At 50.1% G+C, this 71741-nt stretch overlaps 1 protein-coding gene across 2 annotated transcripts; it reads left to right on the top strand.

Annotated features, from left to right (window-relative positions):
- The first annotated feature begins 12678 nt into the window (after positions 1-12678).
- Positions 12679-59207, top strand: LOC139234954 (tetraspanin-14-like). Of its 2 annotated transcripts, none has more exons than XM_070865939.1 (8): positions 12679-12966; positions 48059-48109; positions 50470-50613; positions 53348-53518; positions 54289-54414; positions 55447-55497; positions 56301-56414; positions 57143-59207. In XM_070865939.1, exons 1-8 carry the CDS (start codon positions 12886-12888, stop codon positions 57212-57214), a joined length of 810 nt encoding a protein of 269 aa, XP_070722040.1. In that variant the 5' UTR covers positions 12679-12885; the 3' UTR covers positions 57215-59207. The 2 variants fall into 2 exon arrangements, with proteins under 2 accessions (XP_070722040.1, XP_070722039.1); XM_070865938.1 differs by having other exon boundaries at positions 12680-12966; positions 56295-56414.
- The last annotated feature ends 12534 nt before the right edge of the window (positions 59208-71741 follow it).

The raw sequence follows: 71741 nt of genomic DNA, 5'->3' as shown, positions 1-71741 counted from the left end.
GCGAATGTGTAATAGAAATATGACTCACTTTGTTGATGAAGAGTCTGCAGATGGCCATGAATCCAGCGCGGATTATGAAACGATAGTCAGAGAGACAGCCCAGCCCCACAGGGAGGTACATAGTATGTTTACTTGCAACACCGAGTGTTCCCCGCTGAAGATGGAAGTCGAGATAGATGGTGTTCCAGTCTTCATGGAAGTGGACACGGGGGTGAGCCAGTCAGTGATAAGCAGCCTTTGAGAGCCTATGGGACAATCAAGCTGAATGACCCAAGTTGGTCCCGGTTCATGTAGGCTGCACATCTACACCAATGAAATCATCCCAATCGTTGGTAGTGTGAATGTAAAGGTACTCCATGATGGTGCGGTACACAAGTTACCTCTGTGGATTGTTGCAGGTGATGGACCAAGATCCATAAAAAATGGGAAGACTTCACCCCTCCAGCGATCGAAGCCCTTTGCGCTCAGAGACAAAGCAAGCCCTCACCTGAGAGTGGACCAGACACCGGAGAGCAGACCAGCACAGCACCCGAGGCACAGACCGCTCAGCACGACTGCGTGGAGATGATCCAGCTGAGACGACCCGAACGCACCTTCCAGGCTCCAGTGGCAGGACTCCGGAGGGAGAAAATCGGATCCAGAGGCGACTTCCCAGCTTCGGAGGCAGAAACATAGAAATATAGAAACATAGAAAATAGGTGCAGGAGTAGGCCATTCGGCCCTTTGAGCCTGCACCGCCATTCAATAAGATCATGGCTGATCATTCCCTCAGTACCCCTTTCCTGCTTTCCCTCCATACTCCTTGATCCCTTTAGCTATAAGGGCCATATCTATCTCCCTCTTGAATATATCCAATGAACTGGCATCAACAACTCTCTGCGGTAGAGAATTCCACAGGTTAACAACTCTCAGAGTGAAGAAGTTTCTCCTCATCTCAGTCCTAAATGGCTTACCTCTTATCCTTAGACTATGTCCCCTGGTTCTGGACTTTCCCAACATCGGGAACACTCTTCCTGCATCTAACCTGTCCAGTCCCATCAGAATTTTATATGTTTCTGTGAGATCCCCTCTCATCCAGTGTATAAAGACCCAGTTGATCCAGTCTCTCCTCATATGTCAGTCCTGCAATCCCTGGAATCAGTCTGGTGAACCTTCGCTGCACTCCCTCAATAGCAAGAATGTCCTTCCTCAGATTAGGAGAACAAAACTGAACACAATATTCCAGGTGAGGCCTCACCAAGGCCCTGTACAACTGCATTAAGACCTCCCTGTTCCTATACTCAAATCCCCTATCTATGAAGGCCAACATGCCATTTGCCTTCTTCACCGCCTGCTGTACCTGCATGCCAACTTTCAATGACTGATGTACCATGACACCCAGGAGTCGTTGCACCTCCCCTTTTCCAAATCTGCTGCCATTCAGATAATATTCTGCCTTCATGTTTTTGCCACCAAAGTGGATAACCTCACATTTATCCACATTATACTGCATCTGCCATGCATTTGCCCACTCACCTAACCTGTCCAAGTCATCCTGCAGCCTCTTAGCATCCACCTCACAGCTCACACCGCCACCCAGCTTCATGCAAACTTGGAGATATTACACTCAATTCCTTCATCTAAATCATTGATGTATATTGTAAATAGCTGGGGTCCCAGCACTGAGCCCTGCGACACCCCACTAGTCACTGTCTGCCATTCTGAGAAGGACCCGTTTATCCCGACTCTCTGCTTCCTGTCTGCCAACCAGTTCTCTATCCACGTCAATACATTGCCCCCAATACCATGTGCTTTAATTTTGCACACTAATCTCTTGTGTGGGACCTTGTCAAAAGCCTTTTGAAAATCCAAATACACCACATCCACTGATTCTCACTTGTCCACTCTACTAGTTACATCCTCAAAAAATTCTAGAAGATTTGTCAAGCATGATTTCCCTTTCATAAATCCATGCTGACTTGGACCAATCCTGTCACTGCTTTCCAAATGCGCTGTTATTTCATCTTTCATAATTGATTCCAACATTTTCCCCACTACTGATGTCAGGCTAACCGGTCTATAATTCCCCATTTTCTCTCTCCCTCCTTTTTTAAAAAGTGGTGTTACATTAGCTACCCTCCAATCCATAGGAACTGATCCAGAGTCGATAGACTGTTGGAAAATGATCACCAATGCATCCACTATTTCTAGGGCCACTTCCTTAAAAACTCTGGGATGCAGCCTATCAGGCCCTGGGGATTTATTGGCCTTCAATCCCATCAATTTCCCTAACACAATTTCCTGACTAATAAGGATTTCCTTCAGTTCCTCCTTCTCGCTAGACCCTCGGTCCCCTAGTATTTCTGCAAGGTTATTTGTGCCTTCCTTTGTGAAGACAGAACCAAAGTATTTGTTCAATTGGTCTGCCATTTCTTTGTTCCACATTATAAACTCACCTGATTCTGACTGCAAGGGACCTACGTTTGTCTTCGCTAATCTTTTTCTCTTCACATATCTTTTGCAGTCAGTTTTTATGTTCCCAGCAAGCTTCCTCTCATAACTCTATTTTCCCCTTCCTAATTAAACCCTTTGTCCTCCTCTGCTGAATTCTAAATTTCTCCCAGTCGTGGATGGAAGAAAGATGGCACCCAAACCACGAGGTGAGGTGCTGAAGAAAAAGATGGCCGCGGCCAGACCACGAGGTGCAGCGCTGATGGAGCAACACGTGGCACCAAACGGAGAAGCGGATTGGGGTAAAGAAAGCAAGGCTCTCTTAAAGGAGGCCTGCAATCCACTACAATTAAAGGGACAGTTCCATACAATTAAACAATGTAATAGTATTTGTAAGTCAGAGACAAAACATGTAAAATGTGTAATTAATAATCTGAATTGTGTACATGCACCCAGTGAGGAAAAGTCGCGCAATCGCGGTCGGACCCACAGAGTGTCCATCATAAGTAAGGAAAAGTTGTGTGATGCAGGGTTTCAACTGCATGCAGACACCCATCGGGAGCACACAGGTCCGGCGAGCTACCCAATGCTGTAGCCTGCATCCCAGGGACCAGAGTCATGCACCATGGAGTGTGGCCACAAGCAGCCAACACACACGAGCTGCAGAGCAAGCAATCTCAGCAGGGCAACGGCACCGGTATCGATACCCTGCCTCTGATCGGCTCCACCTCTCAGGCACCCGATGGCACCAACTGCCACGAGCCTGAAGGGGCAGACGGTGCTAAGGCACAGCCCCCAGACCCCATCGCCACCAAAGCCATACCCGGAAACGAAGGGTCACCCGCAACAGTTCCCCCAAAGGGGACCGGGACCAGTCAGGATCTCAAACCAAGCGACGCTCAGGCCAGCGAGTCAGCAGTTCCCTGTGCACTGCTAGACGACAGCTCCTCAGGAAGCAGCAGCGACCCAGGGCACAAAGAAAGGACAGGGAGGTCACAGGCATCTGTGAACCGGCCCGACGCTAGGGACCACGGCAAGAGCCCCGAGAGCAGGCACCTCGAGCCAACCGGGCTCCCACTGCCAGCACTGGGCACTGAGCCACCACCAGACTGCAGGGACACAATCCAGCAGTTCTGGAACTAGCTTGTCCTCACGCACTGGTCACTGCATCGATACGGTATCTCACTAGTCTAACGTACTTGTCTCACAACGGAACCACAAATGTAACATTTTCCCTGAACTTGAATGTATATGAATGTTATGAGCCTCCGACATAATCTATATGTGGGGGGAGGGCGGGGGCGAGAATGGAGTAGTCAGGGACACACACAAACAGCAACCACCAGCACTCTACTGCACCAACCACTCACCCAAGATTGAAACGACCCGCCAAGAGCCCACATAGCGCTAAGCCCAGAGCACAGTCAATGCAGAGGCGATTTGCACTAAAGGCTCAGGGGAGAGTGATGTCATGTATCCTACATGGCTACTGTTGGTACTATCTCAAGGTGTGCCATCAGGGGGCACAGCAGTGAGAGACTTGTAGGTTACCTGCACAGGTGTGCCTGGCCTAGTATAAAAGGCAGGCCACCAGGTGTGATCCTCACTCTGGAGTTAACGAATAAAGGACTAAGGTCACTACAGTTCAAGTACAACACACTGCCTCGTGGAGTCGTTACTAGAACACAAAGGGTGACATGTCTAACATAACTCAGATTACCAATGCATACATTTGACAATTGCAGACTTTTATGGGCTCGATGGGCTGAACTGCCTTCTTCTGTGCTGTAACCATTCTATGATTCTATGAATTCTTAAACACAATTATAAATCCATTACTAATGATTACACCACTAAATATAGTAAAATAAGTATTCTAAAAAAGCAACTAATCCATAATAATCTTACAAGTGTTATCAAACAACATTTGGTACCGAAGCACAGAAGGAATGTAATTTTTATTCGTTCCTGCGATGTGGCGAGGCCGGCATTTATTGCCCATCCCTCATTGCCCCCAAAAGGATGGTGGTGAGCCGCCGCCCTGAACCGCTGCAGTCCGTGTGGTGAATGTACAAAACAGCGGCTGAGACCAGTGCTCCCGAGACCCGCGGGAGAGAAGTGCTCCCGAGACCCGCGGGGGAGAAGCGCTCCCGAGACCCGCGGGAGAGAAGTGCTCCCGAGACCCGCGGGAGAGAAGTGCTCCCGAGACCCGCGGGAGAGAAGCGCTCCCGAGACCCGCGGGGGAGAAGCGCTCCCGAGACCCGCGGGGGATAAAAGAACTCGCTGGGAGAAGAGCGAACGGACCTGTGAGGGGAGAGAAAAAAAAACAAAATGTGATGTCACAGGAAAGCAGGTAAGTGATTGGTTGGTGAGTATTGCTCTCTTTTTCTAAACTTGGGCATCGGTTTAAATTAAGAGCCGCGATTACAGATTTTAAAACTATACATAGAAAATGTGACATTTCAAAACTTGACAACCTAATTCATTAACTAAAATACACTAGAGATGGCGGGGTGGGTGATGTGTTGCAGATGCAGCGTGTGGGAGCTGCTGGACACCAGTGTGATCCACGGCGACCACACCTGCAGCAAGTGTTGGCGGCTCAAGGAACTTCGGCTTCGTGTTGATGAGCTGGGGTCCGAGCTTCAGGCACTGCGACACATCAGGGAGGGGGAGAGTTACCTGGACACTGTGTTCCAGGAGGCAGTCACACTCCTTAGTTTAATTCATTCAAATTTGGTCCGTGGTCAGGGACAGAAGGATATGACTACGAGTGAGGCAGGTATGGGGACCCAGGAGGTAGTGATGGAGGAGCCTCAGCCCTTGCTCTTGTCCAACAGGTTCGAGGCTCTTGCTCCCTGTGTAGACGAGAGCAGGGACTGCAGGGAGGATGAGCAAACTGACCACAGCACCGTGGTACAGGGGCCATTCAAGTGGGGGGAGTAAAAAGAAATGTAGTAGTAGTGGGGGATAGATAAAGTTCTCTGCAGCCGAGAGCATGAGTCCCAAAGGCTGTGTTGCCTGCCCAGTGCCAGGGTTAAGGACATCTCCTCTGGGCTGGAGAGGAAGTTGGAGTGGGAGGGGGAAGATCCAGTTGTCGTGGTCCACGTGGGTACCAACGACAGGTGGGACAAAGAAAGAGGTTCTGCTGAGGGAGTGTGAGCAGCTAGGGCTAAATTAAAAAGCAGAACCACAAAGGTAATAATCTCTGGATTACTACCTGAACCACGAGCAAATTTGCATCGGGTAAATAAGATCAGAGAGTTAAACACGTGGCTCAAAGATTGGTCAGGGAGAAATGGGTTTTGATTCATGGGGCACTGGCACCAGTACTGGGATAAGAGGGAGCAGTTCCTTTGGGACGGGCTTCACTTGAACCAGGCTGGGACTAGTGTCCTGCCGAATCAAATAACTCGGGCTGTAGAGAGGGTTTAAAACTAAATAATGGGGGGGCGGGGGGGGGGAGTTCAGGTGAGGGGAAATTTAAAAGACAAAGAGAAAGGAGAAAGGGGCAGGTAATCGTGCAGGGTAACGATGGGGGTAATGATACCAGAGGATGACAGGAAGGGACAGAGCGTATAAACATAAGAGTGCACTAGGAAGTAGAGTGAGAGCAGGGAAAAAGGGTAAAAAGATAAATTTAAAAGCTCTTTATCTGAATGCACGCAGCATTCGTAACAAGATCAATGAGTTGACGGCACAAATAGAAATAAATGGGTATGATCTGATAGCCGTTACAGAAACATGACTGCAAGGTGACCAAGGCTGAGAACTGAATATTCAGGGCTATTTGACATTTCGGAAGGACAGGCAGAAAGGAAAAGGTGGTGGGGTAGCTCTGTTAGTAAGGGGTGAGATCAGTGCAATAGTAAGAGGTGATATTGGCTCAGAAGATCAAGATGTAGAATAAGTTTGTGTGGAAATAAGAAATAGTAAGGGAAAGGAGCCACTGGTGGGCGCAGTCTATAGGCCCCATTACAGTCGCTACACTGTACGACAGAGTATAGAGACAAGAAATAATGGGGGCTTGTAAGAAACATAAAGCAATAATCATGGGCGATTTTAATCTTCATATTGATTGGACAAATCAAATTGACAAAGGTAGCCTTGAGGACGAGTTCATAGAGTGTATGCGGATTGGTTTCTTATAACAATACTTTGTGGAGCCAACCAGGGAGCAGACTATTTTAGATCTGGTAATGTGTAACAAGTCTGGATAAATTAATGATCTCGTAGTGAAGGATCCTATCGTGAAGAATGGTCATAGCATGGGAGAATTTCAAATTCAGTTTGAGGTGAGAAACTTGGGTCTCAAACTAGTGTCCTGAACTTAAATAAAGGTAATTACAAAAGGTATGAAGGCAGAGCTGCTTAAAGTGGACTGGGAAAGTATATTAAAGGGTAAGACGATAGATAAACAGTGGCAGCCATTTAAGGAGATATTTCATAACTCTCAACAAAGATAAATTCCAGTAAGAAAGAAAGCCTTTAAGATGAACCATCCGTGGCTAACTAAGGAAGTAAAGGATGGTATCAAATTGAAAACAAAGGCATACAATGTTGCTAAGACTAGTGGTAGGCCAGAGGATTGAGAAATCTTTAGAAACAAGCAAAGGACGACTAAAACAATAATAACGAGAGAGAAGCTAGTTTATCAGAGTAAACTAGCAAGAAATATTAAAACAGACAGTAAGAGCTTCTACAGGTATATAAAAAAGAAAAGAGTGAGTAAAGTAAACATTGGTCCCTTAGCGGATGAGACTGGGGAATTAATAATGGGGAACAGGGAAATGGCAGAGACTTTGAACAAATATTTTGTATCAGTCTTCACAGTAGAAGACACTAAAAGTATCATAGAAACATAGAAAATAGGTGCAGGAGCAGGCCATTCAGCCCTTCTAGCCCGCACCGCCATTCAATGAGTTCATGGCTGAACATGAAACTTCAGTACCCCATTCCTGCTTTCTCGCCATACCCCTTGATCTCCCTAGTAGTAAGGACTTCATCTAACTCCCTTTTGAATATATTTAGTGAATTGGCCTCAACTACTTTCTGTGGTAGAGAATTCCACAGGTTCACCACTCTCTGGGTGAAGAAGTTCCTCCTCATCTCAGTCCTAAATGGCTTACCCCTTATCCTTGGACCGTGACCCCTGGTTCTGGACTTCCCCAACATTGGGAACATTCTTCCTGCATCGAACCTGTCTAAACCTGTCAGAATTTTAAATGTTTCTATGAGGTCCCCTCTCATTCTTCTGAACTCCAGTGAATACAAGCCCAGTTGATCCACTCTTTCTTGATAGGTCAGTCCCACCATCCCACGAATCAGTCTGGTGAATCTTCGCTGCACTCCCTCAATAGCAAGAATGTCCTTCCTCAAGTTAGGAGACCAAAACTGTACACAATACTCCAGGTGTGGCCTCACCAAGGCCCTGTACAACTGTAGCAACACCTCCCTGCCCCTGTACTCAAATCCCCTCGCTATGAAGGCCAACATGCCATTTGCTTTCTTAACCGCCTGCTGTACCTGCATGCCAACCTTCAATGACTGATGTACCATGACACCCAGGTCTCGTTGCACCTTCCCTTTTCCTAATCTGTCACCATTCAGATAATAGTCTGTCTCTCTGTTTTTACCACCAAAATGGATAACCTCACATTTATCCACATTATACTTCATCTGCCATGCATTTGCCCACTCACCTAACCTATCCAAGTCACTCTGCAGCCTCATAGCATCCTCCTCGCAGCTCACACTGCCACCCAACTTAGTGTCATCCGCAAATTTGGAGATACTACATTTAATCCCCTCGTCTAAATCATTAATGTACAATGTAAACAGCTGGGGCCCCAGCACAGAACCTTGCAGTACCCCACTGGTCACTGCCTGCCATTCTGAAAAGTATCCATTTACTCCTACTCTTTGCTTCCTGTCTGACAACCAGTTCTCAATCCACGTCAGCACACAACCCCCAATCCCATGTGCTTTAACTTTGCACATTAATCTCTTGTGTGGGACCTTGTCGATAGCCTTCTGAAAGTCCAAATATACCACATCAACTGGTTCTCCTTTGTCCACTTTACTGGAAACATCCTCAAAAAATTCCAGAAGATTTGTCAAGCATGATTTCCCTTTCACAAATCCATGCTGACTTGGACCCATCATGTCACCATTTTCCAAATGCGCTGCGATGACATCCTTAATAATTGATTCCATCATTTTACCCACTACTGAGGTCAGGCTGACCGGTCTATAATTCCCTGTTTTCTCTCTCCCTCCTTTTATAAAAAGTGGGGTTACATTGGCTACCCTCCACTCGATAGGAACTGATCCAGAGTCAATGGAATGTTGGAAAATGACTGTCAATGCATCCGCTATTTCCAAGGCCACCTCCTTAAGTACTCTGGGATGCAGTCCATCAGGCCCTGGGGATTTATCGGCCTTCAATCCCATCAATTTCCCCAACACAATTTCCAGACTAATAAAGATTTCCGTCAGTTCCTCCTCCTTACTAGACCCTCTGACCCCTTTTATATCCGGAAGGTTGTTTGTGTCCTCCTTAGTGAATACCGAACCAAAGTACTTGTTCAATTGGTCTGCCATTTCTTTGTTCCCCGTTATGACTTCCCCTGATTCTGACTGCAGGGGACCTATGTTTGTCTTTACTAACCTTTTTCTCTTTACATACCTATAGAAACTTTTGCAATCCGCCTTAATGTTCCCTGCAAGCTTCTTCTCGTACTCCATTTTCCCTGCCCTAATCAAACCCTTCGTCCTCCTCTGCTGAGTTCTAAATTTCTCCCAGTCCCCGGGTTCACTGCTATTTCTGGCCAATTTGTATGCCACTTCCTTGGCTTTAATACTATCCCTGATTTCCCTAGATAGCCACGGTTGAGCCACCTTCCCTTTTTTATTTTTACGCCAGACAGGAATGTACAATTGTTGTAATTCATCCATACGGTCTCTAAATGTCTGCCATTGCCCATCCACAGTCAACCCCTTAAGTATCATTCGCCAATCTATCCTCGCCAATTCACGCCTCATACCTTCAAAGTTACCCTTCTTTAAGTTCTGGACCATGGTCTCTGAATTAACTATTTCATTCTCCATCCAAATGCAGAATTCCACCATATTATGGTCACTCTTCCCCAAGGGGCCTCGCACAATGAGATTGCTAATTAATTCTCTCTCATTACACAACACCCAGTCTAAGATGGCCTCCCCCCTAGTTGGTTCCTCGACATATTGGTCTAGAAAACCATCCCTTATGCACTCCAGGAAATCCTCCTCCACCGTATTGCTTCCAGTTTGGTTAGCCCAATCTATGTGCATATTAAAGTCACCCATTATAACTGCTGCACCTTTATTGCATGCACCCCTAATTTCCTGTTTGATGCCCTCCCCAACATCACTACTACTGTTTGGAGGTCTGTAATAATAGATAATTAAGGAGCTATAAGGAGGGGGGAACTTAAAGCAATTACTATCACTAGAGAAAAAGTACTAGGCAAACTAATGGGACTAAAACTATCCTAGGGTCTTGAAAGAAGTGGCTGTAGAGATAGTGGATGTATTGGTTGTAATCTACAAAAATTCCCTGGATTCTGGAGAGGTCCCAGCAGATTGGAAAACTGCAAATGTAACACACCTATTCAAGGAGGGAGACAGAAAGCAGGAAAATATAGCCCAGTTAGTCTAACATCTGTTGTTGGGAAAATGCTGGAGTCCATTATTAGGGAAGTCGTAGCAGGACATTTAGAATATCATAATACATTCAAGCAGAGTCAGCATGGTTTTATGAAAGGCAAATCATGTTTGACAAATTTGCTAGAGTTCTTTGAGGATGTAACAAGCAGGGTGGATAAATGGGGAACCAGTAGATGTAGTGGATTTGGATTTGAAGAAGGCATTCAATAAGGTGCCACATAAAAGGTTACTGCACAAGATAAGAGCTCATGGGATTGGGGGTAATATATTAGCATGGATGGAACTAACAGAAAACAGAGAGTCGGGCTAAATGGATAATTTTTGGATTGGCAAACTGTAACTAGTGGGGTGCCACAGGGATCAGTGCTGGGGCCTGAACTATTTACAATTTATAGTAGTGACTTGGATGAGGGGATGGAGTGTAATGTAGCCAAATTTGCTGATGATACAAAGATAGGTGGGAAAGCAAGTTGTGAAGAGGACACAAAGAATCTGCAAAGGGATATAGATAGGTTAAGTGAGTGGGCAAAAATTTGGCAGATGGAACATAATGTGGGAAAATGTGAGGTTATCCACTTTGGTAGGAAGAATAAAAAAGCAAGTTAATATTTAAATGACGAGAGACTATAAAATGCTGCGGTACAGAGGGACCTGGGAGTCCTTGTAGATGAAATACAAAAAGTTAGTATGCAGGTAGGGCAAGTAATCAGGAAGGCAAATGGAATGTTGGCCTTTATTGCAAGGGGGATAGAGTATAAAAGCAGGGAAGTCCTGCTACAACTGTACAGGATATTGGTGAAGCCACACCTGGAGTACTGCGTACAGTTTTGTCTCCATTTTTAAGGATTGGATGCAGTACAGAGAAGGTTCACGAGGTTGATTCCTGAGACGAAGGGGTTGTCTTATGAAGCAAGGTTGAGCAGGTTGGACCTATATTTACTGGAGTTTAGAAGAATGAGAGGTGATCTGATTGAAATGTATAAGGGGGCATGGCAGGGTAGATGCAGAGAGGATGTTTCCCCTCGTGGGGGAATCTAGAATAAGCGGTCGCAAATTTAAAATGGAGATGAGAAGGAATTTCTTCTCTCAGAGGGTTGTAAATCTTTGGAATTCTCTGCCCCAGCGAGCTGTGGAGGCTGGGTCATTGAATATATTTAAGATGGAGATAGACAGATTTTTGAGCAATAAGGGAGTAAAGGGTTATTTGGAGTGGGCGGGGAGTGGAGTTGAGTCCATGATCCGATCAGCCATGATCTTATTGAATGGCGGAGCAGGCTCGAGAGGTCGAATGGCCAACTCCTGCTCCTATTTCTTATGTTCTTATGTGAGGGTACTCCCACAGTGCTGTTAGGGAGTTCCAGGATTCCAGTGACACTGAAGGAATGGCGATATATTATAGTCAGGATGGTGTGTAGGGCAGGTGACCAAAAGTCTGGTCAAAGAGGTAAGTTTTAAGGAGCATCTTAAAGGAAGAAAGGTAGAGAGGCAGAGAGGTTTAAGGAGGGAGTTCCAGAGCTTAGGGCCCAGGTAGCTGAAGGCACGGCCACCGATGACGAAGTGATGGAAATTGGGGATGCTCAAGAGGCCAGATTGAAGGAGCACAGACATCTCGGAGAGTTGTAGGGCTGGAGGAGATCACAGAAATAGGGAGGGGTGAGGCCATGGAGGGATTTTAAAACAAGGATGAGAATTTTGAAATCGAGGCGTTGATTAACCGGGAGCCAATGTAGGTCAGTGAGTGCAGGGGGTGATGGGTCAGCGGGATTCGGTGCGAGTTAGCACTCGGGGCAGTGAGCACAGGGGGTGATAGGTGAGCGGGTCTCGGTGCGAGTTAGGATATGAGTCAGCGAGCACAGGGGGTGATGGGTGAGCGGGACTCGGTGCGAGTTAGGACACGGGTCAGCGAGCGCAGGGGGTGATGGGTGAGCGGGACTCGGTGCGAGTTAGGACACGGGTCAGCGAGCGCAGGGGGTGATGGGTGAGCGGGACTGGGTGCGAGTTAGGACACGGGTCAGCGAGCGCAGGGGTGATGGGTGAGCGGGACTCGGTGCGAGTTAGGACACGGGTCAGCGAGCGCAGGGGGTGATGGGTGAGCGGGACTCGGTGCGAGTTAGGACACGGGTCAGCGAGCGCAGGGGGTGATGGGTGAGCGGGACTCGGTGCGAGTTAGGACACAGGTCAGCGAGCGCAGGGGGGTGATGGGTGAGCGGGACTCGGTGCGAGTTAGGACACGGGTCAGCGAGCGCAGGGGGGTGATGGGTGAGCGGGACTCGGTGCGAGTTAGGACACGGGCAGCCGTGTTTTGGATGCGCTCAAGTGTATGCAGCCTCTGGTACAGGGGTAGCGCTCTTTGGGGCAATGCCTGGCTGTGCAATGGGGCAACCATAGCGCCCATGGCAGGGATACAGAAGGACACAGTGGGCAGGGAACCACTGCATCTCATCGACTCCGCTCCAAGCCCCAGGTCCCTCACTGCATCTCTCTCTCTGTATTCTCTCTCAGGTTCCGGCTCTGGCTGACGCTTTAAGGCGGGTCCGAGTCTCTCCGCTTCCTGCTCCGCCTTAACATGAAGCGCTGCTTTCAGCCAGTGTCCCCGGGAGGGAGTGAGTGAGTGAGTGAGTGAGAGCGGGCAGGGGCAGCGGCAGCGGCAGCGGCGGCGGCTGGAGCCGGAGCCGGGCAGGGAGAGCGGGTCCCCGGGCAGGGACCCCCGGGGCTGGGTGCACCGACAGCGGGACGCGGGTTGCCGAGATGCCACATTACAAGTACCAGGGGGCGCAGGTCAGCTGTGTCTTCAAATACGTCCTGTTCGTTTTCAACATCATCTTCTGGGTAAGTGTGGGTGGGGGGCTGTGTGTGTGTGTGTGTGTGTGAGGGGGGGGTTGGGGCTATGTGTGAGGGTTGGGGCTCTGTGTAGGGGGTTGGGGTTGTGTGTGGGGGTTGGGGCTCTGTGTAGGGGGTGAGGGTTGGGGCTTTGTGTGGGGGGTGAGGGTTGGGGCTCTGTGTAGGGGGTGAGGGTTGGGGTTCTGTGTGGGGGGTGAAGGTTGGGGCTCTGTGTGGGGGTTGGGGTTATGTGTGGGGGATGAGGGTTGAGGCTGTGTGTGGGGGGTCAGGGTGGGGGCTCTGTTTAGGGGTTGGGGGTTGGGGCTGTGTGTGGGGGCTCTGTCTGGGATTGGGGGTTGGAGCTCTGGGGGTGATTTGTGGGGGTATTTGGGGGCTGGGGTGGTGGATGGATATTCGGGGTGTTTTGTGGGGGTACTTGGGATATTTGGAGTATTGTTAGGTGTTGGGGTTGTTCCCACTTCTGCCATTTCTGAGAAATTGTTGAACAGCCTTGTGGTGTGATGTTTGACTGCAAGAAAGCTCTGGTTAAGGTTCCACATGAAAGGCTGCCACACACACCTCAGGCATTCGGTATCGTGGCTGAAAGTTGGACTTGGCTAAGCGATTGGTGACAGGGGAGAAGCAGTGAGTAGTCGGGAGTGATGAGATGTTATAAACTGCATTCATCACCTGGATTAGGAAACTCTGTATATTCACATCTAAGGCTGAGCTGGTGGGGTGGAGCAGCAGTGTGTCACTTGAAGAATTGGTGAGCGGTTGAAAGGGATGTGGGAGAGAGAGCAGAAACTGCACTGACTCAACATCGGCCAATCATAAAATAAACTAACATTTATATCGCATGTACAGCACAGAAACAGGCCATTCGGCCCGATTGGTCCGTGCCGGTGTTTATGCTCCACAAGCTCCTCCTTTTCCCCCTCGTAAGTTTATCCAGCTTCCCCTTAAATGTATCTGTGCTACTCACCTCAACCCCTTCCTGTGGCAGTGAGTTCCACATTCTCACCGCTCTCATGGGTGAAGAAGTTTCTCCTGAATTCCCCATTGGATTTATTACTGACATATGTGGATGAGCTCTAGTTTTGGACTCCCCCACAAGTGGAAACATTTTCTCGACATCTACCCTTTCATCATCTTGAAGACCTCTATCGGCTCACCCCTCAGTCTTCCCCTTTCCCGAGAAAAGGGCCCCAGGCTGTTCAATCTTTCCTAATGGGTATAAACCTCAGTTCTGCTATCATCCTAGTAACTATTGTTGCACCTTCTTGACGAATCTTCTGGAATTTTTTGGGGATGTGGCTGGTGGGGTGGACGGGGGAGGACCAGTGGATGTGGTGTATTTGGACTTTCGGAGGACTTTTGGTGGGGTCCCACACAGGAGATTGGTGAGCGAGATCGGGGCGCATGGTATTGGGGGTGGTGTTCTGGCGTGAGTGGTGGGCTGGTTGGCGGGCAGGGGCAGAGAGTAGGGATGGACGGGTCCTTTTCAGAGTGGCGGGCAGTTGCTGGTAGGGTGCCACGGGGCTCAGTGCTGGGACCCCAGCTCTTTGCAATGTACATTGACGATTTGGATGAGGGAATGGAGTGTAGTGTCTCCAGGTTTGCGGATGACACTGGACTGGGTGGTGGTGTGAGCTGTGGGGAGGACGCTGGGAGGCTGCAGGGTGACTTGGACAGATTGAGTGGGTGGGCAGGTGCATGGCTGATGCAGTATGGTGTGGATGGATGTGGGGTTGTCCATTTTGGGGGCGGGAACGCAAAGGCAGAATATTATCTGAATGGCAGCAGTCTAGAAAAGAGGGGGAGTGCAACGAGACCTGGGTGTCATGGTTCATCAGTCACTGAAAGTGGGAACGCAGGTACAGCAAGCGGTAAAGAAGGCAAATGGTATGTTGGCCTTCATAGCTAGGGGATTTGAATATAGGAACAGGGAGGTCTTACTGCAGTTGTACAGGGCCTTAGTGAAGCCTCACCTGGAATATTGTGTTCAGTTTTGGTCTCCTAATCTGAGGAAGGACGTTCTTGCTATTGAGGGAGTGCAGCGAAGGTTCACCAGACTGATTCCAGGGATGGCTGGGCTGTCATATGAGGCGAGACTGGATCAACTGGGCCTTTATTCACTGGGGTTTAGAAGGATGAGAGAGGATCTCATAGAAACATTTAAGATTCTGACGGGACTGGACAGGTTTGATACGGGAAGAATGTTCTCGATGTTGGGGAAGTCCAGAACCAGGGAACATAGTCTTTGGATAAGGGGTAGGCCATTTAGGACTGAGATGAGGAGAAACTTTTTCACTCAGAGAGTTGTTGACCTGTGGAATTCCCTGCCGCAGAGAGTTGTTGATGCCAGTTCATTGGATATATTCAAGAGGGAGTTAGATATGGCCCTTACGGTTAAGGGGATCAAGGGGTATGGAGAGAAAGCAGGAAAGGGGTACTGAAGGAATGATCAGCCATGATCTTATTGAGTGGCGGTGCAGGCTCGAAGGGCCGAATGGCCTACTCCTGCACCTATTTTCTCTTTCTATGTTTCTCCAGTGCCTCTGTATCCTTTTTATAACATGGAGACCAGAACTGTTCACAGTACTCCAAGTGTGGTCTAACTAAGGTTTTGTACAAGTTTAACATAACTTCTCTGTTTTTCAATTCTGTAAATGACCCAGTGCTGTGTTTGCTTTTTATGGCCTTGTTAACCTGCGTTGTTACTTCTAGTGATGTGTGTATCTGTGCCCCGGAGTCCTGTTCCTCTGCTCTGTTGCCACATTTATTTTCCAAGGCGTTTGTGGTCTCCTTATTCTTCCAACCAACATGTATTACCTCGCACTGATAGATACTGAAGCTCACTGGCCAATTGCATGCAAGTTTATTAATGTCTTGTATTTTGTCGCAGTCTTCCTCTGTGTTAACTATCCCACCCCTACCCAAAATTTGGTGTCATGCGCAAATTTTGAAGTTGTACTTCCGATTCCCGAGTCCAAATCGTTTGTGTAAATGGTGAACAACAGGTGTTAAAACAAAATCCTCGCACATGGACGCAAAAGATCCCATGGCACTATTGAAAGAAGAGGGATACACTGTTGGAGGTGCCGTCTTTCAGATGAGACGTTAAACCGAGGCCCCGTCTGCTCTCTCAGGTGGATGTAAAAGATCCCATGGCACTATTTGAAGAAGAGCAGAGGAGTTATCCCCGGTGTCCTGGGCCAATATTTATCCCTCAAGCAACATCAATAAAACAGATTATTTGGTTATTATCACATTGATATTTGTAGGATCTTGCTGTGCGCAAATTGGCTGCCGCGTTTCCCACATTACAACAGTGACTACACTCCAAAAGTACGTCATTGGCTGTAAGTGTGAAGCCATCCACTGTGGGCTGTAGAAAGATAGATCGGGATTCTTTAAATGGTGAAAAGCTAGGAACAGTGGTGGTCCAGAGAGATTGGATTGGGGGTCCATGTACACAGCTTAGTGAAATGTAAAGGTCAGGTACAAAAAATAATCAAAGGCTAATGGAACATTGGCCTTTATACCGAGGGCTGGAATATAAAGGGGAGGAGGTTTTTCTCCAGCTGTACAAAGCCCTGGTTAGACCAATCTGGAGTTTTGGGTACCGCACCGTTGAAAGGATATATTGGCCTTGGAAGGCGCGCAGCGCAGATTCCCCAGAATGTTACCCGGGCTCCAAGGGTGAGATTACACAAAGTAAGCTTGTATTCCCTGGAATATAGAAGCTTGCAGGGGGATTTGATTGAGGTTTTTAGGATTTTGAAAGAAGTTGATTGGGTTGATAGAGAGAAACTTTTTTCAACTGCTGGGAGAGTCTAGAACAAGGGGCATAACATTAAAATCAGAGCCAGGATATTCAGGAGAGAAGTTAGGAAACACTTCTCCACACAAAGGGCAGTACAAGTGTGGAGCTCTCTCCCACAAATAAAGAGATGTGGAGTTAGGTCACTGATCAGCCATGATCATGTTGAATGGTGGAATGGGTTCCAGGGGCTGAATGGCCTTCTACTGTTCCTATGTTCCTAAAGCGATTTGGGATGCCTTGTGGTTGTGAAAGGCACTACATAAATGCACAATACATTACTTTTCTTTCTCTCAATTCCTCCCGCCACCCCGTCACCAACAGAACTGGGTCTCAATTCTGTTTGGTGTGGGGTGTCTGAGGCAATCTCGGGGAGGGGTTGGAGGCCGTCTCGGTGTGGGGGGGATGGGTGTGTGTGAGGGGGGTGCAGTCACGGGGTGGGGTAGTCAGAGGAGGTTTGGGGCAGTTACAGGGGGTGGGAGGGGCAATCTCTGTGTGTGTGGCGGGGGGACTGTCACTGGGTGTGAGGGGGATGGGTGAGTGTGGGGGATGGGTGTGTATGGGTAGTCAGAGGGGGTTTGGGGCAGATACAGGGGCTCTGAGGCGGGGGACTGTCACTGGTTGGGGGGGTGCTGTGTGAGGGGGTTGGGTTTGTGGTGGGGGGGGGTGAAGGGGGTGGAGGGGCTTTCACTGAGTGTGGGGGAGGGGCGGAGGTGTGGGGGATGGATGGGTGTGTGTGTGGCAGGGGCGGGGGCAGTCTCTGGGTGGGAGGGGGCTGGGTGTGTGTGTGAGGGGGATGGGTGTGTGTGTGTGGGGGGGGGGGGCAGTGTCTGGGTGTGAGGGGGCTGGGTGTGTGTGTGTGAGGGGGATGGGTGTGTGTGAGGGGGGCAATTTCTGGGTGTGAGGGGTCTGGGTGTGTGTGTGGGGGGGGGCAGTCTCTGGGTGTGTGTGTGAGGGGGATGGGTGTGTGTGTGGGGGGGCAGTGTCTGGGTGTGAGGGGGCTGGGTGTGGGTGTGGGGGGGCAGTCTCTGGGTGTGAGGGGGCTGGGTGTGTGTGTGGTGGGGGCAGCCTCTGGGTGTGAGGGGGCTGGGTGTGTGTGTGGGGGGGGGGGGCAGTCTCTGGGTGTGTGTGTGAGGGGGATGGGTGTGTGTGTGGGGGGGCAGTGTCTGGGTGTGAGGGGGCTGGGTGTGTGTGTGGTGGGGGCAGCCTCTGGGTGTGAGGGGGCTGGGTGTGTGTGGGGAGGTGGGGGGGAAGAGGTGTGGGGGCTGTGTGTGGGGGCGTGGGGCTGTAATCTCAGTCTGTGCTGTACAGAACCGGTGCGAGTTGTGCAGGAAAACATTCCCACCGTTTCCGGCCCACGATTAACAATCGGCCAGTTTGTCGTCTATTGTGGAGCAAGATATTGGTTTACGGAGCCAGGCTGCTGGCCCCCTCCCAGAATCCCGCCCTCCTGTGGGAGGGGCGTCAGTGTCGGGGTGGGGGCTTGCTGAGTGTCCGTGTGTCGGTGACAGAGTTGGACTGGACAGAAATAGTTGATTTTAAAGTAGACAAGTTAGCTGTTCCAAACCACTTCTTCCAGAACCTTCTGTGACCTTGAGAAGCGATTGTTAGGATGTTTCCTGACTGTTGCACTGTTTCTGGTCGAGCGTTCCCTCTTCTAACAACTCTGTGTAAACAACATTCTCCTAATCTCTCCCTTCATTCTTTTAGACACAATCTTAAATTTAACCCTGTAACTATAATTATATGCCCACATCACCCCCACACACCTCCCCTCCCATCACCCACACACACACACACACACACACTCACTCCCCATCGCCCACACACAAACACACACTCGCTCCCCATCGCCCACACACACACACACACACACACACACACACACACACACACTCACTCCCCATCACACACACACACACACACTCACTCCCCATCACACACACACACACTCCCCATCACACACACACACACACACACACACACTCACTCCCCATCACCCACCCACCCCCACACACACACACACACACACACACACTCACTCCCCATCACACACACACACACTCCCCATCACACACACACACACACACACACACTCACTCCCCATCACCCACCCACCCACACACACACACACACACACACACACACACACACTCACTCCCCATCACCCACCCACCCCCACACACACACACACACACACACACACTCACTCCCCATCGCCCACACACACACTCGCTCCCCATCGCCCACACACACACACACACTCACTCCCCATCGCCCACACACACACACACACTCACTCCCCATCGCCCACACACACTCACTCCCCATCGCCCACTCCCACACCCACACCCAGAGACTGCACACATTCCCCCCCCCCCCCGCACGTCTCTATATATAGAGATCAGGCGGGAAAGTGGAGTTGAGGTCGATGATCAGCCATGATCGTATTGAATGGCGGAGTAGGCTCGAGGGGCCGACTCCTCCTATTTCTATGTTCTTATGACTCGAGTCTCTCCTTGCAACTCACTTCCCTGGGACAGTGTAACCCGTGATTCGTGGCGGGGGTGGGGGGAGGGAGGGCGGGGGTAGTGATCAGGCCCGAGTCAGGAGGCCGTGGTTTAAAACCCCCAGGCACTGGAGCAGTTGTTCGCGGCTGATCACTGGGGTGAGCAGAAGGCACGGTAAGCTTCTCAACGGCACAGAAGGTTGTGGAGGAAGTGGATTGGAATCCAATAGCTTGAGCTACACCGGCTATCCTGTCATGTCCTGCTTTTCATAAACCTTTCCTGTATTTATAACTTGCACAGTCAAACTCGTTCACATACATGGTCAGTGCAGTACTGAGGGAGTGCCGCACTGTCGGAGGGGCAGTACTGAGGGAGTGCCGCACTGTCGGAGGGGCAGTACTGAGGGAGTGCCGCACTGTCGGAGGGGCAGTACTGAGGGAGTGCCGCACTGTCGGAGGGGCAGTACTGAGGGAGTGCCGCACTGTCGGAGGGGCAATACTGAGGGAGCGCCGCACTGTCGGAGGGGCAGTACTGAGGGAGTGCCGCAGTTCGGAGGGGCAGTACTGAGGGAGTGCCGCACTGTCGGAGGGGCAGTACTGAGGGAGCGCCGCACTGTCGGAGGGGCAGTACTGAGGGAGTGCCGCACTGTCGGAGGGGCAGTACTGAGGGAGCCCCGCACTGTCGGAGGGGCAGTACTGAGGGAGTGCCGCACTGTCGGAGGGGCAGTACTGAGGGAGTGCCGCACTGTCGGAGGGGCAATACTGAGGGAGTGCCGTACTGTCGGAGGGGCAGTACTGAGGGAGTGCCGCACTGTCGGAGGGGCAGTACTGAGGGAGTGCCGCACTGTCGGAGGGGCAGTACTGAGGGAGCGCCGCACTGTCGGAGGGGCAGTACTGAGGGAGTGCCGCACTGTCGGAGGGGCAGTACTGAGGGAGCGCCGCACTGTCGGAGGGGCAGGACTGAGGGAGTGCTGCACAGTCTGAGGTGCCATAACTCAGATGAGATATTAAACCAAGTTTTATCCCCGGTGTCCTGGCCAATATTTATCCCTCAACCACCATCACTAAAAACCAATTATCATATTGCTGTTTGTGGGAGCTTGCTGTGCGCAAATTGGCTGCTGTGTTTCCTACATTACATCAGTGACCACACTTCAAAAATACTTCATTGTGAAGATCTTTGAGGCGTCCTGAAGTCATGAAAGGCGCTATATAAATGCAAGTCTTGCTTTTAGTGATAGTCTATGAAGTTCATGGCCCGCGATGGGATCGGTTCGCGTCGCATCTGCTCCATTCGGGCCCGCATCCGGCGGCCGGGCAGAGTGGGCGGTCCGGACCATTAAGCGGGGCTTGGGACGTGTGTCGGGGGGTCTCCCTGCCGGCCCGCCTGTCCCGGGTCCTGCGCAGCTACCGCACCGGACCCAGCTCGCTCGCCGGGGTTCCCCAGCCGAGCTGCTCATGAAGGGGGTGCTCGGGGCAGGACTCTCTCTCGTCCACCCTGGTCTCCGTGATCGCGTCGAGGGCGGGCGTCATCGGCGGGGCGTGTGCCATGATCGCGCGGGTTTGTCGCGTAGTATTTGGGGTCGGTGACCCTGTGTTTGTGCCGTCTGTGGACGTGGTCCCGGATGGCTTGCTGGCGCTGTCGTAGCCGGGGAGGGGAGTGGGGTGTTTCGGGTCGGACTCGCAGATGGACTGACTTGCAGGGAGCATTTGGACCGGGCCGAGCTGCGGTTCATGGATGGCCGCGGGCAGCCTGAGGAGGACGCCGCCAGCTTTGGCCCTCTGACGCATACGCGGGTGGCGGCCGACGTCACGGTTGGCCGCGGGGCTGGGCTCGTCGTCCCCGGTAGCCCAGCAGGGCCGGGCTCGTCGTCCCCGGTAGCCCAGCGGGGCCGGCTGCACAGCAGCCCGGCGGGGAACCGGCTGGCTCACCTGCACCTGCGTTTGTGCCGAGACGGTTGACTGAGGAGCAGGGGACCCGGGATCGTCTCACCCTGTGAATGGGTATACCGTTGACTTTTGGGAGGGAGTGATGATGTATATGCAACCCTATGTAGCCAGCATTCTACCGCCACCGGAGGGCGTATCTGTTGGAGTCCCAAGGGATCCCTGCATCCCTTGGGAGCGCTGCGCATGGGCGGGCCTCCCTTGCTGTGCCAGTACTCTGGAGTTAGAATAAAGAGACTGTCACACTTATGTCTACAGTACTCAATCACATTACTTTATTCAGGACATAACACAGAGGGTTGTAAATCTTTAGAATTCTCTACCTCAAAGGGATGTGGATGCTGAATCATTGAGTATATTCAAGGTTGAGATAAATAGATTTTTGGACTCTAGGAGAATCAAGAGATATGGGGATTCGACGGGAAAGTGGAGTTGAGGTTGAAGATCAGCCATGATCTTATTGAATGGCGGAGCAGGCTCGAAGGGCTTTATGGCCTACTGCTGCTCCTAATTCTTATGTTCTTAACCTCCTCTCTACCCTTTCTAATGCCTTTACATCTTTCCTGAAATGTGATGCCGAGAATTGTCCACAATATTCCATCTGATGCCTAACCAGTGATTCATAAAGTTCTAGCATGATCTTTTTGTTTTTAGATTCTATCCCTCTATTTATAAAACCAAGTAACCCATATGATTTTTTGACCACCTTATCAACTTGGCGTATCACCTTTAAGTGTTTGTGTATATCGATACCACGGTCCCTCTGCTCATTTGTATTTTTCGAAATCCTGCCATTTATAGTATACTGTCTTTCCATATTCGTCCTCCCAAAGTGCATCACTTCACACTTCTCTGCATTGAAATCCATTTGCCATACTTCTGCCCATTTCAGCATCCTGTCTATGTCAGCCTGAAGCCAATAACTATCCTCATTATGATCTCCTACTTTGCCAAGTTTCATAGCATCTGAAAACTTTATAATGCTTTTACTGCACCCATACCACTACATTCCCCTAAATTCCATGGGCTTCCATCTTCTCCTGTGTGGCACTTTGTTGAGTGCCTTCCGGGGGTCCATATTTACAGCATCTACTGCACTACCTTGATCAACCTTCTGTGTTACCTCGTCAGAGAATTCAATCAAGTTCGTCAGACACGATTTACTTTTAACAAATCCATGCTGGCTCTCCTTGATTAATCCATGCCTTCCCAAATGAAAGTTTATTTTGTCACTTCCCCACCACTGATGTGAGGCTGACTGGCCTGTCGTTTCCTGGTTTATCCCTTTCTTGAATTGTGATATAACATTGGCAACCCTCCAATCCTCTGGCACTACTCCTGTATTCAATAAGGATGCAGTTCCTAACAGACCGCATGACGGCACTGGAGCTGCGGATGGACTCACCCTGGAGCATGTGCAATGCTGAGAATGTTGTGGATAGCACATTTAGTGAGTTGGTCACACCGCAGGTAAGGGTTAGAACAGATAATGAATGGGTGACCAAGAGACAAGGCAAGAGCAGGAAGGTAGTGCAAGAGTCCCCTGTGGTCATCTCCCTCCAAAACAGATACACCGTTTTGGATACTGTTGGGGGAGATGACTTACCAGGGAAAGGCGCCAGCAGCCAGGTTCATGGCACCATGGGTGGCTCTGCTGCACAGAAGGGCGGGAAAAAGAGTGGGAGAGCTATAGTGATAGGGGACTCTATTTTAAGGGGAATAGATAGGAGTTTCTGCGGCCGCAAGATGGTATGTTGCCTCCCTGGTGCAAGGGTCAAGGATGTCTCGGAGCGGCTGCAGAGCATTCTGGAGAGGGAGGGTGAACAGCCAGTTGTCGTGGTGCATATAGGTACCAACGATATAGGTAAGAAGCGGGAAGAGGTCCTACAAGCTGAATTTAGGGAGCTAGGAGTTAAATTAAAAAGTAGGACCTCAAAGGTAGTAATCTCTAGATTGCTACCAGTGCCATGTGCTAATCAGAGTAGAGGGAGCAGGATAGTTAGAATAAATACGTGGATTGAGCAGTGGTGCAAGAGGGAGGGATTCAAATTCCTGGGACATTGGAACCAGTTCTGGGGAAAGTGGGACCTTTACAAAAGGGACGGTTTGCACTTGGGCAGGACTGGAACTGATGTCCTGGGGGTAACATTTGCTGATGCATTTCAGGAGTGTTTAAACGAATATGGCAGGGGGATGGGAACCTATGCAGCGAGACAGGGCGAAGTAATATGGAGTCAGAAACAGATGGTAGAAAGGTAAAAAGCAATAGTGGAAGGCCGAGTAAACAAAGGCAAGAAACAAAAAGGGCCACACTACATCATAATTCTAAAAGGACAAAGGGTGTTATAAAAACAATCCTGAAGGCTTTGTGTCTTAATGCAAGGAGTATCCGTAATAAGGTGGATGAATTAACTGTGTAAATAGATGGTAACAGATATGATGTGATTGGGATTACAGAGACGTGGCGCCAGGATGATCAGGGCTGGGAACTCAACATCCAAGGGTATTCAACATTCAGGAAGGATAGAATAAAAGGAAAAGGAGGTGGGGTAGCATTGCTGCTTAAAGAGGAGATTAATGCAATAGTTAGGAAGGACATTAGTTTGGATGATATGGAATCTATATGGGTAGAGCTGCAGAACACCAAAGGGCAAAAAACGTTAGTGGGAGTTGTGTACAGACCTCCAAACAGTAGTAGTGATGTTGGGGAGGGCATCAAACAGGAAATTAGGGGTGCATGCAATAAAGGTGCAGCAGTTATCATGGGTGACTTTAATATGCATATAGATTGGGCTAACCAAACTGGAAGCAATACGGTGGAGGAGGATTTCCTGGAGTGCATAAGGGATGGTTTTCTCGACCAATATGTCGAGGAACCAACTAGGGGGGAGGCCATCTTAGACTGGGTGTTGTGTAATGAGAGGGGATTAATTAGCAATCTCGTTGTGCGAGGCCCCTTGGGGAAGAGTGACCATAATATGGTAGAATTCTACATTAGGATGGAGAATGAAACAGTTAATTCAGAGATCATGGTCCAGAACTTAAAGAAGGGTAACTTTGAAGGTATGAGGCGTGAATTGGCTAGGATAGATTGGCGAATGATACTTAAGGGGTTGACAGTGGATGGGCAATGAGAAACATTTAGAGACTGCATGGATGAACTACAACAATTGTACATCCCTGTCTGGCGTAAAAATGAAAAAGGGAAGGTGGCTCAACCGTGGCTATCAAGGAAAATCAGGGATAGTATTAAAGCCAAAAAGTGGCATACAAATTGGCCAGAAATAGCAGCGAACCCGGAGACTGGGAGAAATTTAGAACTCAGCAGAGGAGGAAAAGGGTTTGATTAGTGCAGGGAAAATAGAGTACGAGAAGAAGCTTGCAGGGATCATTAAGACGGACTGCAAAAGCTTCTATAGATATGTAAAGAGAAAAAGGTTAGTAAAGACAAATGTAGGTCCCCGACAGTCAGAATCAGGGGAAGTCATAACGGGGAACAAAGAAATAGCAGACCAATTGAACAAGTACTTTGGTTCGGTATTCACTAAGGAGGACACAAACAACCTTCCGGATATAAAAGGGGTCAGAGGGTCGAGTAAGAAGGAGGAACTGAGGCAAATCCTTATTAGTCGGGAAATTGTGTTGGGGAAATTGATGGGATTGAAGGCCGATAAATCCCCAGGGCCTGATGGACTGCATCCCAGAGTACTTGAGGAGGTGGCCTCGGAAATAGCGGATGCATTGACAGTCATTTTCCAACATTCCATTGACTCTGGATCAGTTCCTATGGAGTGGAGGGTAGCCAATGTAACCCCACTTTTTTAAAAAGGAGGGAGAGAGATAACAGGGAATTATAGACCGGTCAGCCTGACATCGGTGGTGGGTAAAATGATGGAATCAATTATTAAGGATGTCATAGCAGCGCATTTGGAAAGAGGTGACATGATAGGTCCAAGTCAGCATGGATTTGTGAAAGGGAAATCATGCTTGACAAATCTTCTGGAATTTTTTGAGGATGTTTCCAGTAGAGTGGACAGGGGAGAACCAGTTGGTGTGGTGTATTTGGACTTTCGGAGGGCTTTCGACAGGGTCCCACACATGAGATTAATGTGCAAAGTTAAAGCACATGGGATTTGGGGTAGTGTGCTGACGTGGATTGAGAACTGGTTGGCAGACAGGAAACAAAGAGTAGGAGTAAATGGGTACTTTTCAGAATGGCAGGCAGTGACTAGTGGGGTACCGCAAGGTTCTGTGCTGGGGCCCCAGCTGTTTACACTGTACATTAATGATATAGACGAGGGGATTAAATGTAGTATCTCCAAATTTGCGGATGACACTAAGTTGGGTGGCAGTGTGAGCTGCGAGGAGGATACTATGAGGCTGCAGAGTGACTTGGATAGGTTAGGTGAGTGGGCAAATGCACGGCAGATGAAGCATAATGTGGATAAATGTGAGGTTATCCACTTTGGTGGTAAAAACAGAGAGACAGACTATTATCTGAACGGTGACAGATTAGGAAAAGGAGAGGTGCAACGAGACCTGGGTGTCATGGTACATCAGTCATTGAAGGTTGGCATGCAGGTACAGCAGGCGGTTAAGAAAACAAATGGCATGTTGGCCTTCATAGCGAGGGGATTTGAGTACAGGGGCAGGGAAGTGTTACTACAGTTGTACAGGGCCTTGGTGAGGCCACACCTGGAGTATTGTGTACAGTTTTGGTCTCCTAACTTGAGGTGGGACATTCTTGCTATTGAGGGAGTGCAGCGTAGGTTCACCAGACTGATTCCCGGGATGGCGGGACTGACCTATCAAGAAAGACTGGATCAACTGGGCTTGTATTCACTGGAGTTCAGAAGAATGAGAGGGGATCTCATAGAAACGTTTAAAATTCTGATGAGTTTAATCAGGTTAGATGCAGGAAGAATGTTCCCAATGTTGGGGAAGTCCAGAACCAGGGGTCACAGTCTAAGGATAAGGGGTAAGCCATTTAGGACCGAGATGAGGAGAAACGTCTTCACTCAGAGAATGGTGAACCTGTGGAATTCTCTACCACCGGAAGTTGTTGAGGCCAATTCACTAAATATATTCAAAAAGGAGTTAGATGAAGTCCTTACTACTAGGGGGATCAAGGGGTATGGCGAGAAAGCAGGAATGGGGTACTGAAGTTGCATGTTCAGCCATGAACTAATTGAATGGCGGTGCAGGCTCGAAGGGCCGAGTGGTCTACTCCTGTACCTATTTTCTATGTTTCTATGTCTGCACACTCTCTATGGCCATGACATCCGACCTCAAGATACTGGAGTTGGTTTGACGCAGCTGCCTGTTGGTGTGTTAGAATCTTGCACAGGGATGCTGTGGTCCCAGGGTCAGTCACTCTGATGGTGCAGGTTGCAGTGCGATCGGTGAGACAGTCATTGCCATCAGAAACAGCATTGGTGGCCCCAGTGAGACCCATTGGAAGCAGAAACGTGACCTACTTTGGAAAATCCTGTAAATCTTTAGTAAGTGGCGGAGTGATACTTGGAGTGAGTGAGTGAGTGCGCTGAGGGCAGAGCCCCTCATGTCGCTCAGTCTGAAACAGGCACACAGTGGTGTCAGAGCCCGTGGGCACAATGTGTGGGCGGGGAATAAACAGCAGGCAGTTCACAGCGAGGCATTGATATCTGTGCCCAGATCACGCACAGTACCTGTAGTTTCCGTTCCATTTCAGCTCACTGCCACTGTGCAAATGTTATCTGTCTCTCCCCCAGCTATCGAAAGCTGCCTCATACATCCTGTGTTAATCTGTCGGTGCAGGTGATGCCCCCCACAGCGACAGACTCCCCCCCCCCCCCCCCCCACCCCACAGTGACGGACCCCCTCCCGCCCCTCCCTCAGTGACAGACCTCTCTCTCTCTCTCTCTCTCTCTCTCTCTCTCTCTCTCTCTCTCTCTCTCTCTCCCCCCCACTCCCCCCCCCCCACAGTGACAGACCCCCTCTCCCCCCCCCCACAGTGACAGACCTCTCTCTCTCCCCCTCCCCCCCCCCCCACTTCCCCCCCCCCCTCAGTGACAGACCTCTCTCTCTCTCTCTCTCTCTCTCTCCCCCAACAGTGACAGACGTCTCTCTCCCACTCTTCCCCCCCCCCCCACAGTGACAGACCCCCTCTCTTCCCCCCCCCCACAGTGACAGACCTCTCTCTCTCTCTCTCTCTCTCTCTCTCTCTCTCTCTCTCTCTCTCACTCCCACTGCCCCCCCCACCACAGTGACAGTCCCCCTCCCCCCCACAGTGACAGATCTATCTCTCTCCCACACACCCCCCCCCACACAGACCTCTTTCTTTCTCTCTCTCTCTCTCCCCCGCCCCACCACAGTGACAGACCCCTCCACAGTGACAGACCCCTCCCCCCCTCCACAGTGACAGACCCCTTCCCCCCCCTCCACAATGACAGACTCCTTCCCCCCCCACAGTGACAGACCCCCTCTCCCCCCCCCCCCCCACAGTGACAGACCTCTCTCTCTCTCTCTCTCTCTCTCTCTCTCTCTCTCTCTCTCTCTCTCTCTCTCTCTCTCTCTCTCCCCCTCCCCCCCCCCCCCCCACCCCAAATGACGGACCTGTCTCCATTGCCCCACGGTGATAGACCTGTACCCAGCACCATCCCCATCCGGTGTTGTCCCGGGAGTGGTCCAAACGTTGGGGACATGTTTGCAAAGTCCACAGCTGTTAGTGGGGAAGGGACTGAGGGGAAGAACATTGTGCTCATGACCTCTGACCCCACTGTGAGCCTGTGCCAGACTGAGCGACACAAAGGGCCCTGCCCTCAGCGGACTGGGAGCGAAGGGTGTGATGTCCGCACCACTGCTGGGGTCCCTGGGGCTTCTACTGTAACCGTGCAATATCCAACTCGTCGATACCTTCCCGGTAATGGCAGGCAAGACCATTTCCTATCAATGAATTAGTGTTTGTAGAAGGGAGAAACAGCACAGGCCGTTCACACAGGATCCCACCGGATATACAGGCCATTGGGCCCAACAAGGCCATGCTGGTGTTTATGCTCCACTCAAGCCTCCTCCCGTCTTTCCTCATCTAACTCTATCGGTATAACCCTGTATCCCCTTCTCCCTCATATGTTTGTCCAGCCTCCCCTTAAATACATCGATACTATTCGCTTCAACCACTCCCTGTGGCAGCGAGTTCCACATTCTCACCACTCTCTGAGTAAAGAAGTTTCTTCTGAATTTCCTGTTGGATTTCTCGGTGACTATCTTATATTGATGGCCTCTAGTTATGCTCTTCCCCACAAGTGGAAACACTCTCTCTGTATCCACTCGATCAAAACCTTTCATCATTTTAAAGACCTCTATTAGGTCACCCCTCAGCCTTCTATTTTCAAGAGAGAAGAGACCCGGCCTGTTCATCCTTTCCTGATATGTCTACTCTCGCATTTCTGGTATTGTCCTTGTAATTCTTCTCTGCACCCTTTCCAGTGCCTCTACATCCTTTTTATAATATGGCGACCAGAACTGTACGCAGTGCTCCAAGTGTGGTCTAACCAAGGTTCGATACAGGTTTAACATAACTTCCCTACTTTTAAATTCTATACCTCTAGAAATAAACCCTAGATCTTGGTTTGCCTTTTATGACCTTGCTACCCTGTGTCGCAACATTTAGTGATTTGTGTTACTCTGAGATCCCTTTGTTCCTCTACCCCTCCCAGACTCGCACCCTCCCATCACCTCCCTATTCTTCCTACCAAAATGTAATACGTCACATTTATCTGTGTTGAACTTCATTTGCCAATTATATGCCCGTTCTGCAAGTTTATTAATGTCTCCCTGTAATTTGTTGCAGCCTCCTCAGAATTGACTATCTCCCAATTTGATGTCATCTGCAAATTTAGAAATTGTGTTTTTAATTCCAAAGTCTAAATCGTTAATATAAATTGTGAACAACAGCGGTCCCTGCACTGATCCTTGTGGAACACCACAACTCACCTTCTGCCACTGTGACTAGCTACCCTTTACCCTGACTCTCTGCTTTCTGTCTTGAAGCCAGCTAGCGATCCATTCTGCTACTTGTTTCCTGACTCCGCGTTCTCTGACCTTGTTCATCAGTCTATTACGGGGTACCGAAGGCCTTTTGAAAATCTAGATACATTACATCTTCTGCATTACCCTTGTCTACTCTCTCTGTTACCTCTTCAAAAAATTCAATGAGGTTGGTCAAGCAAGACATTTCCTTTTGAAATCCATGCTGACTATTTGTTACTATATTTTTGGTTTCTCGATGTTCTAATTTCCCCTTTAGTAGGGATTCCATTATTTTTCCTACCACCGATGTTAAGCTGACTGGTCTACAGTTCCCTGGACATGTACTACCTCCTTTCTTAAATATAGGTATTACCTTAGCTACCCACCAGTCCTCTAACGAATTATTGAATATGTGTAGTAATGCCTCTGCTATTGAGCAGCACCACCTCGATGACCTTGTTTTGAACTATGCTGCATAAAGCGATTCCCAGGATACTGATTAAGCCAGAGTGGAGTTGAGCAATACACTATGATATCACCAAGAAAACCATTGGGTTACAACAGCAGAGAGAGAGAGAGATTTTGTGCCTTGTTTGTATTGCTATCAGTCTATGTGCTGTGCTTCAAGCACTGGGCACACACACAGCCTCTGCTGGACATAGCCCCGCTGTCGGACTCCGCTGAAGAATTGGGTAATGGGATATTGCCGTTTGCAGCATCGGGTTAGGCCTTGGAACCTCCCTTGCGATCAATTTACTGTGGCATTGGCAGGATCTCTGATGTTGGATAGTAGCTGCAATGTTGAACAGCTCTGGTTTCCTCTGGCTGCAGTCTGAAGTCATCATCACAGGCAGTCCCTCGGAATCGAGGAAGACTTGCTTCCATTCTAAAAATGAGTCCTTGGGTGGCTGAACAGTCCAATACCGAGAACCACAGTCCCTGTCACAGGTGGGACAGATAGTCGTTGAGGGAAGGGGTGGGTGGGCCAGGTTTGCCACACGCTCCTTCCGCTGCCTGCGCTTGGTTTTGCACACTCTCGGCGATGAGACTCGAGGTGCTCAGCGCCCTCCCGGATGCACTTCTTCCACTTAGGGCGGTCTTTGGCCAGGGACTCCCAGGTGCACTTTATCAGGGAGGTTTTGAGGGTGTAACGTTTCCTCTGCCCACCTTTGGCTTGTTTGCCGTGAAGGAGTTCCGAGTAGAGCACTTGCTTTGGGAGTCTTGTGTCGGGCATGCGAACACTGTGGCCGCCCATTTCAGTAAGCTTGAGATGGGTTGTCATCCATGGCCATCCTTGCATGTCCTTCTGGTCTCAGTACCTCCCACTCACTATCTCTTCCTCCCCCCACCCGCCCAGTAGGGAAGATGTGACAAGCAACATATACCCAGTCAAGTTGATTTAGTGCGTGAAACAGGAAATGTCACGTGACCCTTTGCTTCCTGTGGAGCAATGTGTGTGTGTGAAGTATGATAGAAAACTGCTTTAGACGTGAGCCTCCCTGCTTTGTGCTTTGTGACCAGGGCAGCAGGAGATTCCAGTGCCTCTGGCTGCAGGACCACTCTGCCCCCCCCTCCCCCCGGACCTCCTGATTCTTTACTATGAAATTTATGATTGCAAAGCCGAGGGATATTACTGTTTCAGACACCAAGGATCAAGCACTCCCAAGGTTAGGTTCGATTCACCGCAAACCTCCCTTATTCTGCCCCAGTAACACGCCCCAGTCTCAGGAGACAACTTCAGTGTGACTTCTTTCTGTTTCAGCCATTCTGTGGCCTTTGACTGAAATCGCCAATTAGCACCGAAGGGGATCCCGGCCAATTGTAGAGCTGGAGGTCTGATCTTGGCAGTGGGTGAGCTAACTGAAATGATCCTGAAAGAGAGAATAGTGTTTGGTGAAAGCACCATGATGATGAGTCGACATGGATTCAGGGAGTTAGATCCTGCTTAAAAAATACACAACAACAATTGCGTTTGTTTATAGAATCATATAGCACAGAAGGAGGCTATTCGGCCCATTGTGCCAGCTCTGTGAAAGAGTGGTCCAGTTAGTCCCACTCCCCCGCTGATCCATGATCCCCCAGATCCATGCAAAGCTTTTCTCTTCAAGTGAGCTCTCCCGGAGTGGCAGGTGGAAATCGAGACCAGTAGGGTTAGAGGGCGGGGGATAATGGGACCAAGGTGGGGGTGGGTGCATGGGTGGGGTAGAGTTCATTGGAGCGGAAGCGTTGAGATATAAATTGAGGTGCTGCAGCGCCACCACTTGTGGGAGGGTGCAATTACAGCGTGACACGTTTACATAGACAAGTTCCATTATAAATGTGGGTGTAGGAATTTTACATCGGATATACAGCACAGAAACAGGCCATTCGACCCAACCAGTCCATGCCGGTGTTTATGCTCCACTCGAGCTTCCTCCCGTTTTTCCTCATTTAAACCTCCCTCTATTTCCTTTTCCCCCATATGCTTGTCTAGCCTCTCCTTAAATGCATCGATACTATTCGCCTCAACCAGAACCTGTGGTAACGAGTTCCACATTCTCATCACTCTTTTGGTAATGAAGTTTTTTCTGAATTCCCTATTGGATTTCTTGGTGACTATCTTATATTGATGGCCTCTAGTTATACTCTTCCCCACAAGTGGAAACATTCTCTCTATATCTACTCTAACAAAACCTTTCCTAATTTTAAAGACCTCTATTAGGTCACCTCTCAGCCTTCTCCTTTCAAGAGAGAAGAGACCCAGCCTGTTCATCCTTTCCTGATATGTATACCCTCGCATTTCTGGTATCATCATTGTAAATCTTCTCTGCACCCTCTCCAGTGCCTCGATATCTTTTTTATAATATGGTGATCATAATTGTGCACAATGGTCTAACTAAGGTTTGATACAAGTCTAGCATAACTTCTCTACTTTTCAATCCTATCCCTCCAGAAATAAACCCTAGTTTATTTATAATTTATAATTGAAAATGTTGACACAAGCGATAGCAGAAGTAAAGTTATGTAAACAGGAAGTGTGCGGAGATGCAAGGTTTCTGATATGACTAGAAAATCTACCACAGAGGTTGCACAGAGAATATGGTTTCTAAGCTGTATCTGTGTTTCTGTCTCCTTAACTCTGTCTCTCTTTCACTCTTTTTGTATTTCCTCAGAATGATAGAAAGAAGAAAGAGTTGCATTTATCTAGCGTCTTTCACAACCATCAGATGTCTCAAAGTGCTTTACAGCCAATGAAGTACTTTTGGAGTGTAGTCACTCTTGTAATGTGGGAAACGCGGCAGCCAATTTACGCACAGCAAGCTCCCACAAACAGCAATGTGATAATGACCATATCATGTGTTTTTGTTATATTGATTGAGAGATAAATATTAGCTGGGATAACTCTCCCGCTCTTCTTCGAAGTAGTGCTGTGGGATCTTTTACATCCATCTGAGAGAACAGATGGGGCCTTAGTTTAATGTCTCATCTGAAAGACGGAACCTCCGACAGTGCAGCGCTCCCTCAGTACTGCACTGGGAGTGTCGGCTTACATTTATGAGCTCAAGTTCCTGGAGTGAGACTTGAACCCACAACCTTCTGACTCAAGGCGAGGGTACTGCCCACTGAGCCACGGCTGACACCAGAGCTTAATGTTAAATTGAGGACCAGTTGCACAAACTTGGCTTGCATTCCCATGAAGTTAGAAGATTGGTAAGTGATTTAATTGAGACATTTAAAATGAAAAAGGGATTCGTTAGGGGAGCTCGAGAGAAACTGTTCCCTCTGGTGGGGGGTCCAGAATAAGGGGGCAGAACCTTAACACCAGAGCCAGGCCATTCAGGGGCGATGTCACGGAGCACTTCTTCACACAAAGGGTCTCTTCACCCTAACAGGCCATGGATGCTGGGGGCCAAGACTGAGATCACTAGATTTTGTAGGGCAAGGGTTTCAAGGGATATGGAGCTCAGATATAGATCAGCCGCGATCGAATTGAATGGCAGAGCAGGCTGGAGGGGCTGAATGGCCTCTTCCTGTTCCCTCTGGGGTGGGAGAGGTTGTGTGGTGTAGTGGGAAATAGAACTGCCAATGCCTACAAGGCTGCATTAAGGGACTGACTGCAGCCCAGTAATGGGGTGCGGGGGGGAACTCCAACATGAGAGCCGGGGGTGCAGACAGGTTGGGGAGAGGGCCGGGGGGGAGGAGAGGTTGAGGTGCTTTATGGGCACTGGAAACCTCACCCAAATGGACAGACTTTGAGAATCAGGAGGTTCTTTGACTGTGAGAGCATCAAAGTTGAGTCACATCCTTTCCACAATCGGCTGCTCATACAGCCACCTTTCCCAGCAGCAATGTTGTTGGGTGGTAGAAGCCCACGGGTTTGATTTACCCCCCCAAACCCTTCATTCAGGAGCTGCTCACCCCTGCCTCTGTACAGTGACTATCTCATCACCAGAGTGTGGATGGAGGCTGGGCTCGTCCACCCGCTGCTTGGGACCACACTCTAACTGGACAGTTCAGCAGCAAGGGAGTGCCGTGTCAGCCTGAGCTGGGCCCCTGTGTCCTCCGTTGGGCTCCCGCTCACTGCCCCCGCTCACGGCACCGCGTGTCCGCACAGGGACCCTGTCAAAGGCCCTGGGTTTCAGTCTGGAGTTCAGGGCACCCACAAAAAGACCAAACCAGGCCCTGGCCAGGTGTGTGGACGGAGCTTGGCAGGTGTGTGGGCGGAGTTTGCTAGGTGTGTGGGCGGAGTTTGCTAGGTGGGCGGGCTCTTGCCAGGTGCAGCAAACCGTTAACACCACATCATGGCGAGAGCTGCCCGCTGTGAGCGGTGGGTGTGGGCGGGGGAGGTGTGGGCAGCACAGGGACGGGCGGTGGAGCTGCCAATGTCTCTCTCGTTCACTGACTGCGGGCTCCGCTGCCTCCTGTGCAAACTCTGCACTGCAATCCGGAGCAGCAACTCCAGCTTCATTCCAGTCCAAGGGCACTGAGGCAAACGGAGCAACCTAACTGCACCCCGGGCCCAGTCATAAGAACATAAGAAATAGGAGCAGGAGTTGGCCATACGGCCCCTTGAGCCTGCTCCGCCGTTGAATACGATCGTGGCTGATCTGATCATGGACTCGGGTCCACTTTCCCACCCGCTCCCCATAACCCCATAACCCCTTATCCCCTTATCGTTTAAGAAACTGTCTATTTCTGTCTTAAATTTATTCAATGTCCCGGCTTCCACAGCTCTCTGGGGCAGCAAATTCCACAGATTTACAACCCTCTGAGAGAAGAAATTCCTCCTCACCTCTCTTTTAAATGGGCGGCCCTTATTCTAAGATTATGCCCCCTAGTTTTAGTTTCCCCCATCAGTGGAAACATCCTCTCTGCATCCACCTTGTCAAGTATGTTTCGATAAGATCACCTTTCATTCTTCTGAATTCCAATGAGTAGAGGCCCAACCTACTCGATTTTTCCTGATACGTCAACCCCCCTCATCCCCGGAATCAACCGAGTGAACCTTCTCTGAACTGCCTCCAAAGCAAGTATATCCTTTCGTAAATATGGAAATCAAAATTGCACGCAGTATTGCAGGGCTGGGACAACTGGTGACCTGCCCACTGCTATCTCCCCAGTCACCGTGTGGGGCTCGAGAGATCGCTGAAGCTGTGGCTGGTGATGCTGATAAAGTACCTCGTGCTCAAAGGGAGCTGGTTATCTGCAGGGACCGAGTGTGGAGATAGTAGGCCTTCAGCACCAGCGTTCACACAATCTGAAGAAAACCTTGTTTCACTGATCACTTCCTTTACCCTGGTGACCTGTCTGGACTGTTTCCTGCACCATATTTCCTCTCTGTACTTGAGTAAGCTTTCTCTCGATGCTGTTCCAACTTTGATAATGCTCTGGCACAGAGGTAAGGACGAGGGACGAGTCTCATCGAAACGGCTGGAAGAGACACACTGCCTCTCCTTTCAAACAGAAAGCTTCCTCCTTCTCCCTTCCTTCCTCTCTTAAGGTCCTGGCTCAGGCACTGACTCTCACTGGGGTACGGGTCCCACACACTCTGACTCTCACTGGGGTATAGTCCCACACACACTGACTCTCACTGGGGTACGGGTCCCACACACACTGACTCTCACTGGGGTATAGTCCCACACACACTGACTCTCACTGGCGTATGGGTCCCACACACACTGACTCTCACTGGCGTATGGGTCCCACACACACTGACTCTCACTGGGGTACGGGTCCCACACACACTGACTCTCACTTTGGGAACGGGTCCCACACACACTGACTCTCTCTGGGGTACGGGTCCCACACACACTGACTCTCACTGGGGTATGGGTCCCACACACACACTGACTTTCACTGGGGTACGGGTCCCACACACACTGACTCTCACTGGGGTACGGGTCCCACACACACTGACTCTCACTGGGGTATGGGTCCCACACACACTGACTCTCACTGGGGTATGGGTCCCACACACACTGACTCTCACTGGGGTATGGGTCCCACACACACTGACTCTCACTGGGGTATGGGTCCCACACACACTGACTCTCACTGGGGTACGGGTCCCACACACACTGACTCTCACTGGCGTACGGGTCCCACACACACTGACTCTCACTGGGGTATAGTCCCACACACACACTGACTCTCACTGGGGTATAGTCCCACACACACTGACTCTCACTGGGGTACGGGTCCCACACACACTGACTCTCACTGGGGTATGGGTCCCACACACACTGACTTTCACTGGGGTATAGTCCCACACACACTGACTCTCACTGGGGTACAGTCCCACACACACTGACTCTCACTGGGGTACAGTCCCACAGGCACTTACTTCTTATGGAAGTTATTTAAAAAGTACTTTGTATTGGTCTTCACTAAACAGGATTTGGGAGAGGAGGAGCATGCTGAGGTGGGTGAGAATGAGATGAGCGATTATTATGATGGATAAAAGTAAAGTTTTAGTTAAGCTAAAGGTAGATACAAATCCAGGGCCCAGTGGGATACATCCCAGGAACCTGCGGGAGGAGATTGCTGCGATCCCAGGAATTCTGTTCCCGGCTGTACGGAGTATGGGTGTGAGGCGGGGACTGGAGAGCGGGCAATGTCGGACCCGTTTATAAACAGGGAGACCGAGCCAATCCGGGCCATTACAGGCCGGTTTCAAAAGGGCCGATCGCGCTGATCGAATTCTAGGTTTATCACAAGGTGTCGAGCTAAAAGCCGAGCTTTCTAATGATGGTGTTGAGCTGGTTATGGCCGCACCTGTCGGGATGAATGGGGAGGGTCCCTCACACTCCTGCCCTGAGCCCTGCAGGTAATTGAGAGGCTTTGAGGGGTCAGGAGGTGAGGCACTCACTGCAGGTTACACCGCCTTTGTCCTGCCAGTGTAGTCGGTGTTGGTGAGGCCTGTCCACTTAAGCTTCCAGATGTTAATGGGCGGGGTCCTGGTGATTGAGGTGCGGTTGCCGACCGAGAGGAGCTAGCTGGGCTTTCACTTGTACAAGATGGTCATTGCCTGTCACGTTATGTGATGTGAACGTTACTTGTCAGCCCAGGACTGGTTGCTGTCGGCTGCTTCTTTATGGTAGGGGTGGGGAGAGGAGCGGAACGCAGGCGTTAATGAGCAGCCCCACTGCTGAACTTGTGATGGGGTGGGTGGGAATGGTCATCGATGAAGCAGCTGAAGATGGTATGGGCCTTGGGCACTGTCCTGCAGCGATATCCTGGGGTTGTGATGACTGGCCTCAGACAACCACAAAGATCTTCCCGTGTGTCATTGCTGTGGGAGGTTCTGCAAGTTAAAGGTGTTTGTTGAGCTGGTTGCATTAGTCGGAACAGTTGGTATCAGAGTTAACCGCTGGCGTGTGCTGGCACTCGCTAAGCGGTGATGAACACTGCCTGAAAACCCTTATCTGATCCTTGAGTCAGCCTCGACTCACAGACCACAGACTCTGTGCCCGTAGCCTCGCCCAATCGCAGCGCAGGGGGTCACAGCCCCGGCCAATCGCAGGCAGGTGGTGGGACTGCTGCACGTGGCTGCAGTGAGTGCAGCCCAGTGTGGGTCCTGGACAGTGGGCCCCACACCGGCCGAGGGCACGGGACCTGCAGTCTGTGAGTCGGTGCCCGAGGTCAGCATTCAATGAGCCGCCTGCTGCAAACCGTGAGTGTTGAGAACCCACAGGATGGGCCGTGGCCTCCTGCGCCGTGATTGGGCGAGGCCATGGCCTCCTGCGCCACCATTGGGCGAAGCCATGGTCCCTGCGCTGCGATTGGGCGAGGCTGTCACCCCCTGCGCTGCGATAGATCAGTATGTTGAGGAACCAACCAGGGAGCTGGCCATCCTAGACTGGGTGATGTGTAATGAGAAAGGACTAATTAGCAATCTTGTTGTGCGAAGCCCCTTGGGGGAGAGTGACCATAACATGGTAGAATTCTTTCTTAAGATGGACACAGTTAATTCAGAAACTAGGGTCCTGAACTTGGTAACTTCGATGGTTTGGGACGTGAATTGGCTAGAATAGACTGGCAAATGATACTTAAAGGGTTGACGGTGTATAGGCAATGGCAAACATTTAAAGATCACATGGATGAACTTCAGCAATTGTACATCCCTGTCTGGAGTAAAAGGGGTATGGCAAGAAAGCAGGAAGGGGGTACCGAAGTTTAATGTTCAGCCGAATGGCCGACTCCTGCACCTATTTTCTATGTTTCTATGTTAAAACGGGGAAGGTGGCTCAAATTAAGGATAGTGTTAAATCCAAGGAAGAGGCATATAAATTGGCCAGAAAAAGCAACAAACCTGAGGACTGGGAGAAACTTAGAATTCAGCAGAGGAGGACAAAGGGTTTAATTAAAGGGGGGAAAATAGAGTACGAGAGGAAGCTTGCCGGGAACATAAAATCTGACTGCAAAAGCTTCTATAGATATGTGAAGAGAAAAAGATTAGTGAAGACAAATGTAGGTCCCTTGCAGTCGGATTCAGGTGAATTTATAATGGGAAACAAAGAAATGGCAGACCAATTGAATCAATACTTTGGTTCTGTCTTCACGAAGGAAGACACAAATAACCTTCCGGAAATACTAGGGGACACAGGGTCTAGTGAGAAGGAGGAACTGAAGGATATCCTTATTAGGCGGGAAATTGTGTTAGGGAAATTGATGAGATTGAAGGCCGATAAATCCCCGGGGCCTGATAGTCTGCATCCCAGAGTACTCAAGGAAGTGGCCCTAGAAATACTGGATGCATTGGTGATCATTTTCCAACAGTCTGTCGACTCTGGATCAGTTCCCATGGACTGGAGGGTAGCTAATGTAACACCACTTTTTAAAAAAGGAGGGAGAGAGAAAACGGGTAATTATAGACCGGTTAGCCTGACATCAGTAGTGGGAAAAATGTTGGAATCAATTATTAAGGATGAAATAGCAGCGCATTTGGAAGGCAGTGACAGGATCGGTTCAAGTCAGCATGGATTTGTGAAAGGGAAATCATGCTTGACAAATCTTCTGGAATTTTTTGAGGATGTAACTAGCAGCGTGGAGAAGAGAGAACCAGTGGATGTGGTGTATTTGGACTTTCAAAAGGCTTTTGACAAGGTCCCACACAAGAGATTGGTGTGCAAAATCAAAGCACATGGTATTGGGGTAATATATTGACGTGGACAGAGAACTGATTGGCAGACAGGAAGCAGAGAGTCGGGATAAACGGGTCCTTTTCAAAGTGGCAGACAGTGACTAGTGGAGTGCCGCAGGGCTCAGTGCTGGGACCCCAGCTCTTTACAATATACATCAATGATTTGGATGAAGTGTAATATCGCCAAGTTTGCAGATGACACTAAACTGGCAGTGTGAGCTGTGAGGGGGACGCTAAGAGGCTGCAGGGTGACTTGGACAGATTAGGTGAATGGGCAAATATATGGCAGATGCAGTATAATGTGGATAAATGTGAGGTTATCCACTTTGGTGGCAAAAACGCGAAGACAGAATATTATCTGAATGGCGGCAGATTAGGAAAAGGGGAGGTGCAATGAGATCTGGGTGTCATGGTTCATCAGTCATTGAAAGTTGGCATGCAGGTACAGCAGGCGGTGAAGGCGGCAAATGGTATGTTGGCCTTCATAGCTAGGGGATTTGAGTATAGGAGCAGGGTGGTCTTACTGCAGTTGTACCGGTCCTTAGTGAGGCCTCAACTGGAATATTGTGTTCAGTTTTGGTCTCCTAATCTGAGGAAGGACCTTCTTGCTATTGAGGGAGTGCAGTGAAGGTTCACCAGGCTGATTCCCGGGATGGCTGGACTGACCTATGAGGAGAGACTAGATCAACTGGGCCTTTATACATTGGCGTTTAGAAGGATGAGAGGGGATCTCATAGAAACGTGTAAGATTCTGACGGGACTGGACAGGTTAGATGCGGGTAGATTGTTCCCGATGTTGGGGAAGTCCAGAACTAGGGACACTGAAATAGGATAAGGGGTAGGCCATTTAGGACTGAGATGAGGAGAAACTTCTTCACTCAGAGAGTTGTTAACCTGTTTAATTCCCTGCCGCAGAGAGTTGTTGATGCCAGTTCATTGGATGTATTCAAGAGGGAGTTAGATATGGCCCTTACGGCTAAGGGGATCAAGAGTTATGGAGAGAAAGCAGGAAGGGGGTACTGAGAGAATGATCAGCCATGATCTTATTGAATGGTGGTGCAGGCTCGAAGGGCCGAATGGCCTACTCCCGCACCTATTTTCTATGTTTCTATGATTGGGCGAGGCTGTGGCCACCTGCACTGTGATTGGGCGAGGCTGTGGCCGCCTGCGTTGCGATTGGTTGAGAATCATAATCCCTCCTGCCCAGGGCTGCGATCTCTCGCACGCTGACATTAATGGGATGCCTATTTGCCAAATTCTATCATGGTCTTGGGGGCCCTGACTGCTGACACCGATAAGGAGCAAATTAAAGCAGCTTTATTTCCCCTCCTGATAACAAAACTGGCTTTGAGAATTGGAACTTGAGCCGGTGTTGGGGCAGCAGCGGATTGTACAGGGGCTTCCGGAGCTCTGGAAGTGTGTGTGTGTGTGTGTGTGTGTGTGTGTGTGTGTGTGAGGCCAGACACTGTGGTTTGGTTGGCTGTATCCTGTGGGATGGGCATGTGGTGATCAGTCGATCACTCTCTCTCACACAGCAAGCCAGGATCCCGGGAGATCCCGTGCCCCAATCTCTGCTCATTCAGGAAACCCACCATTGAAGGATTGTACTCCTGCCCTTCCTGGAAAGTTGGGAATTGTAACAAATCTTTAAAAGGCTTTAATTATTTGAATATGAAGAGTTTCAAGGTTGTGTGTGAATTCTAACGTAGTGCCTAGATCAACTGGGCCTTTATACATTGCCGTTTAGAAGGATGAGAGGGGATCCCACACAAGAGATTGATGTGCAAAGTTAGAGCACATGGGATTGGGGGTAGTGTACTGACATGGATTGAGAACTGGTTGTCAGACAGGAAGCAAAGAGTAGGATTAAATGGGTACTTTTCAGAATGGCAGGCAGTGACTAGTGGGGTACCGCAAGGTTCTGTGCTGGGGCCCCAGCTGTTTACACTGTACATTAATGATTTAGACGAGGGGATTAAATGTAGTATCTCCAAATTTGCGGATGACACTAAGTTGGGTGGCAGTGTGAGCTGCGAGGAGGATGCTGTGAGGCTGCAGAGCGACTTGGATAGGTTAGGTGAGTGGGCAAATGCATGGCAGATGAAGTATAATGTGGATAAATGTGAGGTTATCCACTTTGGTAGTAAAAACAGAGAGACAGACTATTATCTGAATGGTGACAGATTAGGAAAAGGGGAGGTGCAAAGAGACCTGGGTGTCATGGTACATCAGTCATTGAAGGTTGGCATGCAGGTGCAGCAGGCGGTTAAGAAAGCAAATGGCATGTTGGCCTTCATAGCAAGGGGATTTGAGTACAGGGGCAGGGAGGTGTTGCTACAGTTGTACAGGGCATTGGTGAGGCCACACCTGGAGTATTGTGTACAGTTTTGGTCTCCTAACCTGAGGAAGGACATTCTTGCTATTGAGGGAGTGCAGCGAAGGTTCACCAGACTGATTCCTGGGATGGCGGGACTGACCTATCAAGAAAGAGTGGATCAACTGGGCTTGTATTCACTGGAGTTCAGAAGAATGAGAGGGGACCTCATAGAAACATTTAAGATTCTGACGGGGTTAGACAGGTTAGATGCAGAAAGAATGTTCCCAATGTTGGGGAAGTCCAGAACCAGAGGTCACAGTCTAAGGATAAGGGGTAAGCCATTTAGGACCGAGATGCGGAGGAACTTCTTCACCCAGAGAGTGGTGAACCTGTGGAATTCTCTACCACAGAAAGTTGTTGAGGCCAATTCACTAAATATATTCAAAAAGGAGTTAGATGAGGTACTTACTACTAGGGGGATCAAGGGGTATGGCGAGAAAGCAGGAATGGGGTACTGAAGTTGAATGTTCAGCCATGAACTCATTGAATGGCGGTGCAGGTTAGAAGGGCCGAATGGCCTACTCCTGCACCTATTTTCTATGTTTCTATGTTTCTATGATCTCACAGAAACGTATAAGATTCTGACGGGACTGGACAGGTTAGATGCGGGTAGATTGTTCCCAATGTTGGGGAAGTCCAGAACTAGGGACACTGAAATAGGATAAGGGGTAGGCCATTTAGGACTGATGAGGAGAAACTTCTTCACTCAGAGAGTTGTTAACCTGTGACTTGCCTTTATATAGCATCTTTCATGACCTCAGAACGACCCAAAGCGCTTTACAGCCAATGAAGTACTTTTGGAGTGTGGTCACTGTTGCAATGTGGCAGCCAATTTGCGCACAGCAATGTGATAATGACCAGATAACTGATTTTTTTTTTAAGTGATATTGATTGATTGATAAATAGTGGCCAGGACACCGGGGATAACTCCCCTGCTCTTTTCTGATTAGTGCCATGGGATCTTTTACATCCACCTGAGAGAGCAGGGCCTCGGTTTAACGTCTCGTCCGCAAGTCGGCACCTCCTACAGTGCAGCACTCCCTCAGCACTGCCCTGGAGTATCAGCCTAGATTTGTGTGCTCAAGTCTCTGTGGTGGGACTTTGAACCTGCAACCTTCTGACTCCGAGGCGAGGGTGCTGCCCACTGAGACACAGGTGGCAGAAACTGTAAACGGTAACATCTAATCCCGAGTGATAGGGTGGGCGTGGAACATTAATCACCAGTGATCAGTAACTGACTGCATCCGGCACTTCAAGCAGCTTAACGGTACACGCTGTCATCGTGACCTACATACCATCAATGCCAACTCACCACTGCCCCACTGAAACCCTAACCCTCCTCTTCCTGTGTAACAGGCTCGAGGGGCTGAAAGGGCTTCCTGTTCCTGTGTAACAGGCTCGAGGGACCGAATGGGCCTCCTCCTGTTCCTGTGTAACAGGCTCGAGGGGCTGAAAGGGCTTCCTGTTCCTGTGTAACAGGCTCGAGGGGTCGAATGGGCCTCCTCCTGTTCCTGTGTAACAGGCTCGAGGGGTCGAATGGGCCTCCTCCTGCTCCTGTGCAACAGACTCGAGGGGCTGAATGGACCTCCTCCTGTTCCTGTGTAACAGGCTCGAGGGGCCGAATGGGCCTCCTCCTGTTCCTGTGTAACAGGCTTGAGGGGCTGAATGGCCTCCTCCTCTTCCTGTGTAACAGGCTCGAGGGGCCAAATGGCCTCCTCCTGTTCCTGTGCAACAGGCTCGAGGTGCTGAATGGCCTCCTCCTGTTCCTGTGTAACGGGCTTGAGGGGCTGAATGGCCTCCTCCTGTTCCTGTGTAACAGGCTCGAGGGGCCGAATGGCCTCCTCCTGTTCCTGTGTAACAGGCTCGAGGTGCTGAATGGCCTCCTCCTGTTCCTGTGTAATGGGCTCGAGGGGCTGAATGGCCACCTCCTGTTCCTGTGTAACAGGCTCAAGGTGCTGAATGGGCCTCCTCCTGTTCCTGTGTAACAGGCTCGAGGTGCTGAATGGGCCTCCTCCTGTTCCTGTGTAACAGGCTCAAGGGGTTGAATGGCCTCCTCCTGTTCCTGTGTAATGGGCTCGAGGGGCTGAATGGCCTCCTCTTGCAACATCCAAGATGTGTTGTGATTCCTGTCAAAGCCCATGGGACATTATTTCGGTGTTTGTGAGTGAGGGCGGTGAGCCGCTGCTCCCTCTCTGTGCTGGGCTCTTGTCTGTGACAGGAAGCAGCCGTTGCTTAAGAGGAGTTCCAGGCTGTTGCCCAACCCACCCCCAGCGGCAGCGAGCGTTTCATTGCATAACCCATAATTACAGTGAGTCACCCAGCAAACAGGAAGCTCTTGTTTTCTGGTCACTGGGAAATAGTCAATGACACAAGAAGGTTTAAGTGTCTTTTTGAGAGACCAAGGTGAAAAGCCAAGGACGTAAATACCTGGTGGTCCCAGCGGAAGGTAGACCTGCGGTCCGAGGCCGGGATCGAGTACGGGCCCCTGTCTTCCAGGAGCGTGTACGTAGATCACAGTAACAGGAGAATATTCCCCAAAACACACAATAAACACTTCACTTTTTTAAAATGAATAGAAATTGCATTAAATTAAATGTTTTAAAGAAACATTTATTTAAAAAAAAAAATTTTTAAACTGTTAAAAATAAACTTACCTTCATTGACTGTTTTTAATATAAAAATAAATAGAAGCATTAAATGTTTAACATTTAAGTTTCAAAACTCATACGCTGGTAAGAGTGGGCTATGCACCTGCTTTTACCAGGCGTAAGAGTTTGAAGGACATTCACCGGGCAGGAGTGGGGCAAATAGCCCAAATATCTGCCCGCGAAGGTCCTTCTCCCGGGAATGCGTGCGATCTGTCCAAAGACATTTTGACCGATCACAAAAATCGTTTCTCGGCGCGAATTGCGAGACACATCGTACATACGGAAGGCAAATGGTATGTTGGCTTTCATTGCAAGAGGATTTGAGTACAGGAGCAAGGATGTCTTACTACAGTTATACAGGGCCTTGGTGAGACCACACCTGGAGTATTGTGTACAGTTTTGGTCTCCTTACCTAAGGAAGGATATACTTGCCATAGAGGGAGTGCAGCAAAGGTTCATCAGACTGATTCCTGGGATGGCAGGACTGTCGTATGAGGAGAGATTGGGTCGACTAGGCCTGTATTCACTAGAGTTTAGAAGAATGAGAGGGGATCTCATTGAAATGTATAAAATTCTGACTGGCTTGGATAGACTGGATGCGGGGAGGATGTTTCCCCGGGCTGGGAAGTCTAGAACAAGGGGTCACAGTCTCAGGATACGGGGTTGGAAATTTAGGACTGAGATGAGGAGAAATGTTTTCACTCAGAGGGTGGTGAACCTGTGGAATTCTCTACACAGAAGGCTGTGGAGACCAAGTCACTGAATATATTTAAGAGGGAGATAGATAGATTTCTATAAACAAAAGGCATCAAGGGGTATGGGGATAAAACGGGAATATGGTGTTGAGATAGAGGATCAGCCATGATCATATTGAATGGCGGTGCAGGCTCGAAGGGCCAAATGGCCTACTACTGCTCCTATTTTCTATGTTTCTATACCCGGAGAAGCTGCAATTTTCAGCTTGAGTGAAAGTAGAAAAGTAGAAAAGGACGGGCTAAAATCCAGGGCCAATTGGGGGGGAATCCTTGCTGCTCCCTCGAGGTGATTGGAGCTAGTCCCGCAGACGGCTCTGACCATGAACGTGTCACTGGGTACGTGTGACTGTGTGAGGCGATCACTGCCCCAGCCTCCTGCTCTGTCTCACGGTGAATCACCACATGAGGCAGCAGCCTGTTCCACAGGCCCACCATTCTCTGGGAGCAGAACCGGCCCCAAACTAGTTCTTTCTCTACGTAACTTGTAATCGTGACCCCTGGTCCCCCCTATCTCAACTGCAATAATCTGTTAGTCTGCGTACAATCTAGTCTTTGCATTATTTTATAGAACTCCACCAAATCCCCGATTCTGTGCTTCCATGAAATACAGACACTCTGCTCCTTGAGCCTATCTGAATAGCTAAGCTGTTTTAAACTATGAATCAATCTTGTGGCCCTCCTTTGAGCCTTTTCACTGGAGTTTAGAAGAATGAGAGGGGATCTCATAGAAACATATAAAATTCTGACGGGATTGGACAGGTTAGATGCAGGAAGAATGTTCCTGATGTTGGGGAAGTCCAGAACCAGGGGTCACAGTCTTAAGGATAAGGGGTAAGCCATTTAGGATCGAGATGAGGAGAATCTTTTTCACTCAGAGAATTGTGAACCTGTGGAATTCTCTACCACAGAAAGTTGTTGTGGCCAGTTCATTAGATATATTCAAAAGGGAGTTAGCTGTGACCCTTGCGTCTAAAGAGATCAAGGGGTATGGAGAGAAAGCAGGAATGGGGTACTGATATTGCATGATCAGCCATTATCATATTGAATGGTGGTGCAGGCTTGAACGGCTGAATGGCCTACTCCTGCACCTATTTTCTATGTTTCTATGTTTCCAAAGCCCCAATATCACCCACCGTGTGAGGGGACAGGAACAGGGCACTGTATTCTACCTGGGGCCTGACCAAGGTCTTGCACCAGCACCCAGTGGTGAGGTTTGCCCTCTGACTGCACCCCAGTCCCCTATTTGCTTTCGCTAGAGCTTCATGGAATTGGCTTTAGAGAATTGTGAATTATGATTATGAATTAGGACAGGAGAGTGGAGAGCACCAGTTCCAACTGTCACAGGACAGAGAGTGGAGAGCACCAGTTCAAACTGTCACAGGAGCATCCAATCGTGCCCTGGTAACTGCCCCCAAAGGAAGTGGAGTGTGGGAAATTGCACTCCGCTTCTATTGAGGGGTGGTAAGGCCAATTCTGCGGTGGGAGCAGGACTTCCACGCTGGGGGCTAAAATTCCCTGCCCCAGAAGATTACCGCCCCCAAGATGGGAGCCTGTGCGGGGAGGCAGAGGGAAGATGAGGGGAGATGGGGATGGAGGGGAGAGTGGAGGAGGTGGGGGGGCGGAGAAACCCAGGGCGGGGGACAGGAGGGGCCACATTGCAGCGGAGGTCTAGGGGGGGCGAAGTGTGTTGGAGGGGCGGGCCTGGGGGCTCTGTGCCTCGGTGCGGGGAGTGTTCGGAGTGGGGTGGACGGGTTGACTGCGCAGATGGCGGTTGGTGGATGTGGTGTGGTTGGCGTCGCGGGGGCGTGGCTCCGGGGTGGCCGGGGCTGGGGGCTCGACATCCGGGGGTGTTTGGCATTTGGGAAGGATTCTGACGGGACGGGGTGGGTTGGGTGCGGGGGGAGTGTTCCCGGTGTTGGGTGGGTTGGGAGAGACTTCTTCACTCGGGGAGTTGTTGGCCTGTAGGGTTCCCTGCTGCGGAGAGTTGTTGATGCCAGTTCATTGGATGTGTTCGGGAGGGAGTTGGATGTGGGTCCTTGTGGCTGGGGGGGTGTGGAGGGGGCGTGGGGGGAGGTGCTGGGGTGGGTGATCAGCCATGATCTTGTTGAATGGCGGTGCAGGCTCGAAGGGCCGAATGGCCTGCTCCTGCACCTATTTTCAATGTTTCTATGATTCTGAGATCCATTTCTCTCCCACCTGTGTGGGGCAGGCTGGATGGGCCAACCCTACATTGGTCTGACACGATTCTATGCTCCCTCTAAATCCCAGCCTCTCTTTGTTGAACCTCTCTTGTGTTATGCTCAGTGTGTCTTTTGACGACAGAATCTAGTTCTGTTCCCTGCAAGATGAAAGTATGTTTAAACCGCACAATAATAGACTCATACAGCTCAGAAGTAGGCCATTTAGCCCATCGATGCTCCATGTTGGCCCTTCCCATATGCACATGCACTCCCGTGTGTGAGTTAAACATCATTGACCATATGTGGGCCCACTCCCCTACACATCGAGATCTGCCCGCTGATGTATGTCTCCTCCGCAGTCCTATCAATCTGCTTAAGTCCGTAACATTTGCAAACTTGTGGATCGTTCCCCCAACAACTAGCTCGCTAATATAGACCGTAAATATCCTAAAGTGATCCCAGCGGGAAACAGTCACCAAACAGAACCACGGCCATTAACAGCAACTTTCAGCCCATTCGCAAACCACTGCCACAAGGTTCTATCATGTGGACGAACCTAGAGTTTGGGACCTTCTCCAAATTTCCTCCAATTCCAGCTAACCTATTCCTAACGGGCTGCCCTATCCGCTAACCAAGCGACCACCTCAAAAAAGTCAATCAAATTAGTAAGACACGAGCTTCAGTTCTCGAAGCTGTGGTGAGTTTCCTGATGGCCCCTTCCCTGACCAAGTTATCACATACAGCATTTCTTCTGATCCCTTCCAAGATCTTGCCTATAACTGAAGTCAAACACCATGGCCGGACAGTGTAGAGGGAGCTTTACTCTATATCTAACCCCGTGCTGTACCTGCCCTGGGAGTGTGTGATGGGACAGTGTAGAGGGAGCTTTCCTCTGTATCTAACCCGTGCTGTACCTGCCCTGGGAGTGTTTGATGGGATAGTGTAGAGGGAGCTTTACTTTGTATCTAACCCGTGCTGTACCTGCCCTGGGAGTGTTTGATGGGGCAGTGCAGAGGGAGCTTTACTCTCTATCTAACCAGTGCTGTACCTGCCCTGGGAGTATGTGATGCTGATACTCTGTTCCATCCTCTAACACTAATGCCCCTCACCTCTAAAGAGCTTAAAAATAATCAAATAGTCATGAAATTAAATGGAATATATGTGCATAAATTGTGGTTGTTGAATTGGGATCCCTTCTGATGGACTCTTGTTCTTTCTCACTTGCAGTTAGCTGGAGCTGGGCTGCTGGCCATCACCTTCTGGGCCTGGAATGAGAAGGTAAGCTTTCCGATGGGATTCCTGGCCTTCCGATGGATTGCTTGCTCCAACACCTTGGGGTTGATGTAAAAACAGAAAATGCTACAAACTCAGCGGGTCAGGCAGTATCTGTGGAGCGAGAAACCGAGTTAACGTTTCAGGTCAATGGCCCTTCCTCAGAACCTTGGGTTTGATGTCTGGGCAGCAGGATGGTGGGATTTCTGGGATTTGGGTGAAGTGATTTTCACACCATGTCTACTTGGACCGTGAACGACACCACTCCTTCACTGCCGACCATTTAATGAAGCCTCCTGTCCACGTGTGTACAATAAATACAATTTGAAAGGCTGGCTGTATTAAAGTAGATCAATCACCAGGAGCAGGTGGGATGCATCCTAGAACGCTGAGGGAATTGAGGATGGAAATCGCGGAGGTACTGACCATAATATTCCAATCCTACATAGATTCGGAGGTGGTACCAGAGGAGTGGAGAATTGCAAATGTTACATTATTGTTCAACAAAGGAGTAAAGATAAACCCAACACTACAGGCTGGTCAGTTTAACCTCGGTCATGGGGAAGCTTTTAGAAACAGTAATAAAGGACAAAATAAACAGTTACCTGGACAAGTGTGGATTAATTAAGGAAAGCCAGCACGCATTTGTTAAAGGCAAATCGTGTTTAACCAACTTGATCGAGCTTTTTGATGAGGTAACAGAGAGGGTTGATGAGGGTAATGTGGTTGTTGCAGTGTACATGGATTTCCAAAGTGCCACATAATCGGCTTGCCAGCAAAATTGAAGCCCAAGGAATAAAAGGGACAATGGATATGGGATTGGCTCAGTGACAGGAAGCAGAGAGTAGTGGTGAACGGTTGTTTTTCGGACTGGAGGAAGGTATACAATGGTGTTCCCCAGGGGTCGGTACTGGGACCACTGCTTTTCTTGATTGTTTTTTTATTAGTTCCTGCGATGTGGGCGTCGCTGGCAAGGCCCAGCATTTATTGCCTGTCCTTAATTGCCCCTCGAGAAGGTGGTGGTGAGCCGCCTTGAACCGCTGCAGTCCGTGTGGTGAAGGTGCTCCCACAGTGCTGTTAGGGAGGGAGTTCCAGGATTTTGACCCAGCGACGATGAAGAAACAGCTGATATATTTCCAAGTCAGGATGGTGTGTGACTTGGAGGGGAACGTGAAGGTGGTGGTGTTCCCACACGCCTTCTGCCCTTGTCCTTCTAGGTGGTAGAGGTTGCGGGTTTGGAGGTGCTGCCGAAGAAGCCTTGGCGAGTTGCTGCAGTGCATCTTGCAGATGGTACACACTGCAGCCACGATGCGCCGGTGGTGGAGGGAGTGAATGTTTAAGATGATGGAATCAAGCAGGCTGCTTTGTCCTGGATGGCGTCGAGCTTCTTGAGTGTTGTTGGAGCTGCCCTCATCCAGGCAAGTGGAGAGTATTCCATCACACTCTTGACTTGTGCCTTGTAGATGTTGGAAAGGCTTTGGGGAGTCAGGAGGTGAGACACTCGCCACAGAATACCCAGCCTCTGACCTGCTCTTGTTGCCACAGTATTTATGTGGCTGGTCCAGTTAAGTTTGTGGTCAATGGTGACCCCCAGGATGTTGACAGTGGGGTATTTGGTGATGGTAATGCTGTTGAATGTCAAGGGGAGGTAGTTTGACTCTCGCTTGTTGGAGATGGTCATGGCCTGGCACTTGTGTGGCACGAATGTTACTTGCCACTTACCAGCCCAAGCCTGAATGTTGTCCAGGTCTTGGTGCATGTGGGCATGGACTGCTCCATTATCTGAGGAGTTGTGAATGGAACTGAACACTGTGCAGTCATCAGCGAACATCCCCACTTCTGACCTTATGATGGAGGGAAGGTCATTGATGAAGCAGCTGAAGATGGTTGGGGGCCTAGGACACTGCCCTGAGGAACTCCTGCAGCGATGTCCTGGGGCTGGGATGATTGACCTCCAACACCTACAATCATCTTCCTTTGTGCTGGGTATGACTCCAGCCAGTGGAGAGTTTTCTCCCGATTCCCATTGACTTCAGTTTTACTTGGGCTCCTTGATGCCAGACTCTGACAAATGTTGCCTTGATGTCGAGGGCAGTCACTCTCATCTCACCTCTGGAATTCAGCTCTGTGTCCATTTTGGGCCAAGGCTGTAATGAGCTCTGGAGCTGAGTGGTCTTTAATATACATCAATTGTATATTAATGACCTGGATGTGGGTGTGCAGGGCACATTTTCAACATTTGCAGATTACACAACAGTTGGCAAAAAAGATGTAAACAAATCTGAAACGCTGACTGTTAGGCTGTGAAGTGAGCTTTGTTTCCCGACAAACAAATGATCAACTGTGTCTTGTTTCTTGTCCTGCAGGGAGTGTTGAATATCCAGTCCATCACCGATCTGAATGGCTTTGATCCAGTCTGGGTGGTCCTGGTAGTTGGATTGCTGACGTTCATTCTGGGATTCACCGGCTGTATTGGGGCGCTGCGGGAGAATATCTGCCTGCTCAAGTCTGTGAGTCGCTGCACCGCTGCTTTCAAAAACACGCGTTGATCTCTCTTATTTCTCGCTCAAAAATACAATCCAACTCCACTCCTGCCATTGGGTCAACCTCGCCCCCTCTCCTGCCCCCCCCCTCTCTTTCCCCCCCCCCCTCTCTTTCCCCCCCCCTCTCTTTCCCCCCCCCTCTCTTTCCCCCCCCCCTCTCTTCTCCCCCCCTCTCTTCTCCCCCCCTCTTTCCCCCCCCCTCTTTCCCCCCCCCTCTTTCCCCCCCCCCCCTCTTCCCCCCCCCCTCTTTCCCCCCCCCTCTTCCCCCCCCCCTCTTTCCCCCCCCCTCTTTCCCCCCCCCTCTTTCCCCCCCCCTCTTTCCCCCCCTCTCTTTCCCCCCCTCTCTTTCCCCCCCTCTCTTTCCCCCCCTCTCTTTCCCCCCCTCTCTTTCCCCCCTCTCTTCCCCCCCTCTCTTTCCCCCCCTCTCTTTCCCCCCCTCTCTTTCCCCCCCTCTCTTTCCCCCCCTCTCTTTCCCCCCCTCTCTTTCCCCCCCTCTCTTTCCCCCCCTCTCTTTCCCCCCCTCTCTTTCCCCCCCTCTCTTCCCCCCCCTCTCTTCCCCCCCCTCTCTTTCCCCCCCCCTCTCTTTCCCCCCCCTCTCTTTCCCCCCCCTCTCTTTCCCCCCCCTCTCTTTCCCCCCCCTCTCTTTCCCCCCCCTCTCTTTCCCCCCCCTCTCTTTCCCCCCCCTCTCTTTCCCCCCCCTCTCTTTCCCCCCCCTCTCTTTCCCCCCCCTCTCTTTCCCCCCCCTCTCTTTCCCCCCCCTCTCTTTCCCCCCCCTCTCTTTCCCCCCCCTCTCTTTCCCCCCCCTCTCTTTCCCCCCCCTCTCTTTCCCCCCCCTCTCTTTCCCCCCCCTCTCTTTCCCCCCCCTCTCTTTCCCCCCCCTCTCTTTCCCCCCCCTCTCTTTCCCCCCCCTCTCTTTCCCCCCCCTCTCTTTCCCCCCCCTCTCTTTCCCCCCCCTCTCTTTCCCCCCCCTCTCTTTCCCCCCCCTCTCTTTCCCCCCCTCTCTTTCCCCCCCTCTCTTCCCCCCCCTCTCTTCCCCCCCTCTCTTTTTCCCCCCTCTCTTTTTTCCCCCCTCTCTTTTTCCCCCCTCTCTTTTCCCCCCCTCTCTTTTTCCCCCCCTCTCTTTCCCCCCCCCTCTCTTTCCCCCCCCTCTCTTTCCCCCCCCTCTCTTTCCCCCCCCCCTCTCTTTTCCCCCCCCTCCTCTTTCCCCCACCCTCTCTTTTCCCCACCCTCTCTTTTCCCCACCCTCTCTTTTTCCCCCTCTCTTTTCCCCCCCCTCTCTTTTCCCCCCCCTCTCTTCCCCCCCCCTCTCTTTCCCCCCCCCTCTCTTTCCCCCCCCCTCTCTTTCCCCCCCCCCTCTTTTCCCCCCCTCTCTTTTCCCCCCCTCTCTTTTCCCCCCCTCTCTTTTCCCCCCCTCTCTTTTCCCCCCCTCTCTTTTCCCCCCCTCTCTTTTCCCCCCCTCTCTTTTCCCCCCCTCTCTTTTCCCCCCCTCTCTTTTCCCCCCCTCTCTTTTCCCCCCCTCTCTTTTCCCCCCCTCTCTTTCCCCCCCTCTCTTTCCCCCCCTCTCTTTTTCCCCCCCTCTCTTTTTCCCCCCCCTCTCTTTTTCCCCCCCTCTCTTTTTCCCCCCCTCTCTTTTTCCCCCCCTCTCTTTTTCCCCCCCTCTCTTTTTCCCCCCTCTCTTTTCCCCCCCTCTCTTTTCCCCCCCTCTCTTTTCCCCCCCTCTCTTTTCCCCCCCTCTCTTTCCCCCCCCCTCTCTTTCCCCCCCCCTCTCTTTTCCCCCCCCTCTCTTTTCCCCCCCCTCTCTTTCCCCCCCCCTCTCTTTCCCCCCCCCTCTCTTTTCCCCCCCCTCTCTTTTCCCCCCCCTCTCTTTTCCCCCCCCTCTCTTTCCCCCCCCCTCTCTTTCCCCCCCCCTCTCTTTCCCCCCCCCCCTCTCTTCCCCCCCCCCTCTCTTTCCCCCCCCCTCTCTTTTCCCCCCCCCCTCTCTTTTTCCCCCCCCCTCTCTTTTCCCCCCCCCCTCTCTTTTTCCCCCCCTCTCTTTTCCCCCCCCCCTCTCTTTTCCCCCCCCTCTCCTGCTCTCCCGTCCCCTCTCCCGCAACATACGGGCAGAGGTTACGGTCTGAAATTGTTGAACTCGATGATGAAACCAGAAGTACCTAAACGAAAGATGAGGTGCTGTTCCTCGAGTTTACATGAAGCTTCATTGGAACAGTGTAGGAGGCCGAGGACGGCAAGGTCAGAGTGGGAGTGGAGTGGGAAATGATTTATTTTATCACAGCCGAACAATTTTTCCATGAATGAAGGCCAAGCAGCAAATTTTCTGAAACTCGGGTGTTGAGCAAACATGGGTGGCCATCATGGAAAGAGTAGACGTGATGCCGAGGTTGATTGGGATGTAGTGATTCAGTGACCCCTGGCTTCAGGCTGACGATTATTGGACGAAGGGGAGGCTTGAGGGAGTCGGGAAGATTCCCAGTTTTGAGCTCCTGACTGGGAAGGAGTTGGTCTGTGAGCCTTTGTGCCGAGAGGCTGTGGTGAGGAAGCTCGGGGGGTTTATGGGGAAACGCGGGAGGTTCAGGGGTGCCGTGCCTGCTGTCCTGTTGATATTATGGGGAGAGGCGAGGATTGAGGTGGTGCAGGATCTGCCTCGGGGCTGTCACTGACACTGTTTCTAACCGGGGCCCATTGTGGGCCATGTTTTTTGCAGTTTTCTCTGATCATCGGAACCATCTTCACAGTGGAGCTGGCTGCGGGAATCCTGGCCTTTGTGTTCCAGGACTGGGTGAAGCAGAAAGTGCAGAACTCCATCCAGGAGAACATCGGTGCGTATCGCAACGACATCGATCTCCAGAACCTCATCGACGCAGTCCAGAAATACGTACGTAGTCTTCACCTTCCCACCGCCCCCCACCCTACTCGCTGGCGGGGAGGAGATGCAATATGTTGCTGCCAGACCCCAGGGCGCGGGCCGCAGCCCGGGGAGCGGGGGCAGTGCGGGCCGGAGCCCGGGGAGCGGGGGGACACAGGCCGGGGAGCAGGGGCAGCGCGGGCCGGAGCGCGGGGGACAGGGGCCGGAGCGGGGGACAGGGTCCGGAGCCCGGGGGACAGGGGCCGGAGCCCGGGGAGCGGGGGACACGGGCCGGACAGTTGTGCTGCGACACTCAGACTCTTGCACTTTCAAATGGTTTTACTTGTTGGGTTCCCTGGCCGCAGGTTGTGGACAGTTTGGTGACCGGGGTCCCTGACACTGACTAATGGGTGACGGAGGCACGGGGTGGTGGGGTCCCTCACCATGACCAATGGGTGCACTGCGGCCGGGTGGGTCTCACACAGTGACGGCGATGGGTGCGGGTGCAGGTGCACTGGGTGCCTAGAGACCGTAACATCTCAGTGAGTCGCAGTTAGCCATAAGCTATTTGAGTATCTGTGGCCCTGAACCGCCTCCATTTGGCCTTGTCTGGGGGCTGTTGTGTTCTCTCTCTGACTGGGTCCACCTTCTGTCTCTCTCTCTCTCTCTCTCTCCCTCTCGCTCTCGCTCTCTGTCCACTCTCACTCTCCATCTCTCCCTCTCTCGCTTTCTCTCTCTCTCTCCCTCCCCCTCTCTCTCTCCCTCCCCCTCTCTCCCTGACCGGGTCCATTCCCTTCCAGATGCAGTGTTGTGGAGCTGCCGACCCTAACGACTGGAACAACAACATTTATTTTAACTGCTCGGTGGAGAACACCAGCCGGGAGCGATGTGGCGTTCCATTCTCCTGCTGTCTGCCCGACCCCGCGGTGAGTAACGGCAACCTTCAGTCCCGGACCGTCAGTGCACCGGTCACTGTCATCCGTTCAAAAATCAGACCGAGGGAATTAAGTGAGATACGAGGAGCATTGCTCAGACAAAGTGATCGAGAAACCATTGTTGATGCAGAGACAGTGAGGGAGAGACACACATGGAAAGAATTGTTTTGGAGAAGCACAAGGTATAATTAAGCATAAAAATATTCATCTGTAGGAGGGCTAAGTTCAGTGAGTTGGAAGGGATGTGCGGGTAAGTTGGTCAGTGAGCAGTGGGAGGCCCTGGGAGGAGATGGTTCGGGTACAGAGCAGACACGTTCCACACAGCGGGACAGGAAGGATAGCTAAAGCTAGAGCTCCCTGAATGACTACAGATACAGAGATTAAAATTAAACAGGAAAAGGAGGCTGTGACAATTGTTCGGTTCCTACTGCAGTAGAGAACCAAGCTGAGTACAGAAAGTGCATTGAGGTGTTAAATGGAATAGGAAGGGCGAAGAGAGAGTGCGAGAATAGATTAGCCGCTAACATAAAAGGGAACCTAACATTCTTTTATACCATAAATAGATGAGTCAAAGGAAGGGTGGGGCCGATTAGGGACCAATGGAGGAAACTCACTTGTAGAGGCCAAGAGCATGGCTGATGTACTCTGTGTGTGTGTGTGTGGGGTCACTGTGTGTGTGTGGAGTCACTATGTGTAGCGGGGTGGGGGGGGGGTCACTGTGTGTGTGTGGGGTCACTGTATGTGTGTGGTCACTGTGTGTGTGGGGTCACTGTGTGTGTGTGGAGTCACTATGTGTAGCGGGGGGGGAGGAGGGGTCACTGTGTGTGTGTGGGGTCACTGTGTGTGTGTGGAGTCACTATGTGTAGCGGGGTGGGGGGGGGGTCACTGTGTGTGTGTGGGGTCACTGTATGTGTGTGGTCACTGTGTGTGTGGGGTCACTGTGTGTGTGTGGGGGGAGGTCACTCTATTGCTGACACTGACCAGGTTCCAGATAAAAGTTGAAAAACTCTTTTCCTTTTGCAGCAAAACGTTGTGAACACGCAGTGCGGCTACGACATCCGATCCAAGAGTAAGGTGCGTTCCTGCTGCCTCTCCAGCCCTCCCCAGTGCCGGGTCTCGGGATCATCGTCACCTGCTTCCATTGGCATTGTGTCACTCCTGCCCCCACCGAGCAACCGGACCCGACTCCACCATGTCCCAGGGTCTGGGGATGGGCCAGGGCCCGGGGGATGGGTCTTGGGGATGGTCCCTGGGTCTGGGGGATGGTCCCTGGGTCTGGGGGATGGTCCCTGGGTCTGGGGGATGGTCTGGGGGATGGTCCCGGGGTCTGGGGGATGGGCTGGGGGATGGGGGATGGTCCCTGGGGCTGGGGGATGGTCCCGGGGTCTGGGGGATGCTCCCCGGGGGATGGTCCCGGGGTCCGGGGGATGGTGCCGGGGTCCGGGGGATGGGCCGGGGGCCGGGATATGGGGGATGGCCCGGGGTCTGGGAAATTGCCCGGGGCCCGGGGGTGCTGTTGAATAAGGCACACACTGCCAGTCTCCATCTTGTGTGGGATGGAGGGGCGCGTGGGGCCAATGGAGCAGGCGTTGAGCACTGATATCCCTGCACAGAGGCTGTCCCAGTGTCTGCCCCACATCCGCCACCCCTCACATCCTCACCCAACACCCCCCCACCCCTCCCACCTGCTCATCATTTTGATGATCACTCAGCTCTCGATACCTTGCTCGGATCCGGGATTTCGGAGCCCAGCCCCTCACCAGGATCAGGAGCCCGGGCTCCGGGGGTGGTGGGGGGGGGGGGGAGAAGGGGCTCGGGCAGGTGAGGAGGGAATACGATCGATATCTACACTAAAGCCCTTCCCCTTTCAGGAGCAGCTGGAGGACAGTCAGAAGATCTTCATCAAGGGCTGTGTCCAGGCGTTTGAGGACTGGCTGCCCAGGAACATCTACCTTGTAGCCGGAACGTTCCTCGTCATCGCCTTCCTGCAGGTTAGAGTCAAACCTTCTCCCGGCACATATCACACACCGTCCGGCACATTTACCGAAACACATTGCAGGATCACCCTCAATTTAGCACTGCTCACACAGTTTCAAACACACTGACTCTCACTGGGGTACGGTTCCACACACACTGACTCTCACGGGGGTACGGGTCCCACACACACTGACTCTCACTGGGGTACAGTCCCACACGCACTGACTCTCACTGGGGTACAGTCCCACACGCACTGACTCTCACTGGGGTACAGTCCCACACACACTGACTCTCACTGGGCTACAGTCCCACACACACTGACTCTCACTAGGGTATAGTCCCACACACACACTGACTCTCACTGAGGTACAGTCCCACACACACTGACTCTCACTGGAATACGGGTCCCACACACACTGACTCACTGGGGTACAGTCCCACACACACTGACTCTCACTGGGGTACGGGTCCCACACACACTGACTCACTGGGGTACAGTCCCATACACACTGACTCACTGGGGTACAGTCCCACACACACTGACTCTCACTGGGATACGGGTCCCACACACACTGACTCTCACTGGGGTACGGGTCCCACATACACTGACTCTCACTGGGGTACAGTCACACCTGACGAGGAAAGTGTGGTCACCGTCCATTAGCATTCCATCCTCCATTATTATTTGCGTTAATACTTGCCCGCACCGTTGTGTGTTACCTGAGGTTCTCTCTCCCTGCAGATGTTCTCGATTTATCTTGCCCGATCGCTGATCAGTGACATCAAGGCTATAAAGGCTGGCTGGCGTTACTGAGGCCTGTGTACTGCCAAGAGCACCTTGGCCGATCTCAAGTTCAAAATTACAAACTGTACAGAAATATATATTTGTGCCAAAGAGAGACGAAAATCTCACCGTATTTCCAGAACTTTCTGTCCTGCACTCTGTCGCTATGTATTTTTTACCGTTCGGGTGTAACCTGCTTGTAGTGCAGGCTGTGTTTGTGTATTTACTGTTCAAGCACCATTGTGCCTTACTCCACGTCCCACCTGTGTGGGTAAAAGTTTGTACAAGAGCCTGTTTGTATAATTCCGGTGTTGTCCCATGTTGAACATTTATAAATGGTTTAATTACTGCCACACTGTGCAGGGGTTCAGTATGTGGTCAGGCATCCTCTCTCGCTGGGCAGGCCGCTGTTACTGTGGGAGGCCCTGTTACCCGAGCAACTGGTAACCGAGCTGTGCTGGGCCGGACAAATGGGGCGAGTGATTCTCCCACTGCCCCCAACACTGGGGCTCAATCAGGCCAGGTTCTGTGTAGGCCTCAGGCTGTGCGTGGCACTGGCTGAGACACTCACAGAAGCCGCACGGGTTGCTGTTTGAAGGAGGATTTCTTTCGAAGCCGCTGGTTATGGAGGAGTCCCAGAGGGCAGTAGCTCATGTCCAGGTCGGCCCGTTGGCCGCGAGTGGCCTGCGGCGAGAGGCCCGGCCCTCGTGGCCAAAGGACGGAGGCCCTCCGCTGGGAACAGGCCCGTCCCAAAAACAGTAAGCGGAGGTAAGAGTTTTATGTGCCACTCGCACCCACCCCCCCAGGACTGACCCTAGGGGAGGGGAGAGGGGTGGAGGTCACACCCACCCCCCAGGACAGACCCTGGGGGAGCAGGCCCAGAGAGTTGGGACATTCTGAGTTCTCTATGGCCTTTGTTATAGTCCAGTCGAATTTTGTATGTTAAGTTTTTAAATGTTAATATGGTCAAGTGAGATATTGTGAGCACAATGAATAGATTTGCCGAATCGCAGCTCGCACATCGCCCTGTTTCCCGAGGGTTGGAACAGAGTGTGGGACCCTCGGCCCGGCCCAGATTTCTGAGCCTCGTCCACGCTCCCAAACTCTCTGCTCGCAACGACTGAACTCCAAACCTGCCTCCTGCCTCCTGCTTCCTGCTATCTGTCAAACCCCGGCCCCACAGCAGCTGCCCGCCGATTTCACCTCGTCTGCTTTTACTTTAGTTACTCTACACCCTGGCTTCGGCCTAGTTTCATACATCTTGCTCCAGTTTTTCTGCCTGCCTCCTCCGTCAGTTCATGGCTGACTCTTCTTGCTGGCTGTTGCTGACTTAAAGATCAGCCTGTGCTCTCTGTATACGGGCACAACCAATTTTTTTTTTTAAAACATAAAAGGAAACTTAACAAATTAAATTAGATTTCTTTCCCCGGGGTGATGATGCAATCCAGCCCCTCCGGGAATGTATTTATGTGTATGGAAACTTATTTATGCGTGTGGAGAAGTTATGTATGGAAATGTATGTGAGCCACAAAACCAGAATTAAGCCGATGCAAGTCATGGCACTCTCCTCCAACCTGTACCGGGAGCCAGCACTACCCCCCCAACCCTGTGCCCCGGGGCCCTCACCCCCCCACCCCTCCATCTCGGGACCCTCCATTCCCCCCCCTGCCAACTGTACCCCGGGCCCTCACTGCGCCCCCCCCCCCCCCAAACCGTAGCCCGGGGCCCTCCCCCCAACAGTACTCCAACTCCTGGACCCATGCCATACCTCGGATAAGCCGAGAGTTTTGTTCTGTATAAAATCTATTCATTTTATGGTGACGGGTGACACTCTCGGTCACGATTCGAAAACATTAAGAACCACTAGAGTATTCTGTTTTTTAAAAATTTAATATGCTTTTAATTTTTGTGTTTGTATAATTTTTTAAATATTGCCTCTGTATTTGTGGTGAGAGATTTGAGGATATTTTACTGCTTTTCTTTGATCTATACAAACCCAGTAAACCTCGTGTGTGATCGACAATCGTTTCTGCTCCTTTCACACATTTACCAACTCGTGTAACACCCTCTCCCCACTGAGACTGAGAGTGGGGGCTGCTCCCGTCCACACAGTACCTGGGGGAGAGTGGCAGCTGTGGTCCGGTGACCGAATCTGGGTAATGCTTTCCACTGGCTGCAGTTATACCCAGCACAAAGGAAGATGCTTGTGGTGGTTGGAGGCCAATAATCACAGCCCCAGGACATCGCTGCAGGAGTTCCGCAGGGCAGTGTCCTAGGCCCAACCATCTTCAGCTGCTTCATCAATGACCTTCCCTCCATCATCAGGTCAGAAGTGGGGATGTTCGCTGATGATTGCAGTGTTCAGTTCCGTTCGCAACTCCTCAGATAACAACAACCTGTATTTATATAGTGCCTTTAACGTAGTGAACTGTCCCAAGGTGTTTCACAGGAATATTATTATGCGATAAAAATTTGACACCGAGCCGCATAAGTAGAAATTTGCGCAGCATCAGTTTTAAGGAGCGTCTTGAAGGAGAAAAGCAAGGTTTAGGGAGGGAGTTCCAGAGCTTGAAGCCCAGGCAATAGAAGGCACGGCCACCGATGGTTGAGCGCTCAAGGCGGCAGAATTAGAGGAGGGCAGACATCTCGCCGGGGTGGGGGGGGCGCGGAGGGGCTGGAGGAGATTACAGAGATAGGGAGGGACGAGGCCATAGAGGGATAAGAAAACAAGGATGAGAATTTTGAAATCGAGGCGTTGCTTAACTGGGAGCCAATGCAGGTCAGCGAGCACAGGGGGTGATGGGTGAGTGGGACTTGGTGAGAGTTAGGACACGGGGCAGCCGTGTTTTGGATCACCTCTAGTTTGCGTAGGGTAGAATGTGGGAGGCCAGTCAGGAGTGTGTTCGAATAGTAAAGTCTAGAGGTAACACAATTTTGTATTGGTCTTCACGGTAGAAGACAAGAAAAACATCCCAATAGTGGATGATCAAGGGGCTATAGGGAGGGAGGAACTTAACACAATCACTATCACTAATGAAGTAATACTCGGTAAAATAATGGGGCTAAAGGCGGACAAGTCCCCTGGACCTGATGCCTTACATCCTAGGGTCTGAAGAGAAGTGGCTGCAGAGATAATGGATGCATTGGTTATAATTTACCAAAATTCCCTGGATACTGGGGAGGTCCCAACAGATTGGAAAACCACAAATGTAACACCCCTATTCAAGAAAGGAGGCAGACAAAAAGCAGGAAACTATAGACAAGTTACCCTAACATCTGTCGTTGGGGAAAATACTGGAGTCCATTAATAAGGAAGCAGTAGCGGGACATTTGGAAAAGCATAATTCAGCCAGGCAGAGCCAGCATGGTTTTATGAAAGGGAAATCATGTTTGACAAGCTGGAGTTCTTTGAGGATGTAACGAGCAGGGTGGATAAGGGGGAACCAGTGGATGTGATGTATTTGGATTTCCAGAAGGCATTCGATAAGGTGCCACATAAAAGGTTACTGCACAAGATAAAAGCTCATGGGGTTAGGGATAATATATTAGCATGGATAGAGGATTGGCTAACTAACAGAAAACAGAGAGTCGGGATAAATGGGTCATTTTTTGGTTGGCAAACAGTGACTAGTGGGGTGCCGCAGGGATCGGTGCTGGGTCCTCCACTATTTACAATCTATATTAATGACTTGGATGAAGGAACCGAGTGTAATGTAGCCAAGTTTGCTGATGATATAAAGATGGGTGGAAAAGCAAATTGTGAGGAGGACACAAAAAATCTGCAAAGGGACAGGCTAAGTTTGGCAGATGGAGTATAATGTGGGAAAATGTGAGGTTATCCACTTTAGCAGAAATAATAGAAAAGCAAATTATAATTTAAATGGAGAAAATTGCAAAGTGTTGCAGTACAGAGGGACCCGGGGGTCCTTGTGCATGAAACACAAAAAGTGAGTATGCAGGTACAGGAAGTGATCAGGAAGGCCAATGGAATGTTGGCCTTTATTGCAATGGGGATAGAGTATAAAAGCAGAGAAGTCCTGCTACAACTGTACAGGGTATTGGCGAGGTCACACCTGGAGTACTGCGTACAGTTTGGTCTCCGTATTTAAGGAAGGATATACTTGCATTGGAGGCTGTTCAGAGAAGGTTCACTAGGTTGATTCCGGAGATGAGGGGGTTGACTTATGAGGATAGGTTGAGTAGGTTGGGCCTATACACATTGGAATTCAGAAGAATGAGAGGTGATCTTATCGAACTGTATACGATTATGAAGGGGCTGGACAAGGTGGATACAGAGAGGATGTTTCCACTGATGGGGGAAGACGAGACCTAGAGGGCATAATCTTAGAATAAGGGGCCACCCATTTAAAACTGAGATGAGGAATTTCTTCTCTGAGGGTTGCAAATCTGTGGAATTCGCTGCCTCAGAGAGCTGTGGAAGCTGGGACATTGAATAAATTGAAGACAGAGATAGACAGTTTCTTAAACGATAAGGGGTTATGGGGAGCGGGCAGGGAAGTGGAGCTGAGTCCATGATCAGATCAGCCATGATTGCATTGAATGGCGGAGCAGGCTCAAGGGACCATATGGCCTACTCCTGCTCCTATTTCTTATGTTCTTATGTTCTAAGATGCTCCTTAAAACCTGCCACTTTGACAAGCAGCAGCAGCCAGTATGTGGCTCGGTGTCATAATTTTTGTCTTATAACACTCCTGTGAAGCCTCTTGGAATGTTTTACTACAATAAGGGGGTTATATAAATACAAATTATTGTTGGTACAGTTAATACAGAGGAAGATTGCGACAAAATACTGAAGACATTAATAAATTTGAAGAATGGGCGTGTAATTATAAATAAACTTCCATTTAGAGAAGTGCATGGTGGAAGAATGAGGAGGCCACGTAGTGCTTGGACAGTAAGAGTGTAAATGGGGTGGAGGAGCAGAGGGATGCAGGGGACATACACACATCGTAAAAGTAGCAATTAATCAGGTAACCAGGTCATAAAAAACACGGGTTTATTTCTAGCTGGTTAGAATTCAAAAGCAGAGTATGGAACCTTGATTCGACCACACTTGGAGCACTGCGCACAGTTCTGGTCTCCATCATCTAAAAAGAATAGAGAGGCACTGGAGAAGGTGCAAAACTGGGATGATACCAGAACTGAGAGGTTATACTTATCATAAAAGATTGAACAGGTTGGGGCTCTTTAGAACAAGAAGGCAGAGGGGTGACCCGATAGAGGGCGTTAAAGATAGAGTAGATGTGGAGAATGTCTCCACTTACGGGTGAGACCAGAATTTGAATATAACATAGTCACTGATAAATCCAATAGGGAATTCAGGAGAAACATCTCTATCCCAGTGAGTGGTTGGAACGTGGAACTTGTTACCACAGGGAGTGGTTAGATCATGGAACTTGTCACCACAGGGACTAGTTAGAGCGTGGAACTTGCTACCACAGGAAGTGGTTGAGATGCATTTGAGGGGAAGCTGGATAAACACAGGAGGGAGAACGGAATAGAGGATATGCTGATAGGGTTGGATGAAGAGGGGTGTGGAGCAGAAACACCGACATGGAGCAATGGAAAAGTGGACACGAATGGAGTGAGCGCAGGGAAACGATTCCCTTGTGATGGAGCTGGAGCAGGACATGGAACGAGTGCCAGCAGCGACACTGCTCACAGTGATCGGGGAAGATAGTCTACTCCACGGGGCTGGACTGGGCGAAGCTGGAGACGGGAACAGGATGGTGTGGTGCTGAAGCAGTTGTCTCAATGCTGCCCACCGCACAAGAACATTCTGTCTGAGATACAAGTTCAACAGTGTTATGTCTGCAATAAAGGTTCAAACTGAGTACTGTTTAACTAAGCAAGGTACAACCTTGCTTCTGCTTTATTCAGGCTCAAAGTGCCTGACTCACAAAATGGCTGGCCTTTTATACCAGAGCAGTACCATGTGCGTGCTGCTCAGTGGCCTCCAACAATGACACCATCCAGTGGCTACAAACAGCATGTATATACATGACAATACCTTCCTCTGAGATCTTATCACAGTCTTTACAGGTTGAGACGGTCCGGTGCTTTACGCTCTCGGGTTGACCGTCTCAGTTCGATTCCGGCCTTGGGTGAATGTGCAGAGTCTGTTGTGGCTGGTGGCTGGACAGCTGACTTGTTGGGGGTGGCAGTGACCATGTCAGGAATTGAAAGTCCATTTTTATTGAACAAGTCCATGATGGAAATCCCGGGTTCACTGATGACCCTTGAGTCCACTGAAGGCTGCTGGTAGGTTGGTTGGTCGTCGACGGTTTCTTTGTCTGACTGCTCTGGCTCATCTGTGTGCCTCAGCTTTGTTTGATCCATGTGTTTCCTGCAAGTTTGTCCATTCTTGAGCTTAACAACATATACTCTGTTGACTTCCTTGGCCATGACCGTACCAGCGATCCATTTGGGGCCCTGAACATAATTCAACACATATACAGGATCATTAACAGAGATCTCACCTGACACAGTTGCGCGATCGTGGTACCCTTGTTGACTCTGTCTTCTGTATTCAACATGATTACTTAAATCTGGGTGTACAAGAGATAACTTGGTCTTAAGACCTCTTTTCATCATGAGTTCAGCAGGTGAGACCCCTGTGAGTGTGTGGGGTCTTGTCCTGTAACTCAGCAGTATGCAAGACAAGCGAGTCTGCAGTGACCTTTGGATTACTCTCCTCATGCTTTGCTTGATAATTTGTACTGCATGTTCTGCTTGCCCGTTGGACGCAGGCTTGAACGGTGCTGACCTTACATATTTTATGCAGTACAAACTCCTGAAATTCCTGACTGGTGAAGCACGACCCATTGTCGCTCACCACTATGTTAGGCAGACCATGTGTCATGAACATGACATTGGGATTCTCTATGGTTGCCATGGATGTACTGGATGACATGATTATGCATTCTATCCACCTCGAATAAGCATCCACCACCACTAAAAACATCTTGCCCAGGAAGGAACCTGCAAAATCTACATGGATCCTGGACCAATGTTTGGATGGCCATGACCACAGACTCAGCGGTGATTCCGCTAGTGCTTTGCTGAGCTGCATGCAGGTGTTGCACTGATGCACGCATGCTTCCAGCTCAGAATCAATTTCTGGCCACCATACGTGGAACCTGGCGATAGCCTTCATCATCACTATACCAGGATGTGTGCTGTGTAACTCACGCACAAACTTCTCTCTCCCTTAGGCATTACAACTTGATTGCCCCACAATATGCAATTTGTTTGACGACACTGTTCATCCTAGCAACGAATGTATGGTTTGGCCTCCTCACACATTTGCTTAGGTATGGCAGACCAATCCCTTTTGAGGATGCAACCATTTACCACCGATAATACTGGGTCCTGACTGGTCCAGTTCTTAACTTGTTGAGCCGTGACAGGGATACCTTCACTCTCAAAAGCATCCATGATTAACATTACATCTGCCGGTTGTGGCGTTTCCACCTCCGGTGTGGGCAATGGCAACTGGCTCAAGGCATCAGCACAATTCTCTGTGCCAGGTCTGTGGTGAATGACATAATCATAGGCAGATAATGTCAGCGCCCACCTTTGGATGCAGGATGAAGTGGTGGTATTGATACCTTTGCTCTCGGAAAACAACGAAATGAGCAGCTTGTGATCGGTCTCTAATTCGAACCTCAGACCGAACAGGTATTTATGTATCTTTTTAACACCATACACACACGCTAAAGCTTATTTTTCTATGATATACTGTAGGCTCTTTCTGCTTTAGACAAACTTTTGAATGCATACGCGACAGATTGAAGTTTCCCCGACTCATTGGCTTGTTGTAACACGCAACTAATTCCATATGACGATGCATCATAGGCCAGAACGAAACATTTACATGGGTCATAATGTACCAGCAGCTTGTTCGAGCAAAGCAGATTGGTGGCTTTCTCTAAAGCTCTGTCTTGCAATGCACCCCAAACCCAGTTGTTGCCTTTACTCAATAGCATATGCAGTGGTTCAAGTAAGGTGCTCAATTTAGGTAGGAAGTTACCAAGATAGTTGAGTAGACCCAGGAACAAACACAGCTTCATCATGTCCTGCGGCTTGGGTGCATTCTTGATGGCTTTGGTTTTCACGTCAGTAGGTCTGACGCCATCAGCGGTGATTTTCCTCCCGAGGAATTCGACCTCTGGTGCCATGAAGACGCACTTTGAGCATTTAAGTCTGAGTCCCACTCTGTCCAAACACAGTAGAACCTCTTCCAGGTTGTTCAGATGTTCCTTGGAGTCACGACCGATGATCAGGATTTCACCTTGGAACACGACGGTTCTGGGAACGGACTTCAGTAGACTTTCCATATTCCTTTGGAATATTGCTGCAGCCAAGCTAATTCCAAACAGGCACCTGTGGTAAATAAACAGTCCTTTGTGCGTGTTAATGCACGTAAGTCTTTTCGACGTCTCGACCAACACTTTGCGTCATATAGGCCGATGTCAATTCCAGTTTTGTGAACAACGTCCCTTCGGCTAGCATCGCAAACAAGTCATCAGCCTTCGGTAACGGGTACTGATCTTGTTTTGAAACCCTGTTGATCGTAGCCTTGTAGTCTCCACAGATTCTGACTGTGCCATCACTTTTGAGCACAGGAACAATGGGGCTGGCCCATTCATTAAATTCAACCGGTGATATGATCCCTTCATGCTGGAGTCTGTCCAGTTCAATTTTGACCTTCTCCCTCATCATAAACGGAACTGCCCGAGCTTTATGATGGAAGGGGTTGCATATGAGTCCACGTGGATCTGCACCTTGGCTCCCGTGAAGTTGCCAATACCCGGTTCGAACAGCGAGGGGAACTTGCTCAATACTTGGGCACATGTATCTTCCTCCAACAACAACGCCTTTATGTCGTTCCAGTCGCATCTGATTTTCTCCAACCAGCTCCTGCCGAGCAGCGTTGGGCCATTGCCTGGAACAATCCACAGGGGTAACTCATCAACCACACTGTTATATGACACGTTAATTTGTGCACCTTTATCAGTTCTTTGGTGTATGTGCACAGCTTGGCGTTAACAGGGTCAGCCTGGGCCTCACAGTCTTTGTTATGTATATAAACCTGTAATTACCATGTCTAACCACCAGAGGACTTATCCCCTGGAGTTCCAAGGGATTCCACAATCCCTTGGGAGCACTTGTATGTAAGGAGGCCTCACATAGAAACATAGAAAATAGGTGCAGGAGTAGGCATTCGGCCCTTCTAGCCTGCACCGCCATTCAATGAGTTCATGGCTGAACATGCAACCTCAGTACCCCATTCTTGCTTTCTCACCATACCCCTTGATCCCCCTAGTAGTAAGGACTCCATCTAACTCCTTTTTGAATATATTTAGTGAATTGGCCTCAACAACTTTCTGTGGTAGAGAATTCCACAGGTTCACCACTCTCTGGGTGAAGAAATTCCTCCTCATCTCGGTCCTAAATGGCTTACCCCTTATCCTTAGACTGTGTCCCCTGGTTCTGGACTTCCCCAACATTGGGAACATTCTTCCTGCATCTAACCTGTCTAACCCCGTCAGAATTTTAAATGTTTCTATGAGGTCCCCTCTCATTCTTCTGAACTCCAGTGAATACAAGCCCAGTTGATCCAGTCTTTCTTGATAGGTCAGTCCCGCCATCCCGGGAATCAGTCTGGTGAACCTTCGCTGCACTCCCTCAATAGCAAGAATGTCCTTCCTCAGGTTAGGAGACCAAAACTGTACACAATACTCCAGGTATGGCCTCACCAAGGCCCTGTACAACTGTAGCAACACCTCCCTGCCCCTGTACTCAAATCCCCTCGCTATGAAGGCCAACATGCCATTTGCTTTCTTAACCGTCTGCTGTACCTGCATGCCAACCTTCAATGACTGATGTACCATGACACCCAGGTCTCGTTGCACCTCCCCTTTTCCTAATCTGTCACCATTCAGATAATAGTCTGTCTCTCTGTTTTTACCACCAAAGTGGATAACCTCACATTTATCCACATTATACTTCATCTGCCATGCATTTGCCCACTCACCTAACCTATCCAAGTCGCTCTGCAGCCTCATAGCATCCTCCTCGCAGCTCACACTGCCACCCAACTTAGTGTCATCCGCAAATTTGGAGATACTACATTTAATCCCCTCGTCTAAATCATTAATATACAGTGTAAACAGCTGGGGCCCCAGCACAGAACCTTGCGGTACCCCACTAGTTACTGCCTGCCATTCTGAAAAGTCCCCATTTACTCCTACTCTTTGCTTCCTGTCTGACAACCAGTTCTCAATCCATGTCAGCACACTACCCCCAATCCCATGTGCTTTAACTTTGCACATTAATCTCTTGTGTGGGACCTTGTCGAAAGCCTTCTGAAAGTCCAAATATACCACAATAACTGGTTCTCCCTTGTCCACTCTACTGGAAACATCCTCAAAAAATTCCAGAAGATTTGTCAAGCATGATTTCCCTTTCACAAATCCATGCTGACTTGGACCTATCATATCACCTCTTTCCAAATGCACTGCTATGACATCCTTAATAATTGATTCCATCATTTTACCCACTACCGATGTCAGGCTGACCGGTCTATAATTCCCTGTTATCTCTCTCCCTCCTTTTTTAAAAAGTGGGGTTACATTGGCTACCCTCCACTCCATAGGAACTGATCCAGAGTCAATGGAATGTTGGAAAATGACTGTCAATGCATCCACTATTTCCAAGGCCACCTCCTTAAGTACTCTGGGATGCAGTCCATCAGGCTCTGGGGATTTATCGGCCTTCAATCCCATCAATTTCCCCAACACAATTTCCCGACTAATAAGGATTTCCCTCAGTTCCTCCTCCTTACTAGACCCTCCGACCCCTTTTATATCCGGAAGGTTGTTTGTGTCCTCCTCAGTGAATACCGAACCAAAGTACTTGTTCAATTGGTCCGCCATTTCTTTGTTCCCCGTTATGACTTCCCCTGATTCTGACTGCAGGGGACCTACGTTTGTCTTTACTAACCTTTTTCTCTTTACATATCTATAGAAACTTTTGCAATCCGTCTTAATGTTCCCTGCAAGCTTCTTCTCGTACTCCATTTTCCCTGCCCTAATCAAACCCTTTGTCCTCCTCTGCTGAGTTCTAAATTTCTTCCAGTCCCCGGGTTCGCTGCTATTTCTGGCCAATTTGTATGCCACTTCCTTGGCTTTAATACTATCCCTGATTTTCCTTGATAGCCACGGTTGAGCCACCTTCCCTTTTTTATTTTTACGCCAGACAGGAATGAACAATTGTTGTAGTTCATCCATGCGGTCTCTTAATGTCTGCTATTGCCCATCCACAGTCAACCCCTTCAGTATCATTCACCAATCTATCCTAGCCAATTCACGCCTCATACCTTCAAAGTTACCCTTCTTTAAGTTCTGGACCATGGTCTCTGAATTAACTGTTTCATTCTCCATCCTAATGCAGAATTCCACCATATTATGGTCACTCTTCCCCAAGGGGTCTCGCACAACGAGATTGCTAATTAATCCTCTCTCATTACACAACACCCAGTCTAAGATGGCCTCCCCCCTAGTTGGTTCCTCGACATATTGGTGTAAAAAACCATCCCTTATGCACTCCAGGAAATCCTCCTCCACCGTATTGCTTCCAGTTTGGTTAATCCAATCTATGTGCATATTAAAGTCACCCATTATAACTGCTGCACCTTTATTGCACGCACCCCTAATTTCATGTTTGATGCCCTCCCCAACATCACTACTACTGTTTGGAGGTCTGTACACAACTCCCACTAACGTTTTTTGCTCTTTGGTATTCTGCAGCTCTACCCATACAGATTCCACATCATCCAAGCTAATGTCCTTCCGAACTATTGCCTTAATTTCCTCACAGGCTGGAGAGGCACTCTGAGATCTGTAATAAAGGACTACGGTCACACTTACTTTGAGCTTGCAGTATCTAGTCTGACTCTTTATTCAAGACATAACAACTGGCGACGAGATACAGATGACGAACCCCAATGCAACAATGCAGAGAACTGTGGGCATTCTGGAGAAATTTTCGGAGGGAGATGATTGGGAAACCTTTGTGGAGCGACTTGACCAATACTTCGTGGCCAACGAGCTGGAAGGAGAAGGGAACGCTGCCAAACGAAGGGCGATCCTCCTCACCGTTTGCAGGGCTCCAAAGTATGGCCTCATGAAAAACCTGCTCGCTCCAGCAAAACCCACAGACAAGTCATACGATGAGTTGTGCACACTGGTTGGGAGCATCTAATCCCGAAGGAAAGTGTTCTGATGGCGAGGTATCGGTTCTACACGTACAAGAGGTCTGAAGGCCAGGAAGAGGCGAGTTACGTCGCTGAGCTAAGGCACCTTGCAGGACATTGCAAATTTGCAGGACACTTGGAGCATATGCTCAGGGACTTCTTTGCACTTGGCATTGGCCATGAAATAATACTTCGCAAACTTTTGACTGTAGAGACCCCAACCTTGAGTAAAGCCATACCGATAGCCCAGGCGTTTATCTCCACCGGTGACAATACCAAACAAATTTCCCAGCACACTAGTGCTGCTGCAAATACTGCGAACAAAGTAACGTTGTTTTCGAATTGAAATGTACATGGCAGGACTTACACGCCTGTAACTGCACGTCCGCAGATGACTGAGAGTCCGCCATCAAGTGTGCTGAATACAAGGCCATTAACACCTTGTTGGCGCTGCGGGGGTGATCATCGATTCCATTCACGCCGCTTCAAAGAATACATTTTCAAGGGCTGTGGAACAATGGGACACCTCCAGACGAGCTGCAAACTTTGCTAATTCTGCAAAGCACCATTTAGCAGAGGAGGACAGATCCACAGTGGATCATGACGAACCAGAGCTTCAGACCAAGGAGGCAGAGGTATATGGGGTGCACACATTTATCACAAAGTGTCCCCCGATAATGCTAAAGTTTGAATTAAATGGACTCTGGGTGTCCATGGAGCTGGACACGGGCGCAAGCCAGTCCATAATGAGTAAAAAGACTTTCGATAAGTTGTGGTGCACCATGGCTTCAAGGCCAGTGCTGACTCCCAGAGGGCTTGTCCCCTGGAGTCCCAAGGGATCCCACAATCCCTTGGGAGCACCTGTATATAAGGAGGCCTCACAGACTGGAGAGGCACTCTGAGATCTGTAATAAAGGACTACGGTCATATTTACTTTGAGTTTGCAGTATCTAGTCTGACTCTTTATTCAAGACATAGCAGTCTTAGTATCCCACAGCTTATTAAATGCCCTCTCGTTCATGATCGATTGACTTACCCCTGTGTCCAGTCCCATCGATACTGGTATCCAGTTAAACTTCACATTAATCAAAATTGGTTTACTCTTGGTTATGAAAGAGAATAGGGCATACACTTCCTCCTCTGGCATCTCGGATTGTGTATCCGGATCCGCGATAGTCTGACTCTCATCCTCCACGTGGTGTGTTGCAGCTCGCTTGCTCATCTGCGGACACTTGCACTGGAGATGCCCCACTCTCAGACAGTCTTTGCAACGATATTGTTTAAAGCGGCACTGCTGGTGCCGATGATTTCTCCCACAACACCAACATGAAGAAGTCAGATACATTCCCTCTGGCGAACTTTGGGCAGCCACAGGTTTTGCGAACGTAGTCGGATAGGCCCTGCCATGTGTTGCTCTGCCGAATGCCAAATCAATCACATTTACAGTACTTGCCGAGGTTCGGTTCTTCACCGATATTTGCTTTAAACTCCTGTCCGTCGTCATACATGATTGAGCGATCTGGATGGCCCTTTTTAAATCCAACTCCTCCACCGCCAGAAGTTATTGTGGTTGATACCGATAACAAAGAAGTCCCGCAGCATGTCTGCCAACACTGTCCCGAACTTGCACGGTCCCGATAGACGTCTCAGGTCGGCAACGAATTCCGCCGCACTCTGGTCCTCCGATCGAACATGTGTATAAGCCTGTATCTCGAGATGATGATGCCGTCATCTGGCTTGAGGTGCTCCTGTACCAATGTACACAACTCCTCGTACGTTTTCTCTGTTGGATCACTAGGCATGAGTAGATTCTTTATCAGACTGTAGACCTTTGAACCGCACACAGTGAGGAACACGGCCCGGCGCCGATCTGCATCATCGACCTCCTTCATTCCTCCTTCATTTTGTTGGCCACGAAGTACTGGTTCAAACAGCTCACAAAGTCTGCCCAATCTTCTCCCTCCACGAATCGCTCTAAAAATCCAATCGTGCTCATTTTGCAAACAAAGGTTCTTGTATTCTCGTCGCCAAATGTTATGTCTGCAATAAAGTTTCAAACTGAGTACTGTTTAACTAAGCAAGGTACAACCTTGCTTCTGCTTTATTCAGGCCCAAAGTGCCTGACTCACAAAATGGCTGGCCTTTTATACCAGAGCAGCACCATGTGCGTTCTGCTCAGTGGCCTCCAACAATGACACCATCTGGTGGCTACAAACAGCATGTACATACATGACAAACAGGAACTGGGGAAACAGTCGACCAGCATCGTCCGTGCTG

The sequence above is a fragment of the Pristiophorus japonicus genome, chromosome 22, assembly GCF_044704955.1.
Source record: "Pristiophorus japonicus isolate sPriJap1 chromosome 22, sPriJap1.hap1, whole genome shotgun sequence".
Lineage (NCBI taxonomy): Eukaryota > Metazoa > Chordata > Chondrichthyes > Pristiophoridae > Pristiophorus > Pristiophorus japonicus.
Note: the sequence above shows the minus strand (reverse complement) of the source record. Positions and strands in the feature narration are given on the sequence as shown.

Excerpts from the sequence above, each read along its gene's own strand:
- LOC139234954 (XM_070865938.1), top strand. The coding sequence starts at position 12,886 with ATGCCACATTACAAGTACCAGGGGGCGCAGGTCAGCTGTGTCTTCAAA. Across the intron at positions 48,110-50,469 it reads TCTGGGCCTGGAATGAGAAG|GGAGTGTTGAATATCCAGTC; the intron begins GTAAGCTTTCCG and ends CTTGTCCTGCAG. Across the intron at positions 53,519-54,288 it reads TCGACGCAGTCCAGAAATAC|ATGCAGTGTTGTGGAGCTGC; the intron begins GTACGTAGTCTT and ends ATTCCCTTCCAG.